The sequence below is a fragment of the Benincasa hispida genome, chromosome 8, assembly GCF_027475165.1.
Source record: "Benincasa hispida cultivar pf3 chromosome 8, pf3_genome.v1.1, whole genome shotgun sequence".
Taxonomy (NCBI): domain Eukaryota; kingdom Viridiplantae; phylum Streptophyta; class Magnoliopsida; order Cucurbitales; family Cucurbitaceae; genus Benincasa; species Benincasa hispida.
Window position 1 is genome coordinate 8,213,676 of NC_143485.1, and position 60,427 is coordinate 8,274,102.

At 30.2% G+C, this 60,427-nt stretch overlaps 3 protein-coding genes, 4 long non-coding RNA genes and 1 pseudogene across 11 annotated transcripts; 4 read left to right on the forward strand and 4 right to left on the reverse strand.

The window, feature by feature from the left end:
• The first annotated feature begins 5,895 nt into the window (after positions 1-5,895).
• LOC150034331 (alpha carbonic anhydrase 7-like) lies at positions 5,896-9,213 on the forward strand. Its single transcript, XM_090316159.1, has 6 exons — positions 5,896-6,068; positions 7,590-7,807; positions 8,260-8,469; positions 8,562-8,726; positions 8,843-8,896; positions 8,994-9,213. The coding sequence occupies exons 1-6, from the start codon at positions 5,981-5,983 to the stop codon at positions 9,075-9,077; spliced, it is 819 nt and encodes a 272-aa protein (XP_090172285.1). The 5' UTR covers positions 5,896-5,980; the 3' UTR covers positions 9,078-9,213.
• A 2,673-nt stretch (positions 9,214-11,886) lies between these two features.
• On the reverse strand, positions 11,887-14,036 carry LOC150034332 (uncharacterized). 2 transcript variants are annotated; one of them, XR_016531441.1, is made up of 2 exons: positions 13,799-14,036; positions 11,887-13,669 (listed from the first exon to the last, which is right to left on the reverse strand). It is a non-coding gene; the product is annotated as an uncharacterized LOC150034332 (long non-coding RNA). The 2 variants fall into 2 exon arrangements; XR_016531440.1 differs by having other exon boundaries at positions 13,767-14,036.
• Positions 14,037-17,990: 3,954 nt separating this feature from the next.
• LOC120082761 (alpha carbonic anhydrase 7-like) lies at positions 17,991-21,756 on the forward strand (annotated as a pseudogene). The gene is made up of 7 exons (XR_016531528.1): positions 17,991-18,170; positions 19,691-19,908; positions 20,361-20,570; positions 20,663-20,828; positions 20,948-21,003; positions 21,102-21,249; positions 21,698-21,756. The product of XR_016531528.1 is annotated as an alpha carbonic anhydrase 7-like (transcript).
• Positions 21,757-24,054: 2,298 nt separating this feature from the next.
• Positions 24,055-26,197, reverse strand: LOC150034333 (uncharacterized). Of its 2 annotated transcripts, none has more exons than XR_016531443.1 (2): positions 25,967-26,197; positions 24,055-25,837 (listed from the first exon to the last, which is right to left on the reverse strand). It is a non-coding gene; the product is annotated as an uncharacterized LOC150034333 (long non-coding RNA). The 2 variants fall into 2 exon arrangements; XR_016531442.1 differs by having other exon boundaries at positions 25,935-26,197.
• A 4,013-nt stretch (positions 26,198-30,210) lies between these two features.
• LOC150034334 (alpha carbonic anhydrase 7-like) lies at positions 30,211-33,536 on the forward strand. The gene is made up of 6 exons (XM_090316192.1): positions 30,211-30,385; positions 31,913-32,130; positions 32,583-32,792; positions 32,885-33,049; positions 33,166-33,219; positions 33,317-33,536. The coding sequence occupies exons 1-6, from the start codon at positions 30,292-30,294 to the stop codon at positions 33,398-33,400; spliced, it is 825 nt and encodes a 274-aa protein (XP_090172318.1). The 5' UTR covers positions 30,211-30,291; the 3' UTR covers positions 33,401-33,536.
• Positions 33,537-36,209: 2,673 nt separating this feature from the next.
• Positions 36,210-38,358, reverse strand: LOC150034335 (uncharacterized). 2 transcript variants are annotated; one of them, XR_016531439.1, is made up of 2 exons: positions 38,121-38,358; positions 36,210-37,991 (listed from the first exon to the last, which is right to left on the reverse strand). It is a non-coding gene; the product is annotated as an uncharacterized LOC150034335 (long non-coding RNA). The 2 variants fall into 2 exon arrangements; XR_016531438.1 differs by having other exon boundaries at positions 38,089-38,358.
• Positions 38,359-42,324: 3,966 nt separating this feature from the next.
• On the forward strand, positions 42,325-45,932 carry LOC120083508 (alpha carbonic anhydrase 7-like). The gene is made up of 6 exons (XM_039039284.2): positions 42,325-42,500; positions 44,029-44,246; positions 44,699-44,908; positions 45,001-45,165; positions 45,285-45,338; positions 45,709-45,932. Exons 1-6 carry the CDS (start codon positions 42,407-42,409, stop codon positions 45,799-45,801), a joined length of 834 nt encoding a protein of 277 aa, XP_038895212.2. The 5' UTR covers positions 42,325-42,406; the 3' UTR covers positions 45,802-45,932.
• Positions 45,933-53,294: 7,362 nt separating this feature from the next.
• LOC150034336 (uncharacterized) lies at positions 53,295-54,560 on the reverse strand. The gene is made up of 2 exons (XR_016531590.1): positions 54,354-54,560; positions 53,295-53,797 (listed from the first exon to the last, which is right to left on the reverse strand). It is a non-coding gene; the product is annotated as an uncharacterized LOC150034336 (long non-coding RNA).
• Positions 54,561-60,427: the final 5,867 nt, after the last annotated feature.

The following is a 60,427-nucleotide window of genomic DNA, read 5'->3' on the forward strand; positions in this document are numbered from 1 at the left end:
ATTATTAAACAAGTTTATTTCTTAAAAAACTGTAAATCAATAACAGAGAAAATTGAAAACTATAATATTATCAAACAACACCCTAGATTCTATGTTTGTTGAATAAGAACATAGCTAATTAGGGTCTTCAGATATCTTGGACTTTTTAGAATTCAAGTGTCATGATCTCGAATCATGGATTTCCACGTTTAGAGGACATTTCTTGCCCTTTTATGTTTTAATTAAAGTTTTTCTTGAAAAACAAATTAATTTATGTATCATAAATTTTGAAGTCATATTAATTTAAACCATAAACTTCTATAAATCAACATAAGTTCCTCCATTAGTTTGTAATTATTTTTTTTTCATTTTAAAATAAATTCAAATTCGCTCCAATTATTCTTCTCCTTCCAAAATTCATCTACAATAGGTAAAATAAATCATCATATGAATAAATTTAGGAAAAAAAAAGAGAATGTTGAGTAAATGAAAAATCAATAATGTTAATGAAAATCTCGTACCATCCATTTTAGTTTGGCATATATTTTTTTTATATTAGGTTTAATCCTTGCATATTTTAAAGAAATATTATGCATGGTTCCAAAATAATACTAATTTTAAAAGAAAATTTTGGATATGAATTTAGACCCTATTTGATAACTATTTGGTTTTTGTTTTTGAAAATTAAGTTAGACACTACTTCCATCTCCAAATTTCTTCTTTTGTTATCTACTTTTTACCAATGATTTAGAAAATCAAGCTAAAATTTGAAAATTAAAAAAATAACTTTTAAAAACTTGTTTTTGTTTTTAGAGTTTGGCTAAGAATTTGACCATTGTACTTAAAAAAGATGCAAATTATTATAAGAAATTGAGAGGAAATAGGTTTAATTTTTAAAATCCAAAAACAAAAAACCAAATGGTTATCAAAAAGAGATATAGTTTTTTAATTTTTATCTTTTTGAGTACAATAGCTATGAGGTGGGAGAATAAATCTCCAACTTCAAAGATGGAGGTCATGCTAATACTACTGAATTAAGTTCACACTTACAATTAATTGATATTGTTATTAGGTTGAGATTGGAAGTAGTATATATTGATTTTCAACCTTTTTGATGGGTTAATTGGAGTAATGATGATGTTTTAAAGAAGAACTGTTTTCAAATATAGAAACATAAATTAAAATATTTACAAAATATAGCAAAATTTTAGAACTATTATTCTATCAGTGTCTATCAGTGAAATTGATAGATACTGATAAAAGTCAATCAGTGTCTATCAACGTCTATCATTGATAGTTCTAAAATTTTGCTCCACCTTATAAATATTTTCAACAATTTTACCATTTGAAATAATTTTCCTTTAAAAAATAAATTTTCATTTTTTTTGTCATTTTCATTTTATATTTAAAATTACAACGTATTCATGACTCTCCTTGCCCTTTAATTTTATATCTTTACTCTCTAGTTTCTAATGATTTTCTCCTCTTCGATGACATTGTCTTAATGTCACCTGTGTAGGTCTTCTTACTTCTTTAATGACATTGTCCCGAAGCCAAGAACAACATTTCACCAATAACCACTCCAAGCATTGAAATGCTAAACTTGGATTTTCAACTTTATCTCCCAATCTTTTGGTCTTCAATTCCTCAAAAGTTCATTTTTGATACAATTTAATTACTTAGATTGCATGTTGTATGCTTTAAATACTATATTATATTCCAATTCAGTAGTATAAATTTTGGCTTTAATGTCATTCATTATTAACATTAAAACGATACCATGATAGATAAGTGATCCACATTGAAAAAGGTGTTATGGTAGGGGTTAATGTTGAGCACTTCCCGACATTATGTTAAAGGGCGACCACATTTTTAACATCGGCTATTTTTTATATTTGAACAAAAATATTTACAAATATAAAAAAAATTCCAATATCTATCTATGATAGACTGTGATAGACTAATATTCGTGTCTATCTGTGTCATGATAGGCACAGATAGTAGTCTATCATGGTTTATTGCAGTCTGTCGCAGATAGACGGTGACATTTTACTATTATTTGTAAATATTTTCAGTAGCTTTTTCATTTAAAATAATTTTCCTTTTTAACAAACAATGTTGGTTTACCTTTGTTGTCAGTCAATAACCAAAATTGGAGTGCATCCGACATTAAATGTCTTTTTTTTGTGAAAGACAATGTCCGTCATCATTCTTTATTGTAAAAACAAACGTGAAAAACCAACAACATTTCTCTTTCATCTGTATATGCACAATATAAAATGTCATTGGCTTTTGTATACACAACTCAACTTTGAATAAACAAAAAAATTAACTAATTCACTACATTAATTCACAATAAAGAAAGTGATCAATTGTTTAAACAGTATCCTATCATAAAGGTATATTGATCAATATATACATTGGGTTAGAACTCTAAAGATTGAATAATTGATTGTCTACTTGGACGATCATATAGCACTACATGAAAGAAGACCTATGAAGCTTCACATAGCAGTTTTTGCAAAGTTGTGAAAACCCACACTATTAAAAGTATGAGGCTTTTGATAGCGTTTTTAAAATAATATAAAAAGTCTATCTTTTTATTTATAACATTTAGTAACACATCATAAAATACTTAACTTTGTATAGCATTTTGCAAACCACATTTAATCTTTGTAACATGTAAGATTGCATTTAAAAAAGCTATAAAAATGATTTTATAGCCAAAATTTGAGGTTATTGTTCATCTATTTATAGCATTTATTTGAAGCTATAACTATCTCTTTAATGAAAGCTATATAATAATAAACCTTCAAATGTTCAAATTTTTTTTTCTATAGCTTTTATCAGTTTTTTATAGCTTTTTAAAGAACTTTTTATAGTTTCTTGAATCACATTCATGTTGTTATTATTGTGTTTTATGCCTTGCTACACATTAAAAGTGAAAAAAAATATATTTATAATTCACATAATCAAAATGTGTATATCTAAATAAGCATTCATACAAGATTCATATTGTAAAAAAAAAAAAAAAAGAAATGTTCATATAAAAAATCAAATTAACAGAAACTTTATAAACTATAAAATGTTGATATAAAAAATCCAACTAACTCCAATTGTGTTTGTTGTCTAGGAATTACATTCATTGGTAGTTCTTCAACAACTACAAAAAGTCATTTAAATAATAAACAATTAGGTAAAATTATTGAAATCAAGAGCAAAAATGATAAATAGATATATATACAAATTAAGACGTTGAACATCCAATAAATGACTAACAAAATCACTCAAACAATGCCTAAATGACACTATGTCATTTGTAAAACTTTCAAAATAGCACCTAAGTGTAATTTTGACAATCAGAATGACAAAATAAGTTCCTAAAAAGTGTCAAGTCACAATTTTACTCTCAAAACAATCTGAAAAGTATCTAACCACCTAAAAAGTGCCTAGATATCACTCTAAATGACTCAAATGGTATATAATTCTAGAATATCATAACAAGAAATAATGAAGATAACATACTATTTGTACAGATTTCAAAATCCATTTTTCCTATCAGCATCCAAAAAGTTTCCTGCACATCCCAAAATAAATGGTAATAAGTAGATGTTATGTGTTTTTAAAATGCACAACAACAGTACTAAACAAGTCTTGTAGAAGCTGAAAACAAAAGAATGTATTAGCAACACACTGATAAAAGAGAACATCCTTTTAATATCTAAAATTAGTTTTCAAGACCAAATGTCTAATGCTAAAGGTATCAACTTTTCTTTAGGTATTGATCTATGTTTTCAAGAATACATCTTTAAAGTAAGTGTTTGCTTCAATCTTCTTGTTTATGTCAAATAACTATGTAAAACCTTAATATTATAGGTTTCTTGAATCAAAGGTAAAGATTGTGATTTCTCTATTTTTGAACTTTGGTATATTGTCACATTTGATGAATGAATTTTGAGTTTCATAGTAAATATATGTTCTTTTTGCAGCAAGCAGGGATAAGAGACTTCTCAGATTTTTTTATATAAATACTAATGGATGCATCATTTTAAAAAGGTGGAGACTAAAGGATACTTATGTGTCTAAAAAGATGAGTTTGCATTGTTTTTTTCTTTATCTTATGTAATTTGCACAGCATATCGACCCCACAAAAAATATTTTATGAAATGTTGTATTGATTGAAGCATTCCATTAGGAACGATATTTATACTATTGAATTTTTTTTTTATGTAAATGTACTTGCGTATAAAGATTTATATGACTGCAGTTGATTTTATAACTTCATTTGTAATAAATTTGTTATTGGTATAAAGTGCTCTGCAAACTATATACAATTTGATCAAAATCGACTATGAAGCCGAGATTCAAAATGCAATATGGTTTTTATAGCAATTTTCTTATGATTGGAAAAACTGCGATCAAAAGTCAATTGTAGCATTTTTAATGCAATGAAAACTTTCCAGAACATTAAAATTATGTAATAGAAAATAAATATTTTAAAGCTTTTTTTATAACATTGAAAAAACGCTATGAAAAATCGGGGACTTTCAATAATATCGGCTACAATAACATGCCTAAAATGCTATAAAAAGTCTTTTATAACGTTCTTTTACCGCTATAAAAATGCTATAAAAGACCTTTTATAACGTTTTTTGACACCGCTATGAAAAGTTTTTTTCTTTTTAGAATAGATGATATTATTATATAACAACAAGGGGGATCCCACAGCTCGAGATCAAAGCATCAAAACAACAAAGCACAAGCAAAGAAAGTACAACAAAACCAAAATAAAGCCAATAAGATAAGACCAGAACAAAAGTAACACATAAACGCATACTTGCAAACCACCAGAGAGAAAGCCAAAGAAAAGAACCCAAGACCCCTCAAACTAGGGAAAACATTAAAACAAAGAACAATGTAAAGTTAAAAAAGAAAAAACATCCGTAAACACACTAGATAAGACTAAGAAGATCAACCCGCCAGGAAGTAGCACGAACACGAACTGTAGAGACCATAAGGTGAACCAGAATAGACATCGACCTCAGTCGATCTCTATGCAACCGCTGATTACACTCCTGCCAGATGTAGTATATGAAAACCCACTAGAAAACATGGAACAACTTACTACGCATCCCCTTACTCGACCCCACTCGACACAACCAACTCAACTCCACATCCCAACCCGCCACCTGATGCGATGAACCCAACTAACGCAACATACAAGACCAAACCTCTCTCCCAATCCTACACTAAAAAACTAAATGATCCCCCGACTCCACACCTCCCCCACACAGAAGACACCCCCCTCTGACAACACACCCCAATACACCCCTCTGAAAAGTTTCATAATATTAAATATGTGCTATCAAAAGTTGATGTTTTATAGCATTTTTTATAGTGTTAAAAAAAACTATGAAAAATCGGAGACTTTCAATAACATGGGTTATGACAACATTTTGAAAATGCTATAAAAAGTCTACTATTGCGTTTGTTTAAAGCTATTGAATGTGATATTTATTGTAGTGTATCTACGTGCATTTTTCTTTTTATCGAATTGAAGGTCTAATTTCGTAGTGCTTAATTAAAAAGATTACGTGCATTAAAATAGCCAATAAATCATTGGGACTAACAATAAATAAATCCTATTAAAATACCTCACAAATGTGCTAGCTATCCCCTATTAGACACAAAAACCTATTAGACACAAAAACCTCAAGGACCACCCTATTTGGTAGCGTTTTGTTTCAACTTTTCATCAATTATTTATATATGTGATGTAGTTGCCAAGAATTCATTTCCTTTCTCATTTTTTTCAAACTTAGTTGAAATTGACGATAGAAGAAACTCAGAAGCTTCAGATTTCTATGGATTCACACTTCAAATTTTGGCATTATAAATAGGCAAGTTTTTGGTTCTCAAACATCCACAAGTGGAAACAAGCTTGATTTTCTTGGTTATACAGAGAAGAATTTGAAGAAGAAATCAAAGCTTTTATTTGAAGATGGAGAAGCTCAGCTTTCATGTGTTGTTTTGCTCATTTTTCTGTGCCGTTCTTTTGGTTTCATGGCCTGCAATGTCTCAAGAAGTTGGTAGGATTCATACCTCTCTTATTATATGATTAGTTTTCTTTCCTTTTTTCTTTTTTTTTTTTAAATTTTTATTTGTTTCTTTTTTGACAAATTATATTAAAAGGTCGTTGAGGTTTGTATTTGGTGCCTATTTGTCCTCAAAATTTTAAAATGAACATTTTTAAACGGTGACGTTGAAAAATTGTCTATTGGAGATTATGAATATTCATTTGCAAATTTCATGAAGATCATATATAGACACGAAATCCAAATTTCATGTATAAAAAATGTGGTTTATCTTTCTTTTTGTCATTTTCTATTTATCTAATTTCCCTTCCGATAACATTTTTTTTCTTAAATTTTGACTTAAATATTGATGTTGTGTGCACAAGTATTATATTGATTATCATGTGAGTGTTAGATAACTTGTAACTCTGAAATACTTTTTCGAGATGTTTAGAGTATTAAATTACACGATTAAAACGTGTTTTTATAAATTATAAAAACATTAAAAAGAATACAAGTGATTTTAGAATAAGTCCAAAAATGTTGATCGAAAACATAATTTTCTATTTAAAAAAGCATATGCATAAAAAAGATAGTTTGTTTCCAATGGTTGAAATCAAATGGATAATACCAACAATAATAGTAATAACAACAACAGCAACAATAATTATTATATATAGTTTTTTTTTTTTTTTTTCTTTTACATTTCCATCTTACTCTGTTTTTCTCTATTTATTTAAGCAAATTTTCGTGACGATTTTGTTGGGAATGCAATCAAAGTCCCACATTGGTTAGATTAGAGGAGGATCATGGATATATAAGTGAGAATGACTATCTCTATTGGTATGGGGTGAAACTGGTTTGCAAAGCCATGAGGGTTTATGTCCAAAGTGGATAACATTATACCATGCAGAGATAGTTTGATTGGATACGAATAAGGTTCAAATTAACATAATTATTAGTTTATTTTTTTTTATTGACAGACCTCCATGTTCGATTATAAATTGATTTTTTTGTTTTTTAAATGAAATTCTTATCTAGGGAGAAACAAAAATAAAAATTTTGTAGAATAATTATTGGCAGATTTTCAAAAATGGAAGGAAAGGAAACTATTTACACACAATAGCAAAATTTTAATCTTATTTTATAGAGGTTGACAGAGGCTCGTAGAAGGCTATTAGTGTCTATGAATAATAAAAACTAATAGAAATATATCATTGATATTCTATTAACATTTATCAATATTTTATTTTATTTGTGTAAATAGTTCACATTTTTTTTTTTTATCTGTGATTATTTTCCATAATTTAATTATTAAACGAAGAATTAATGATTAGGAGTGGAAGTCAACTGTAAAAGCCAAACAAATTGATGGGATGATTTCATTTGATTTCCAAAATGTCATTTTCCTCGTAATATTTCGATTTTCTTTCAAATAAAAAAATGGTTAATTTGACTTCAATATCTGTGGAAAAAAATCAAAGTCAAATGGACTTTACTTACCATTCCATTTGATTCTCTTTCGTATGCATGCAGAAAATCAGAAAGAGTTTGATTATAATAACAAGGGGAAGAAAGGACCTGCACATTGGGGAGATCTTAAACGAGAATGGCATAACTGCAAGACTGGACGCATGCAATCTCCTATTGATCTGTTGAATAGAAGAGTCCGTATTATATCTCATTTTACGGACCTCAAAATCGACTATAAACCTTCTAATGCAACTCTTAAGAACAGAGGACATGATATAATGGTAACGAAAATAGCATTAGTTAGCGTTTTTGTGTTACTTATCTATTTTAAAAGAGACATTTATCTTTTTTGAGTTAAATCATATTTGATTCAACTTCGAATCTCCATCTTTTAAAATATACAAATCATCGGGGATTTCAAAAATAGAAAAATAAGGAAAACTATTTACACGAAATAGCAAAATTTTAATTTTCTTTGATAGAGGCTAATAGAGGCTGATAGAAGTCTATCCATGTCTATCAGTGGTAGACGCTGATAGAAATTTATCAGTGTCTATCAATATATTTTTTACTATTTCTGTAAATAGTTTGACATTTTCTCTAACGATAAAAATTTTCCTAATATTATTATGCATGGAATAAAAATATGATTTTTAGTCATTGCTACAAATTCTCTTAAGTTTTAGTAATTTAGTCCAATCTAAATTTTATATGTATATTGTGATGAGTGCAGTTGAAATGGGGTGGTAAGGCTGGACATATGGAAGTAAATGGAACTCGATATTTTCTAAGACAAATTCATTGGCACTCACCCTCTGAGCACACTATCAATGGAAGAAGGTTTGCTTTAGAAGCTCACTTAGTGCACCAAAGCCAAACCGGAAAGGTTGCTGTCATTGGAATTCTCTATAATATTGGACGACGTGACTACTTCTTGTCCAGGGTAAAGTTTCATAATCTAAGCTACCATTTAAAGATTAGGTTTAATCTAATTAACAAAGCTTTCAATTTGGTATTGGTTGCTTCCCTTTTCAGATGAAACAACATTTGGAAGAAATATCACATACAAAGAAACATAAAGTATTGAATGTGGTCAATCCATCGTTGCTAAAGATGCGAAGCAGTTTATATTATAGATATATTGGCTCTTTAACGGTTCCTCCTTGTTCTCAGAATGTGCTTTGGACATTGGTCAGAAAGGTATTTTCCAATAAAACCTCTTCTTCTCTAATATTCTTTTATATATATAAGCTATTCCACTATTCCCTAATGTATCTTCTCTTTGTGTCTCAATTATATTCTTATGTATTTTTCAGATCAGGACTGTTGCACCCGAACAAGTAAAGTTGCTTCGTGTGGCCGTTCATGACGTAAGTGACATAACTTTTAAAAAGTTACATTTGATAACACTTTAGGTTCCATTCGATAACTATTTTCTTTTTTGTTTAAATTGGTTTGTATGTGCAGGACTCGGACACTAATGCAAGGCCTTTGCAACCTCTCAATAATCGAAATATTCAACTTCGAATAAAATCAAACATAGATGGATGAGAAGAATGATTCATAAACGCATACATACAACTTCATCTTTCTTCATCTTTCTTTCTAAAATACTACGTTTTTTTTTAAGATATGATAAAATCATTGTTTGAATTTATTATTGAATATGAATCAATTTATTTGATTATGATGTGCATTGTTACGTGACGTCCTCAAATTTCAGCATAAATAAAGGAACATTATTAAACTTTTCTTACAGAATCAATATAAAGGGGCCCATGCATAAAACAACAAGGTTATTAATCAGTTATATAATACCCCAAATTTCAGCCTATATCTTGGAATGCAATTAACCCACAAGAAGAAAAATGAATTTCCATGCCTTTCAATTTTATATCTTTACTCATAGTGTAAAAATGAATTTCCTGTTAATGGAATGCAAAATTCACAGGACTCTCCTTGCCCTTTAATTTTATATCTTTACTCTCTAATTTCTAATGGTTTTCTCCTCTTCAATGACATTCTCTTAATGTCACCTGCGTAGGTCTTCTTGCTTCTTTATTGACATTGTCCCGAAGCCAGGAACAACATTTCACCAATAACCATTCCAAGCATTGAAATGCTAAACTTGGCTTTTCAACTTTATCTCCCAATGTTTTGGTCTTCGATTGCTCAAAAGTTCATTTTTGATACAATTTAATTACTTAGATTGCATGTTGTATGCTTTAAATACTATATTATATTCCAATTCAGTAGTATAAAATCTGGCTTTAATGTCATTCAATATTAACGTTAAAACGATATAATGATAGATAGGTGATCCACATTGAAAAAAGTGTTTTTGTAGGGGTTAATGTTGAGCACTGGCCAACATTATATTAAAGGGCGAACACATTTTTAACATGGGTTATTTTTAAATATAGGAAAATGAACCAAAATATTTATAAATATAATGAAATTCCAATATCTATCTATGATAGACCGTGATAGACTAATATCCGTGTCTATCTGTGTCATGATAGACACAGATAGTAGTCTATCATGGTTTATCGCAGTCTGTCGCAGATAGACGGTGACATTTTACTATTATTTGTAAATATTTTCAGCAGTTTTTTCATTTAAAATAATTTTCCTTTTTAACAAACAATGTTGGTTTGCCTTTATTGTTAGTCAATAACCAACATTTGAGTGCATCCGACATTAAATGTCTTTTTTTGTGAAAGACAATATCCGTCACCATTCTTTATTGTAAAAACAAACATAACAAACCAACAGTATTTTTCTTTCATTTGTATATGTACAATATAAAAAGTCATTTGTTTTTGTATACACAACTCAACTTTGAATAAACAAAAAAAATCAACTAATTCACTATATCAATTCACAATAAAGAAAGTGATCAATTGTTTAGACAGTAACCTATCATAAAGGTATATTGATCAATATATACATAGGGTTAGAACTCTAAAGATTGAATAACTGATTGTCTACTTGGAGGATCATATAGCTCTACATGAAAGAAGACCTACGAAGCTTTAAAAAAAAAACGCTATAGTAAATCTTTTATAGCATTTTTTGCAATGTCGTGACGACTCATGTTATTAAAAGTATGAGGCTTTTGATAGCAATTTTAAAATGCTAAAAAGTCCAACCTTTTATTTATAACATTTAGTAATACACCATAAAATACTTGACTTTGTATAGCATTCTGCAAACCACACTTAATCTTTGGAACATGTAAGATTGCATTCAAAAAAGCAATAAAAATGATTTTATAGCCAAAATTTGAGGTTATTGTTAATCTATTTATAACATTTATTTAAAGCTATAACTATCTGTTTAATGGAAGCTATAATATAAACCTTCAAATGTTCAAAAAAAAAAATTTCTTTCTATAGCTTTTATCAAATTTTTTTATAGCTTTTTGAAGAACTTTTTATAGTTTCTTGAATCACATTCATGTTATTATTATTGTGTTTTATACCTTGCTACACATTAAAAGTGAAAAAAGTATTTATAATTCACATAATCAATTAACTCCAAATGAACAAAACATAAACTTTATAAACTATAAAATGTTGATATAAAAAATCCAATTAACTCCAAATGTGTTTGTTGTCTAGGCCTTGCATTCATTGATAGATATATATACAAATTAAGACTTTAAACACCCAACAAATGACTAACAAAATCACCCAAATAATGTCTAAATGACACTACGTCATTTGTAAAACTTTCTGAATAGCACCGAAGTGTAATTTTGACAATCAGAATGACAAAATAAGTTCCTAAAAAGTGACAAGTCACAATTTTACTCTCAAAACAATCTGAAATGTATCTAACCACCTAAAAAGTGCCTAGATATCACTCTAAATGACTCAAATGGTATATAATTCTAGAATATCATAACAAGAACTAATGAAGATAACATACTATTTGTATAGATTTCAAAATCCATTTTTCCTATCAGTATCCAAAAAGTTTCCTGCACATCCCAAATAGATGGTAATAAGTAGATGTTATGTGTTTTTAAGATGCACAACAGCAGTACTAAACAAGTGTTGTAGAAGCTGAAAACAAAAGAATGTATTAGCAACACACTGATAAAAGAGAACATCCTTTTAATATCTGAAATTAGTTTTCCAAACTACTAATTTTCATTCGTATCATCCAACAACACAGAGCTAGCAAAAACAATAGCACAATATGCTCATTCTGTTTAAATCTAAATCAATTCACTAATTGATATGTTAAAAAAAAAAAGTAAAAAGAAATCCCCCAACTTTTGCTCCCTCCACCTTGTAAGTTATAAGAAACATAGTGCTAAATAAAAAAACTCAAGTTAAGAAGAAAAACACAATGAACAAAACCCAAAGTTTCTTAAATGAGGCAAATAGAAACAAGAATATAAAAACTGAGAGGTGAAGTGGTACACAAAATTGAAACTAAATGAATGCCTACGCAATACTCTTTTTACAAGTTTTCAAGATCTCAAACTCAAGATTAAAACAATCCCACAATCAAAAGTAGTGAAACATAACATTAACACTTATAAACATAAGAACCAAATTAAGAAAACTTATCAAACTTAATCAACCAAAACTTAACTAATGAACTTAATCATCTCTTTACCCACCCCTACACTAACCTCAAATTCAATGTGAAACTAATGAACATAACATCAACATTAATCTCAAATGAACTCTCAAGTTCATTAAACAAACCTTAATAATTTAGTATTCCAATAAAACTTAAAATTACTTATATTTCCTACTACTCTGGGATCCAAATCTAAACTAACTCTGAAAGTGTCATCAAAACTAGCTAGAGAAATTTAGAATAACGATAAAGTTGCAACGAAAATTATTCAAGTGGATTCCAAGAAATGAGTTCAAATCACAACAAAAATGATAACCATTTATGAATAACCCTTTTTTTTTTTTTTTTTTGCGCAACACTACACATACCTTGTTGTGAAAGTTGGTGGTGGAATATGAACCATAATTGTGTGTTGTGATGTTGGAGGCAATTACTTGAGCTTGAAAGAAACCAATCCTTTCCAATAATAAAATCTTGATGAATAAAGCATCCAGGGGAAAACTTATTTCAACCTTAAGGGGTCCGTTTATTCAACTAAGGTATTAACACTATACGAAGGCTTGAATAATTGAGTCATTCGGTAATTTATGACAGGAAATTTACCATGTAGTGGTACCTTTTAAAATCGAATCAAGAATGAGTCTAAATTCACAAGTTTGCATTTCAATTTTTTATTTTGAATTTTTTATTTAATGAAAACCAACTCTTCTTAGAGATATAAAAGAATTTTAAATTTCAAAAAATATTATTAGTCTTCTTTACTACCCGAAAATGTCTCAAGGAAAAGAAAAAGGAAACGTAATTTAGAAACTATAGTAGTCAGGCATTTTAAGGAAGATACAAACCGTCCCACTAGCTCAAGCATTGCTTGAAACATAAGCTTTTGATGATTCACCATTTACAAAATTCTTCACTGATCCGTATTGGTAGTACAACATTCCGAAGCCATATTTGTGATCCAGTTATGACACAGTAAAACCTTATAGAAGAAACAGATGTTATCACCAGGCATCAAATTATATGGACGAGAAAAAATGTGCAACAAATTCCTATATGCAAAAAATAAATACGAGAGGTTGTTTGGCAAGCTGACAAGCAATTTATCTTCAATAAGAGAAAGAAGAAGTTTCAAAGCAAGAAACAAAGAAACAATGAATCTGAAGGAACAATACACCCATCTTCCTAATGCTAAAGAAAAGCGAAATAAACGCAAGATGAAAATCCTAAATTAAGATTGACTAAATGGTAAGTGAAAAAGATGATCCAACAGAATGAAGTCATCATGGCAATTGAAACAAAAATTTCACCTTAGGAGAACACAAATAGCTAAAGATGCTGAAAATCGAAGTAGATCGAAGATTAAATTCATAGATTAACAGAATCTGGTAAGATCTAAAAAACTAAAAAATCCACTAACATCTACCACCACGAAGAACGAAAAAACCCACCCAAGAAGGCTTGACAGACGATGGAGAACAACCGATGGCGAAGAAAACATCCACGATTGACGGCTAAGAGGCCCACAAAAACGAAAATTGAAACATCTACAAACAACGATGAAGGGTATATCATGTTAACATTTTGAGAACGAAAACTAAAAACTCACTCTGTATCTAAAAGACAAAATTGATTTTCCCTTACCTCTGAAAATCAGAACCAATGCCACAACCTACCTTTGAAAATTGAAGTCACAATCCTCCTATGAAAATTGGAACCAACGCCTAGCAGTTCTCTGGAAATGGAAGTTGCAACCTTCGTCCTCTGAAAGTCGAAGGCAACCCCACGACTTTCCTCCTAAAACAATTGATGCCAGCACCACGATATTGCTCTCAAGAAAATCGTAGCCAACACCGCCTCCTTCCTCCTTTGAAACCCACGATGCTGCAACCCCCTGAAATCCAAAATGAAACCCTTTTCCTAAGCTAAATAAATCGGAGAAGCTGGGGAGACAAAAAGAGGAAAGAAGAGAAGATCAGGGAAGTGGTCAGGCCGAAAGAGGAAAGAAGAGAAGATTAGGAGGGAAGTCGATGATACCTATTTTTGTTTCCATAAAATTTGAGCGCACGCGTAGATTTTTTCCAAAAACTAACTTCCGCATTTTTCCCACTTTACTATAACCTATTTCATGAAAGACTATATTAAAAAGCTATAAATAATTATATTTGTTGCAATGGAGTTATTGTCCCAAAAAAGTTAGAAAGAAGGTATCTTTGCTTAAATATAAAATACAGAATTTTAAAAGAAATGAATCATATCTATAAAGAGAAATTGCACAAAGTATAAAGCTTATATTTACACAAACAACCAAGACATGGTGCAACCTGTTTTCTTGAACAACATTAAACAGTCCGAAAAACTCGCTGAAAGTATTCGAAAGAGTCTAAAACTATATATAAAGGTTTTCAAGTGTTGCGGACAGTCCTAAATTACATTAATCGTATCCACAAAAGACTTAAAGTAATGTTGAAACTCGTGGATTTCGTGTGGGTGTAGGTCAGGTTGTGGGGATGATATGCACCATGCAGAGGGTAGGTCGTGGGTGGTGTGGATATTCAGTAGAGCTATATGATCTTGCCAAAGGACTGGAGTGTGCGAAAGGGACTTTGCGTGAAAAAGAGTTGGAGGAGAAGAGGGCTTCGCATGGCGAGACTTTTGCTAGGGTTTAATTTGATTTTTTTTTTCTTTTCTTTAATTTGAAAATAAACTAACGAAGTAGAGGTGTTCACTACGAGGCACAGATGAGATATTTCAATCTCTATCCTAGAGAAATTCTCCATTTATTTTTTTGGAGATCAGGTTCTCCACCAGAAAAAAAAGCTTATCCCCTATTAGAAAAAAAAGTCTATATAACAAACATTTAACATCAGTTATCAATTGATATTGCAGCGGTGGTAACAATATTGGTCATAAAAAATGTCATTGTATCACTACAACATATACCACCTTTAATAACATTTAATTATAGCTTTTTATTAAAACAACTATTGATAAATGGGGAAAAAAAATCGAGGAACAAAATATTTTGACCCGCCCAAAATTTCCTCTCATACGCACTAATTTCTCCCTCTCTTGGTAAAGGATAGAATGAACATTAGTGTGTTTCTTTACTTAGTCAAACTAGCGTATTCTAGGTGTAGTTTTTATTCTTCTTAGTTAGCTTAGCTATGTCTTAAGCATGGTGTTCTTCTGTTGTTAAAGGAAAGAATGAGAAGCTAATTCGTCAAGTGTTTTTGTTCTAATTTTTTGTTTTCCTTGAATGGGGTAAATCTATCCTACTGCTATATGGTGTTCTATGAACAGATTTGGAAGATGTGGGGTTTTACTAAGATCAGATGGGTATTTGGTTTATGCTTGTAAGCCGTTTGATCAAACATCTCTAAAATCCTAAACTAATTTTTAAGGTATTTTTGTTCTTCCGTTTTCATGTAAAATCACTAAGAAGTTAAGCTCATGTACGATAAGATCATAATAATTTTTTCTCTCAATGGAATTGATTACGTATTTTTGTTGGCCATTTAACTCAATGGTGAATAGTTTCACTGTTTTAGCTAGGGGATTTGTTGTTCTTTCCTACGGGTGTGAAGTTTCAATGATGTTGAAAAGCTTTGGAGTTTTAGGATCGTAAATAGATATTATTGGCCACTTGAATTTGTAGGTAAATTCTAGAAACAAGCACTTATTCTTAAAACTACTTTTGGTTTCCATTTTTTTTTTTTTTTTTTTGGATTTTGAAAACATTTGTAAAGATTAAAGTAGAGAAGAGAACAAAGATCCATAGATAGGAGTTAAGTTTTTCAACTACGTTTGATATGTCACATTTTCAAGAATTTATTTTGTTTTTTGAGGTATTCTTTTTCTTTTCTTTTGGAAAAACCATAGAAGGTTAATTGGGTCAAGTTGGATGGTAGGTGTAATAGTTTATTGGGTCAAGTTGTGGCTTGAGATGAAGATTGCAATTTCTGGTTCGAATAGGTCAGTCAATAACCACTTGTATAGGCTAATTAGCCTTTTTATGCACTTTAATTTTGTATTTTTAGTCCATATACTGTATTTTATGTGCTTTTGATGTGGCCCTAAAATTGCAATTTTTGTTTCATATATATTTTTTTCATGGATATTTTGTTGCGTTTGTGCATTAGTTGGTTATGGGACACATGAAAATAACAAAGGGTGAACATTGTAGATCATTGTTCTTATATGAGTTTGTTATTTCATTGTTCTTACTATGTTGTAATATGGAGCCTTTGAATTTGTTGTTTTCTTATCTATAGTGTAAGTTTAATTTTATATTCGTTTTCATTCTTAATGTTGGAAATTCTTTACTTTGCATTTAGATTTGTAAATTGTTGGCTTGACCAAATGTCTAGTGCTAAAGGTATTGACTTTTCTTTAGGTATTGATCTATGTTTTCAAGAATACATCTTTAAAGTTAGTGTTTGCTTCAATCTTCTTGTTAATGTCAAATAACTATGTAAACCCTTGATATTATAGGTTTCTTGAATCAAAAGATAAAGACTGTGATTTCTCTATTTTTGAACTTGGGTATATTGTCACATTTGATGAATGAATTTTGAGTTTGATGGTAAATATATGTTCTTTTTATAGCAAGCAGGGATAAGAGACTTCTTAGATTTTTTGATATAAATACTAATGGATGCATCACTTTAAAAAGGTGGAGACTAAAGGATACTGATGTGTCTAAAAAGATGAGGTTGCATTATTATTATTATTTTTTATCTTAATGTAATTTGCACAACATGTAGATTCCACAAAAATATTTTATGGAATGTTGTTGATTGAAGCATCCCATTACGAGCGATATTTATACTATTAAAAATTTATTTTGATATAAAAGTATTTTCGTATAATGTTAAAGATTTATATGATTACAGATGATTTTATAACTTTATTTGTAATAAATTTGTTACTGGTATAAAATGTTCTACAAACTATATACAATTTGATCAAAATCGACTAATAAGGCGAGATTCAAAATGCAATATTGTTTTTATAGCAATTTTCTTATGATTGTAAAAACTGGAATCGAAAGTCAATTATAGCATTTCTAATGCTATGAAAACTTTTCAAAACATCAAAATTATGTAGTAAAAAATAAATATTTTATAGCTTTTTTTTATAACATTGAAAAAACCCTACGGAAAGTCGGGACTTTCAATAACATCGGCTACAATAGCATGCCTAAAATGCTATAAAAAGTCTTTTATAACTTTTTTTTACCACTATAAAAAATGCTATAAAAGACATTTTATAGTGTTTTTTGACAGCGCTATGAAAAGTTTTTATAATATTAAGTATGTGCTATCAAAAGTTGATTTTTATAGCATTTTTATAGCGTTAAAAAAAACGTTATGGAAAGTCGGGTACTTTCAATAACATGGGTTATGACAATATTTTGAAAATGTTATGAAAAGTCTACGATAGCGTTTATTTAAAGCTATCGAATGTGATATTTGTTGTAGTATATCTATGCGCATTGTCCTTTTGTTGATATTGAAGGTCTAATTTCTTGTTGTCCTTAATTAAAAAGATTACGTGCATTAAAATAGCCAATAAATCATTGGGACTAACCATAAATAAATCCTATACAAATACCTCACAAATGTGCTAGCTATCCCCTATTAGACACAAAAAGCTTAAGGACCACCCTATTTAGTTGTAAAAGAACCCGTACGGCAGCGTTTTGTTTCAAATGTTCATTAATTATTTATATATGTGATGTAGTTGCCAAGAATTCATTTCCTTTCTCATTTTTTTCAAACTTAGTTGAAATTGACGATAGAAGAAACTCAGAAGCTTCAGATGGATTCACACTTCAAATTTTGGCATTATAAATAGGCAAGTTTTTGGTTCTCAAACATCCACAAGTGGAAACAAGCTTGATTTTCTTGGTTATACAGAGAAGAATTTGAAGAAGAAATCAAAGTTTTTATATGAAGATGGAGAAGCTCAGCTTTCATGTGTTGTTTTGCTCATTTTTCTGTGCCGTTCTTTTGGTTTCATGGCCTGCAATGTCTCAAGAAGTTGGTAGGATTCATACCTCTCTTATTATATGATTAGTTTTCTTTCCTTTTTTCTTTTTTTTTTTTTAAATTTTTATTTGTTTCTTTTTTGACAAATTATATTAAAAGGTCGTTGAGGTTTGTATTTGGTGCCTATTTGTCCTCAAAATTTTAAAATGAACATTTTTAAATGGTGACGTTGAAAAATTGTCTATTGGAGATTATGAATATTCATTTGCAAATTTCATGAAGATCATACATAGACACGAAATCTAAATTTCATGTATAAAAAATGTGGTTTATCTTTCTTTTTGTCATTTTCTATTTATCTAAGTTCCCTTCCGATAACATTTTTTTTTCTTAAATTTTGACTTAAATATTGATGTTGTGTGCACAAGTATTATATTGATTTTCATGTGAGTGTTAGATAACTTCTAGCTTTGAAATACTTTTTCGAGATGTTTAGAGTATTAAATTACACGATTAAAACGTGTTTTTGTAAATTATAAAAACATTAAAAAGAATACAAGTGATTTTAGAATAAGTCCAAAAATGTTGATCGAAAACATAATTTTGTATTTAAAAAAGCATATGCATAAAATAGATAGTTTGTTTCCAATGGTTGAAATCAAATGGATAATACCAACAATAATAGTAATAACAACAACATCAACAATAATTATTATATATAGTTTTTTTTTTTTTTTTTTTACATTTCCATCTTACTCTGTTTTTCTCTATTTATTTAAGCAAATTTTCGTGACGATTTTGTTGGGAATGCAACCAAAGTCCCACATTGGTTAGATTAGAGGAGGATCATGGATATATAAGTGAGAATGACTATCTCTATTGGTATGGGGTGAAACTGGTTTGCAAAGCCATGAGGGTTTATGTCCAAAGTGGATAACATTATACCATGCAGAGATAGTTTGATTGGATACGAATAAGGTTCAAATTAACATAATTATTAGTTTATTTTTTTTTATTGACAGACCTCCATGTTCGATTATAAATTGATTTTTTTGTTTTTTAAATGAAATTCTTATCTAGGGAGAAACAAAAATAAAAATTTTGTAGAATAATTATTGGCAGATTTTCAAAAATGGAAGGAAAGGAAACTATTTACACACAATAGCAAAATTTTAATCTTATTTTATAGAGGTTGACAGAGGCTCGTAGAAGGCTATTAGTGTCTATGAATAATAAAAACTAATAGAAATATATCATTGATATTCTATTAACATTTATCAATATTTTATTTTATTTGTGTAAATAGTTCACATTTTTTTTTTTTATCTGTGATTATTTTCCATAATTTAATTATTAAACGAAGAATTAATGATTAGGAGTGGAAGTCAACTGTAAAAGCCAAACAAATTGATGGGATGATTTCATTTGATTTCCAAAATGTCATTTTCCTCGTAATATTTCGATTTTCTTTCAAATAAAAAAATGGTTAATTTGACTTCAATATCTGTGGAAAAAAATCAAAGTCAAATGGACTTTACTTACCATTCCATTTGATTCTCTTTCGTATGCATGCAGAAAATCAGAAAGAGTTTGATTATAATAACAAGGGGAAGAAAGGACCTGCACATTGGGGAGATCTTAAACGAGAATGGCATAACTGCAAGACTGGACGCATGCAATCTCCTATTGATCTGTTGAATAGAAGAGTCCGTATTATATCTCATTTTACGGACCTCAAAATCGACTATAAACCTTCTAATGCAACTCTTAAGAACAGAGGACATGATATAATGGTAACGAAAATAGCATTAGTTAGCGTTTTTGTGTTACTTATCTATTTTAAAAGAGACATTTATCTTTTTTGAGTTAAATCATATTTGATTCAACTTCGAATCTCCATCTTTTAAAATATACAAATCATCGGGGATTTCAAAAATAGAAAAATAAGGAAAACTATTTACACGAAATAGCAAAATTTTAATTTTCTTTGATAGAGGCTAATAGAGGCTGATAGAAGTCTATCCATGTCTATCAGTGGTAGACGCTGATAGAAATTTATCAGTGTCTATCAATATATTTTTTACTATTTCTGTAAATAGTTTGACATTTTCTCTAACGATAAAAATTTTCCTAATATTATTATGCATGGAATAAAAATATGATTTTTAGTCATTGCTACAAATTCTCTTAAGTTTTAGTAATTTAGTCCAATCTAAATTTTATATGTATATTGTGATGAGTGCAGTTGAAATGGGGTGGTAAGGCTGGACATATGGAAGTAAATGGAACTCGATATTTTCTAAGACAAATTCATTGGCACTCACCCTCTGAGCACACTATCAATGGAAGAAGGTTTGCTTTAGAAGCTCACTTAGTGCACCAAAGCCAAACCGGAAAGGTTGCTGTCATTGGAATTCTCTATAATATTGGACGACGTGACTACTTCTTGTCCAGGGTAAAGTTTCATAATCTAAGCTACCATTTAAAGATTAGGTTTAATCTAATTAACAAAGCTTTCAATTTGGTATTGGTTGCTTCCCTTTTCAGATGAAACAACATTTGGAAGAAATATCACATACAAAGAAACATAAAGTATTGAATGTGGTCAATCCATCGTTGCTAAAGATGCGAAGCAGTTTATATTATAGATATATTGGCTCTTTAACGGTTCCTCCTTGTTCTCCAGAATGTGCTTTGGACATTGGTCAGAAAGGTATTTTCCAATTAAAAAACCTTCTCTTCTCTATTATTCTTTTATATATATAAGCTATTCCACAATTCCCTATGTATACTTCTCTTTGTGTCTCAATTATATTCTTATGTATTTTTCAGATCAGGACTGTTGCACCCGAAAACAAGTAAAGTTGCTTCGTGTGGCCGTTCATGACGTAAGTGACATAACTTTTAAAAAGTTACATTTGATAACACTTTAGGTACCTTTCGATAACTATTTTCTTATTTGTTAAAATTGGTTTGTAATGTGCAGGACTCGGACACTAATGCAAGGCCTTTGCAAACTCTCAATAATCGAAATATTCAACTTCGAATAAAAATCAAACATAGATGGATGAGAAGAATGATTCATAAGCTTACATACAAACTTCATCTTTCTTATCTTTCTTTTAAAATACTACGTTTTTTTTTAGATATGATAAAAATCCATTTTTTTTTGGTTTTTGGAAAATTTTTTTTATTATTGAATATGAATCAATTTATTTGATTATTATGATGTGCATTGTTACGTGACGTCCTCAAATTTCCGCATAAATCAAAGGAACATTATTTATACTTTTTACAGATCATATAAAGGGCATTGCATAAACAACAAGGTTATTAATCAGTTATATAATACCCCAAATTTTCTGCCTAGTATCTTGGTATGCACTTAACCCACAAGAAGAAAATGAAATTTCCATGGCCTTTCAAATTTTATATCTTTACTCATAGTGTAAAAATGAATTTCCTGTTAATGGAATGCAAAAACAGGACTCTCTTGCCCTTTAAATTTTATATGATTACTCTCTTAATTTCTAACATGTTTTCTCCTCTTCTCATGACATTCTCTTAATGTCACCTGCGTAGGTCTTCTTGCTTCTTTATTGACATTGTCCCGAAGCCAGGAACAACATTTTCACCAATAACCCAATTCCAAAGCATGAAAATGCTAATTTGGCTTTGCAACTTATATCTCCCAATGTTTTGGTCTTCGATTGCTCAAAAGTTCATTTTTGATACAATTTAATTACTTAGATTGCATGTTGTATGCTTTAAATACTATAATCTAACTTTTTTTACTGAGTAGTATAAAATTGGCTTTCAGTCATTCATTATTAACGGTTTTTTAAATCGATTATATGATAGAATAGGGTGATCCACATTGAAAAAGGTGTTAGTGGAGCGGCGTTAATTGTTGTGCCATTCCCAACATATATATTAAAAGGATAGAACACATTTTTAAACAATGGGTTATTTTTAAATATAGGAAAACATTGAACCAAAAGTATTTTTAATTAAAAAATATATTAATGAAATATCCAATATCTATCTATGATAGGACCGTGATAGTACTTAATATCCGTGTCTATCTGTGTAATGATAGACACAGATAGTTAGTCTATCATGGTTTATCGCAGGTCTGTCGAGATAGTCGGTGACATTTTCTATTATTTGTAAATATTTTCAGCAGTTTTTCATTTAAAATAATTTTCTTATTCACAAAACAATGTTGGTTTGCCCTTTATGGTTAGTCAATAACCAACATTTGAGTGCATCCGACATTAAATGTCTTTTTTTGTGAAAGACAATATCCGTCACCATTCTTTATTGTAAAAACAAACATAACAAACCAACAGTATTTTTCTTTCATTTGTATATGTACAATATAAAAAAGCCATTTTGTTTTTTGTATACCACACTCAACTTTGAAAAACAAAAAAAATCAACTAATTCAATATATCAATTCACAATAAAGAAAGTGATCAATTGTTTAGACAGTAACCTATCATAAAGGTATATTGATCAATATATACATAGGGTTAGAACTCTAAAGATTGAATAACTGATTGTCTACTTGGAGGATCATATAGCTCTACATGAAAGAAGACCTACGAAGCTTTAAAAAAAAAACGCTATAGTAAATCTTTTATAGCATTTTTTGCAATGTCGTGACGACTCATGTTATTAAAAGTATGAGGCTTTTGATAGCAATTTTAAAATGCTAAAAAGTCCAACCTTTTATTTATAACATTTAGTAATACACCATAAAATACTTGACTTTGTATAGCATTCTGCAAACCACACTTAATCTTTGGAACATGTAAGATTGCATTCAAAAAAGCAATAAAAATGATTTTATAGCCAAAATTTGAGGTTATTGTTAATCTATTTATAACATTTATTTAAAGCTATAACTATCTGTTTAATGGAAGCTATAATATAAACCTTCAAATGTTCAAAAAAAAAAATTTCTTTCTATAGCTTTTATCAAATTTTTTTATAGCTTTTTGAAGAACTTTTTATAGTTTCTTGAATCACATTCATGTTATTATTATTGTGTTTTATACCTTGCTACACATTAAAAGTGAAAAAAGTATTTATAATTCACATAATCAATTAACTCCAAATGAACAAAACATAAACTTTATAAACTATAAAATGTTGATATAAAAAATCCAATTAACTCCAAATGTGTTTGTTGTCTAGGCCTTGCATTCATTGATAGATATATATACAAATTAAGACTTTAAACACCCAACAAATGACTAACAAAATCACCCAAATAATGTCTAAATGACACTACGTCATTTGTAAAACTTTCTGAATAGCACCGAAGTGTAATTTTGACAATCAGAATGACAAAATAAGTTCCTAAAAAGTGACAAGTCACAATTTTACTCTCAAAACAATCTGAAATGTATCTAACCACCTAAAAAGTGCCTAGATATCACTCTAAATGACTCAAATGGTATATAATTCTAGAATATCATAACAAGAACTAATGAAGATAACATACTATTTGTATAGATTTCAAAATCCATTTTTCCTATCAGTATCCAAAAAGTTTCCTGCACATCCCAAATAGATGGTAATAAGTAGATGTTATGTGTTTTTAAGATGCACAACAGCAGTACTAAACAAGTGTTGTAGAAGCTGAAAACAAAAGAATGTATTAGCAACACACTGATAAAAGAGAACATCCTTTTAATATCTGAAATTAGTTTTCCAAACTACTAATTTTCATTCGTATCATCCAACAACACAGAGCTAGCAAAAACAATAGCACAATATGCTCATTCTGTTTAAATCTAAATCAATTCACTAATTGATATGTTAAAAAAAAAAAGTAAAAAGAAATCCCCCAACTTTTGCTCCCTCCACCTTGTAAGTTATAAGAAACATAGTGCTAAATAAAAAAACTCAAGTTAAGAAGAAAAACACAATGAACAAAACCCAAAGTTTCTTAAATGAGGCAAATAGAAACAAGAATATAAAAACTGAGAGGTGAAGTGGTACACAAAATTGAAACTAAATGAATGCCTACGCAATACTCTTTTTACAAGTTTTCAAGATCTCAAACTCAAGATTAAAACAATCCCACAATCAAAAGTAGTGAAACATAACATTAACACTTATAAACATAAGAACCAAATTAAGAAAACTTATCAAACTTAATCAACCAAAACTTAACTAATGAACTTAATCATCTCTTTACCCACCCCTACACTAACCTCAAATTCAATGTGAAACTAATGAACATAACATCAACATTAATCTCAAATGAACTCTCAAGTTCATTAAACAAACCTTAATAATTTAGTATTCCAATAAAACTTAAAATTACTTATATTTCCTACTACTCTGGGATCCAAATCTAAACTAACTCTGAAAGTGTCATCAAAACTAGCTAGAGAAATTTAGAATAACGATAAAGTTGCAACGAAAATTATTCAAGTGGATTCCAAGAAATGAGTTCAAATCACAACAAAAATGATAACCATTTATGAATAACCCTTTTTTTTTTTTTTTTTTGCGCAACACTACACATACCTTGTTGTGAAAGTTGGTGGTGGAATATGAACCATAATTGTGTGTTGTGATGTTGGAGGCAATTACTTGAGCTTGAAAGAAACCAATCCTTTCCAATAATAAAATCTTGATGAATAAAGCATCCAGGGGAAAACTTATTTCAACCTTAAGGGGTCCGTTTATTCAACTAAGGTATTAACACTATACGAAGGCTTGAATAATTGAGTCATTCGGTAATTTATGACAGGAAATTTACCATGTAGTGGTACCTTTTAAAATCGAATCAAGAATGAGTCTAAATTCACAAGTTTGCATTTCAATTTTTTATTTTGAATTTTTTATTTAATGAAAACCAACTCTTCTTAGAGATATAAAAGAATTTTAAATTTCAAAAAATATTATTAGTCTTCTTTACTACCCGAAAATGTCTCAAGGAAAAGAAAAAGGAAACGTAATTTAGAAACTATAGTAGTCAGGCATTTTAAGGAAGATACAAACCGTCCCACTAGCTCAAGCATTGCTTGAAACATAAGCTTTTGATGATTCACCATTTACAAAATTCTTCACTGATCCGTATTGGTAGTACAACATTCCGAAGCCATATTTGTGATCCAGTTATGACACAGTAAAACCTTATAGAAGAAACAGATGTTATCACCAGGCATCAAATTATATGGACGAGAAAAAATGTGCAACAAATTCCTATATGCAAAAAATAAATACGAGAGGTTGTTTGGCAAGCTGACAAGCAATTTATCTTCAATAAGAGAAAGAAGAAGTTTCAAAGCAAGAAACAAAGAAACAATGAATCTGAAGGAACAATACACCCATCTTCCTAATGCTAAAGAAAAGCGAAATAAACGCAAGATGAAAATCCTAAATTAAGATTGACTAAATGGTAAGTGAAAAAGATGATCCAACAGAATGAAGTCATCATGGCAATTGAAACAAAAATTTCACCTTAGGAGAACACAAATAGCTAAAGATGCTGAAAATCGAAGTAGATCGAAGATTAAATTCATAGATTAACAGAATCTGGTAAGATCTAAAAAACTAAAAAATCCACTAACATCTACCACCACGAAGAACGAAAAAACCCACCCAAGAAGGCTTGACAGACGATGGAGAACAACCGATGGCGAAGAAAACATCCACGATTGACGGCTAAGAGGCCCACAAAAACGAAAATTGAAACATCTACAAACAACGATGAAGGGTATATCATGTTAACATTTTGAGAACGAAAACTAAAAACTCACTCTGTATCTAAAAGACAAAATTGATTTTCCCTTACCTCTGAAAATCAGAACCAATGCCACAACCTACCTTTGAAAATTGAAGTCACAATCCTCCTATGAAAATTGGAACCAACGCCTAGCAGTTCTCTGGAAATGGAAGTTGCAACCTTCGTCCTCTGAAAGTCGAAGGCAACCCCACGACTTTCCTCCTAAAACAATTGATGCCAGCACCACGATATTGCTCTCAAGAAAATCGTAGCCAACACCGCCTCCTTCCTCCTTTGAAACCCACGATGCTGCAACCCCCTGAAATCCAAAATGAAACCCTTTTCAGAGGAAAAGAACCCTTTTTCCATAAGGCTAATCTTTTCCTAAGCTAAATAAATCGGAGAAGCTGGGGAGACAAAAAGAGGAAAGAAGAGAAGATCAGGGAAGTGGTCAGGCCGAAAGAGGAAAGAAGAGAAGATTAGGAGGGAAGTCGATGATACCTATTTTTGTTTCCATAAAATTTGAGCGCACGCGTAGATTTTTTCCAAAAACTAACTTCCGCATTTTTCCCACTTTACTATAACCTATTTCATGAAAGACTATATTAAAAAGCTATAAATAATTATATTTGTTGCAATGGAGTTATTGTCCCAAAAAAGTTAGAAAGAAGGTATCTTTGCTTAAATATAAAATACAGAATTTTAAAAGAAATGAATCATATCTATAAAGAGAAATTGCACAAAGTATAAAGCTTATATTTACACAAACAACCAAGACATGGTGCAACCTGTTTTCTTGAACAACATTAAACAGTCCGAAAAACTCGCTGAAAGTATTCGAAAGAGTCTAAAACTATATATAAAGGTTTTCAAGTGTTGCGGACAGTCCTAAATTACATTAATCGTATCCACAAAAGACTTAAAGTAATGTTGAAACTCGTGGATTTCGTGTGGGTGTAGGTCAGGTTGTGGGGATGATATGCACCATGCAGAGGGTAGGTCGTGGGTGGTGTGGATATTCAGTAGAGCTATATGATCTTGCCAAAGGACTGGAGTGTGCGAAAGGGACTTTGCGTGAAAAAGAGTTGGAGGAGAAGAGGGCTTCGCATGGCGAGACTTTTGCTAGGGTTTAATTTGATTTTTTTTTTCTTTTCTTTAATTTGAAAATAAACTAACGAAGTAGAGGTGTTCACTACGAGGCACAGATGAGATATTTCAATCTCTATCCTAGAGAAATTCTCCATTTATTTTTTTGGAGATCAGGTTCTCCACCAGAAAAAAAAGCTTATCCCCTATTAGAAAAAAAAGTCTATATAACAAACATTTAACATCAGTTATCAATTGATATTGCAGCGGTGGTAACAATATTGGTCATAAAAAATGTCATTGTATCACTACAACATATACCACCTTTAATAACATTTAATTATAGCTTTTTATTAAAACAACTATTGATAAATGGGGAAAAAAAATCGAGGAACAAAATATTTTGACCCGCCCAAAATTTCCTCTCATACGCACTAATTTCTCCCTCTCTTGGTAAAGGATAGAATGAACATTAGTGTGTTTCTTTACTTAGTCAAACTAGCGTATTCTAGGTGTAGTTTTTATTCTTCTTAGTTAGCTTAGCTATGTCTTAAGCATGGTGTTCTTCTGTTGTTAAAGGAAAGAATGAGAAGCTAATTCGTCAAGTGTTTTTGTTCTAATTTTTTGTTTTCCTTGAATGGGGTAAATCTATCCTACTGCTATATGGTGTTCTATGAACAGATTTGGAAGATGTGGGGTTTTACTAAGATCAGATGGGTATTTGGTTTATGCTTGTAAGCCGTTTGATCAAACATCTCTAAAATCCTAAACTAATTTTTAAGGTATTTTTGTTCTTCCATTTTCATGTAAAATCACTAAGAAGTTAAGCTCATGTACGATAAGATCATAATAATTTTTTCTCTCAATGGAATTGATTACGTATTTTTGTTGGCCATTTAACTCAATGGTGAATAGTTTCACTGTTTTAGCTAGGGGATTTGTTGTTCTTTCCTACGGGTGTGAAGTTTCAATGATGTTGAAAAGCTTTGGAGTTTTAGGATCGTAAATAGATATTATTGGCCACTTGAATTTGTAGGTAAATTCTAGAAACAAGCACTTATTCTTAAAACTACTTTTGGTTTCCATTTTTTTTTTTTTTTTTTGGATTTTGAAAACATTTGTAAAGATTAAAGTAGAGAAGAGAACAAAGATCCATAGATAGGAGTTAAGTTTTTCAACTACGTTTGATATGTCACATTTTCAAGAATTTATTTTGTTTTTTGAGGTATTCTTTTTCTTTTCTTTTGGAAAAACCATAGAAGGTTAATTGGGTCAAGTTGGATGGTAGGTGTAATAGTTTATTGGGTCAAGTTGTGGCTTGAGATGAAGATTGCAATTTCTGGTTCGAATAGGTCAGTCAATAACCACTTGTATAGGCTAATTAGCCTTTTTATGCACTTTAATTTTGTATTTTTAGTCCATATACTGTATTTTATGTGCTTTTGATGTGGCCCTAAAATTGCAATTTTTGTTTCATATATATTTTTTTCATGGATATTTTGTTGCGTTTGTGCATTAGTTGGTTATGGGACACATGAAAATAACAAAGGGTGAACATTGTAGATCATTGTTCTTATATGAGTTTGTTATTTCATTGTTCTTACTATGTTGTAATATGGAGCCTTTGAATTTGTTGTTTTCTTATCTATAGTGTAAGTTTAATTTTATATTCGTTTTCATTCTTAATGTTGGAAATTCTTTACTTTGCATTTAGATTTGTAAATTGTTGGCTTGACCAAATGTCTAGTGCTAAAGGTATTGACTTTTCTTTAGGTATTGATCTATGTTTTCAAGAATACATCTTTAAAGTTAGTGTTTGCTTCAATCTTCTTGTTAATGTCAAATAACTATGTAAACCCTTGATATTATAGGTTTCTTGAATCAAAAGATAAAGACTGTGATTTCTCTATTTTTGAACTTGGGTATATTGTCACATTTGATGAATGAATTTTGAGTTTGATGGTAAATATATGTTCTTTTTATAGCAAGCAGGGATAAGAGACTTCTTAGATTTTTTGATATAAATACTAATGGATGCATCACTTTAAAAAGGTGGAGACTAAAGGATACTGATGTGTCTAAAAAGATGAGGTTGCATTATTATTATTATTTTTTATCTTAATGTAATTTGCACAACATGTAGATTCCACAAAAATATTTTATGGAATGTTGTTGATTGAAGCATCCCATTACGAGCGATATTTATACTATTAAAAATTTATTTTGATATAAAAGTATTTTCGTATAATGTTAAAGATTTATATGATTACAGATGATTTTATAACTTTATTTGTAATAAATTTGTTACTGGTATAAAATGTTCTACAAACTATATACAATTTGATCAAAATCGACTAATAAGGCGAGATTCAAAATGCAATATTGTTTTTATAGCAATTTTCTTATGATTGTAAAAACTGGAATCGAAAGTCAATTATAGCATTTCTAATGCTATGAAAACTTTTCAAAACATCAAAATTATGTAGTAAAAAATAAATATTTTATAGCTTTTTTTTATAACATTGAAAAAACCCTACGGAAAGTCGGGACTTTCAATAACATCGGCTACAATAGCATGCCTAAAATGCTATAAAAAGTCTTTTATAACTTTTTTTTACCACTATAAAAAATGCTATAAAAGACATTTTATAGTGTTTTTTGACAGCGCTATGAAAAGTTTTTATAATATTAAGTATGTGCTATCAAAAGTTGATTTTTATAGCATTTTTATAGCGTTAAAAAAAACGTTATGGAAAGTCGGGTACTTTCAATAACATGGGTTATGACAATATTTTGAAAATGTTATGAAAAGTCTACGATAGCGTTTATTTAAAGCTATCGAATGTGATATTTGTTGTAGTATATCTATGCGCATTGTCCTTTTGTTGATATTGAAGGTCTAATTTCTTGTTGTCCTTAATTAAAAAGATTACGTGCATTAAAATAGCCAATAAATCATTGGGACTAACCATAAATAAATCCTATACAAATACCTCACAAATGTGCTAGCTATCCCCTATTAGACACAAAAAGCTTAAGGACCACCCTATTTAGTTGTAAAAGAACCCGTACGGCAGCGTTTTGTTTCAAATGTTCATTAATTATTTATATATGTGATGTAGTTGCCAAGAATTCATTTCCTTCCTCATTTTCATTTTCAAACTTAGTTGAAATTGACGATAGAAGAAACTCAGAAGCTTCAGATGTCTATGGATTCACACTTCAAATTTTGGCATTATAAATAGGCAAGTTTTTGGTTCTCAAACATCCACAAGTGGAAACAAGCTTGATTTTCTTGGTTATACAGAGAAGAATTTGAAGAAGAAATCAAAGTTTTTATATGAAGATGGAGAAGCTCAGCTTTCATGTGTTGTTTTGCTCATTTTTCTGTGCCGTTCTTTTGGTTTCATGGCCTGCAATGTCTCAAGAAGTTGGTAGGATTCATACCTCTCTTATTATATGATTAGTTTTCTTTCCTTTTTTCTTTTTTTTTTTTAAATTTTTATTTGTTTCTTTTTTGACAAATTATATTAAAAGGTCGTTGAGGTTTGTATTTGGTGCCTATTTGTCCTCAAAATTTTAAAATGAACATTTTTAAATGGTGACGTTGAAAAATTGTCTATTGGAGATTATGAATATTCATTTGCAAATTTCATGAAGATCATACATAGACACGAAATCTAAATTTCATGTATAAAAAATGTGGTTTATCTTTCTTTTTGTCATTTTCTATTTATCTAAGTTCCCTTCCGATAACATTTTTTTTTCTTAAATTTTGACTTAAATATTGATGTTGTGTGCACAAGTATTATATTGATTTTCATGTGAGTGTTAGATAACTTCTAGCTTTGAAATACTTTTTCGAGATGTTTAGAGTATTAAATTACACGATTAAAACGTGTTTTTGTAAATTATAAAAACATTAAAAAGAATACAAGTGATTTTAGAATAAGTCCAAAAATGTTGATCGAAAACATAATTTTGTATTTAAAAAAGCATATGCATAAAATAGATAGTTTGTTTCCAATGGTTGAAATCAAATGGATAATACCAACAATAATAGTAATAACAACAACATCAACAATAATTATTATATATAGTTTTTTTTTTTTTTTTTTTACATTTCCATCTTACTCTGTTTTTCTCTATTTATTTAAGCAAATTTTCGTGACGATTTTGTTGGGAATGCAACCAAAGTCCCACATTGGTTAGATTAGAGGAGGATCATGGATATATAAGTGAGAATGAGTATCTCCATTGGTATGAGGTCTTTTGGGGTGAAACTGGTTTGCAAAGTCATGAGGGTTTACGTCCAAAGTGGATAACATTATACCATGCAGAGATAGTTTGATTGGATACGAATAAGGTTCAAATTAACATAATTATTAGTTTATTTTTTTTTATTGACAGACCTCCATGTTCGATTATAAATTGATTTTTTTGTTTTTTAAATGAAATTCTTATCTAGGGAGAAACAAAAATAAAAATTTTGTAGAATAATTATTGGCAGATTTTCAAAAATGGAAGGAAAGGAAACTATTTACACACAATAGCAAAATTTTAATCTTATTTTATAGAGGTTGACAGAGGCTCGTAGAAGGCTATTAGTGTCTATGAATAATAAAAACTAATAGAAATATATCATTGATATTCTATTAACATTTATCAATATTTTATTTTATTTGTGTAAATAGTTCACATTTTTTTTTTATCTGTGATTATTTTCCATAATTTAATTATTAAACGAAGAATTAATGATTAGGAGTGGAAGTCAACTGTAAAAGCCAAACAAATTGATGGGATGATTTCATTTGATTTCCAAAATGTCATTTTCCTCGTAATATTTCGATTTTCTTTCAAATAAAAAAATGGTTAATTTGACTTCAATATCTGTGGAAAAAAATCAAAGTCAAATGGACTTTACTTACCATTCCATTTGATTCTCTTTCGTATGCATGCAGAAAATCAGAAAGAGTTTGATTATAATAACAAGGGGAAGAAAGGACCTGCACATTGGGGAGATCTTAAACGAGAATGGCATAACTGCAAGACTGGACGCATGCAATCTCCTATTGATCTGTTGAATAGAAGAGTCCGTATTATATCTCATTTTACGGACCTCAAAATCGACTATAAACCTTCTAATGCAACTCTTAAGAACAGAGGACATGATATAATGGTAACGAAAATAGCATTAGTTAGCGTTTTTGTGTTACTTATCTATTTTAAAAGAGACATTTATCTTTTTTGAGTTAAATCATATTTGATTCAACTTCGAATCTCCATCTTTTAAAATATACAAATCATCGGGGATTTCAAAAATAGAAAAATAAGGAAAACTATTTACACGAAATAGCAAAATTTTAATTTCTTTGATAGAGGCTAATAGAGGCTGATAGAAGTCTATCCATGTCTATCAGTGGTAGACGCTGATAGAAATTTATCAGTGTCTATCAATATATTTTTTACTATTTCTGTAAATAGTTTGACATTTTCTCTAACGATAAAAATTTTCCTAAATATTATTATGCATGGAATAAAAATATGATTTTTAGTCATTGCTACAAATTCTCTTAAGTTTTAGTAATTTAGTCCAATCTAAATTTTATATGTATATTGTGATGAGTGCAGTTGAAATGGGGTGGTAAGGCTGGACATATGGAAGTAAATGGAACTCGATATTTTCTAAGACAAATTCATTGGCACTCACCCTCTGAGCACACTATCAATGGAAGAAGGTTTGCTTTAGAAGCTCACTTAGTGCACCAAAGCCAAACCGGAAAGGTTGCTGTCATTGGAATTCTCTATAATATTGGACGACGTGACTACTTCTTGTCCAGGGTAAAGTTTCATAATCTAAGCTACCATTTAAAGATTAGGTTTAATCTAATTAACAAAGCTTTCAATTTGGTATTGGTTGCTTCCCTTTTCAGATGAAACAACATTTGGAAGAAATATCACATACAAAGAAACATAAAGTATTGAATGTGGTCAATCCATCGTTGCTAAAGATGCGAAGCAGTTTATATTATAGATATATTGGCTCTTTAACGGTTCCTCCTTGTTCTCAGAATGTGCTTTGGACATTGGTCAGAAAGGTATTTTCCAATAAAACCTCTTCTTCTCTAATATTCTTTTATATATATAAGCTATTCCACTATTCCCTAATGTATCTTCTCTTTGTGTCTCAATTATATTCTTATGTATTTTTCAGATCAGGACTGTTGCACCCGAACAAGTAAAGTTGCTTCGTGTGGCCGTTCATGACGTAAGTGACATAACTTTTAAAAAGTTACATTTGATAACACTTTAGGTTCCATTCGATAACTATTTTCTTTTTTGTTTAAATTGGTTTGTATGTGCAGGACTCGGACACTAATGCAAGGCCTTTGCAACCTCTCAATAATCGAAATATTCAACTTCGAATAAAATCAAACATAGATGGATGAGAAGAATGATTCATAAACGCATACATACAACTTCATCTTTCTTCATCTTTCTTTCTAAAATACTACGTTTTTTTTTAAGATATGATAAAATCATTGTTTGAATTTATTATTGAATATGAATCAATTTATTTGATTATGATGTGCATTGTTACGTGACGTCCTCAAATTTCAGCATAAATAAAGGAACATTATTAAACTTTTCTTACAGAATCAATATAAAGGGGCCCATGCATAAAACAACAAGGTTATTAATCAGTTATATAATACCCCAAATTTCAGCCTATATCTTGGAATGCAATTAACCCACAAGAAGAAAAATGAATTTCCATGCCTTTCAATTTTATATCTTTACTCATAGTGTAAAAATGAATTTCCTGTTAATGGAATGCAAAATTCACAGGACTCTCCTTGCCCTTTAATTTTATATCTTTACTCTCTAATTTCTAATGGTTTTCTCCTCTTCAATGACATTCTCTTAATGTCACCTGCGTAGGTCTTCTTGCTTCTTTATTGACATTGTCCCGAAGCCAGGAACAACATTTCACCAATAACCATTCCAAGCATTGAAATGCTAAACTTGGCTTTTCAACTTTATCTCCCAATGTTTTGGTCTTCGATTGCTCAAAAGTTCATTTTTGATACAATTTAATTACTTAGATTGCATGTTGTATGCTTTAAATACTATATTATATTCCAATTCAGTAGTATAAAATCTGGCTTTAATGTCATTCAATATTAACGTTAAAACGATATAATGATAGATAGGTGATCCACATTGAAAAAAGTGTTTTTGTAGGGGTTAATGTTGAGCACTGGCCAACATTATATTAAAGGGCGAACACATTTTTAACATGGGTTATTTTTAAATATAGGAAAATGAACCAAAATATTTATAAATATAATGAAATTCCAATATCTATCTATGATAGACCGTGATAGACTAATATCCGTGTCTATCTGTGTCATGATAGACACAGATAGTAGTCTATCATGGTTTATCGCAGTCTGTCGCAGATAGACGGTGACATTTTACTATTATTTGTAAATATTTTCAGCAGTTTTTTCATTTAAAATAATTTTCCTTTTTAACAAACAATGTTGGTTTGCCTTTATTGTTAGTCAATAACCAACATTTGAGTGCATCCGACATTAAATGTCTTTTTTTGTGAAAGACAATATCCGTCACCATTCTTTATTGTAAAAACAAACATAACAAACCAACAGTATTTTTCTTTCATTTGTATATGTACAATATAAAAAGTCATTTGTTTTTGTATACACAACTCAACTTTGAATAAACAAAAAAAATCAACTAATTCACTATATCAATTCACAATAAAGAAAGTGATCAATTGTTTAGACAGTAACCTATCATAAAGGTATATTGATCAATATATACATAGGGTTAGAACTCTAAAGATTGAATAACTGATTGTCTACTTGGAGGATCATATAGCTCTACATGAAAGAAGACCTACGAAGCTTTAAAAAAAAAACGCTATAGTAAATCTTTTATAGCATTTTTTGCAATGTCGTGACGACTCATGTTATTAAAAGTATGAGGCTTTTGATAGCAATTTTAAAATGCTAAAAAGTCCAACCTTTTATTTATAACATTTAGTAATACACCATAAAATACTTGACTTTGTATAGCATTCTGCAAACCACACTTAATCTTTGGAACATGTAAGATTGCATTCAAAAAAGCAATAAAAATGATTTTATAGCCAAAATTTGAGGTTATTGTTAATCTATTTATAACATTTATTTAAAGCTATAACTATCTGTTTAATGGAAGCTATAATATAAACCTTCAAATGTTCAAAAAAAAAAATTTCTTTCTATAGCTTTTATCAAATTTTTTTATAGCTTTTTGAAGAACTTTTTATAGTTTCTTGAATCACATTCATGTTATTATTATTGTGTTTTATACCTTGCTACACATTAAAAGTGAAAAAAGTATTTATAATTCACATAATCAATTAACTCCAAATGAACAAAACATAAACTTTATAAACTATAAAATGTTGATATAAAAAATCCAATTAACTCCAAATGTGTTTGTTGTCTAGGCCTTGCATTCATTGATAGATATATATACAAATTAAGACTTTAAACACCCAACAAATGACTAACAAAATCACCCAAATAATGTCTAAATGACACTACGTCATTTGTAAAACTTTCTGAATAGCACCGAAGTGTAATTTTGACAATCAGAATGACAAAATAAGTTCCTAAAAAGTGACAAGTCACAATTTTACTCTCAAAACAATCTGAAATGTATCTAACCACCTAAAAAGTGCCTAGATATCACTCTAAATGACTCAAATGGTATATAATTCTAGAATATCATAACAAGAACTAATGAAGATAACATACTATTTGTATAGATTTCAAAATCCATTTTTCCTATCAGTATCCAAAAAGTTTCCTGCACATCCCAAATAGATGGTAATAAGTAGATGTTATGTGTTTTTAAGATGCACAACAGCAGTACTAAACAAGTGTTGTAGAAGCTGAAAACAAAAGAATGTATTAGCAACACACTGATAAAAGAGAACATCCTTTTAATATCTGAAATTAGTTTTCCAAACTACTAATTTTCATTCGTATCATCCAACAACACAGAGCTAGCAAAAACAATAGCACAATATGCTCATTCTGTTTAAATCTAAATCAATTCACTAATTGATATGTTAAAAAAAAAAAGTAAAAAGAAATCCCCCAACTTTTGCTCCCTCCACCTTGTAAGTTATAAGAAACATAGTGCTAAATAAAAAAACTCAAGTTAAGAAGAAAAACACAATGAACAAAACCCAAAGTTTCTTAAATGAGGCAAATAGAAACAAGAATATAAAAACTGAGAGGTGAAGTGGTACACAAAATTGAAACTAAATGAATGCCTACGCAATACTCTTTTTACAAGTTTTCAAGATCTCAAACTCAAGATTAAAACAATCCCACAATCAAAAGTAGTGAAACATAACATTAACACTTATAAACATAAGAACCAAATTAAGAAAACTTATCAAACTTAATCAACCAAAACTTAACTAATGAACTTAATCATCTCTTTACCCACCCCTACACTAACCTCAAATTCAATGTGAAACTAATGAACATAACATCAACATTAATCTCAAATGAACTCTCAAGTTCATTAAACAAACCTTAATAATTTAGTATTCCAATAAAACTTAAAATTACTTATATTTCCTACTACTCTGGGATCCAAATCTAAACTAACTCTGAAAGTGTCATCAAAACTAGCTAGAGAAATTTAGAATAACGATAAAGTTGCAACGAAAATTATTCAAGTGGATTCCAAGAAATGAGTTCAAATCACAACAAAAATGATAACCATTTATGAATAACCCTTTTTTTTTTTTTTTTTGCGCAACACTACACATACCTTGTTGTGAAAGTTGGTGGTGGAATATGAACCATAATTGTGTGTTGTGATGTTGGAGGCAATTACTTGAGCTTGAAAGAAACCAATCCTTTCCAATAATAAAATCTTGATGAATAAAGCATCCAGGGGAAAACTTATTTCAACCTTAAGGGGTCCGTTTATTCAACTAAGGTATTAACACTATACGAAGGCTTGAATAATTGAGTCATTCGGTAATTTATGACAGGAAATTTACCATGTAGTGGTACCTTTTAAAATCGAATCAAGAATGAGTCTAAATTCACAAGTTTGCATTTCAATTTTTTATTTTGAATTTTTTATTTAATGAAAACCAACTCTTCTTAGAGATATAAAAGAATTTTAAATTTCAAAAAATATTATTAGTCTTCTTTACTACCCGAAAATGTCTCAAGGAAAAGAAAAAGGAAACGTAATTTAGAAACTATAGTAGTCAGGCATTTTAAGGAAGATACAAACCGTCCCACTAGCTCAAGCATTGCTTGAAACATAAGCTTTTGATGATTCACCATTTACAAAATTCTTCACTGATCCGTATTGGTAGTACAACATTCCGAAGCCATATTTGTGATCCAGTTATGACACAGTAAAACCTTATAGAAGAAACAGATGTTATCACCAGGCATCAAATTATATGGACGAGAAAAAATGTGCAACAAATTCCTATATGCAAAAAATAAATACGAGAGGTTGTTTGGCAAGCTGACAAGCAATTTATCTTCAATAAGAGAAAGAAGAAGTTTCAAAGCAAGAAACAAAGAAACAATGAATCTGAAGGAACAATACACCCATCTTCCTAATGCTAAAGAAAAGCGAAATAAACGCAAGATGAAAATCCTAAATTAAGATTGACTAAATGGTAAGTGAAAAAGATGATCCAACAGAATGAAGTCATCATGGCAATTGAAACAAAAATTTCACCTTAGGAGAACACAAATAGCTAAAGATGCTGAAAATCGAAGTAGATCGAAGATTAAATTCATAGATTAACAGAATCTGGTAAGATCTAAAAAACTAAAAAATCCACTAACATCTACCACCACGAAGAACGAAAAAACCCACCCAAGAAGGCTTGACAGACGATGGAGAACAACCGATGGCGAAGAAAACATCCACGATTGACGGCTAAGAGGCCCACAAAAACGAAAATTGAAACATCTACAAACAACGATGAAGGGTATATCATGTTAACATTTTGAGAACGAAAACTAAAAACTCACTCTGTATCTAAAAGACAAAATTGATTTTCCCTTACCTCTGAAAATCAGAACCAATGCCACAACCTACCTTTGAAAATTGAAGTCACAATCCTCCTATGAAAATTGGAACCAACGCCTAGCAGTTCTCTGGAAATGGAAGTTGCAACCTTCGTCCTCTGAAAGTCGAAGGCAACCCCACGACTTTCCTCCTAAAACAATTGATGCCAGCACCACGATATTGCTCTCAAGAAAATCGTAGCCAACACCGCCTCCTTCCTCCTTTGAAACCCACGATGCTGCAACCCCCTGAAATCCAAAATGAAACCCTTTTCCTAAGCTAAATAAATCGGAGAAGCTGGGGAGACAAAAAGAGGAAAGAAGAGAAGATCAGGGAAGTGGTCAGGCCGAAAGAGGAAAGAAGAGAAGATTAGGAGGGAAGTCGATGATACCTATTTTTGTTTCCATAAAATTTGAGCGCACGCGTAGATTTTTTCCAAAAACTAACTTCCGCATTTTTCCCACTTTACTATAACCTATTTCATGAAAGACTATATTAAAAAGCTATAAATAATTATATTTGTTGCAATGGAGTTATTGTCCCAAAAAAGTTAGAAAGAAGGTATCTTTGCTTAAATATAAAATACAGAATTTTAAAAGAAATGAATCATATCTATAAAGAGAAATTGCACAAAGTATAAAGCTTATATTTACACAAACAACCAAGACATGGTGCAACCTGTTTTCTTGAACAACATTAAACAGTCCGAAAAACTCGCTGAAAGTATTCGAAAGAGTCTAAAACTATATATAAAGGTTTTCAAGTGTTGCGGACAGTCCTAAATTACATTAATCGTATCCACAAAAGACTTAAAGTAATGTTGAAACTCGTGGATTTCGTGTGGGTGTAGGTCAGGTTGTGGGGATGATATGCACCATGCAGAGGGTAGGTCGTGGGTGGTGTGGATATTCAGTAGAGCTATATGATCTTGCCAAAGGACTGGAGTGTGCGAAAGGGACTTTGCGTGAAAAAGAGTTGGAGGAGAAGAGGGCTTCGCATGGCGAGACTTTTGCTAGGGTTTAATTTGATTTTTTTTTTCTTTTCTTTAATTTGAAAATAAACTAACGAAGTAGAGGTGTTCACTACGAGGCACAGATGAGATATTTCAATCTCTATCCTAGAGAAATTCTCCATTTATTTTTTTGGAGATCAGGTTCTCCACCAGAAAAAAAAGCTTATCCCCTATTAGAAAAAAAAGTCTATATAACAAACATTTAACATCAGTTATCAATTGATATTGCAGCGGTGGTAACAATATTGGTCATAAAAAATGTCATTGTATCACTACAACATATACCACCTTTAATAACATTTAATTATAGCTTTTTATTAAAACAACTATTGATAAATGGGGAAAAAAAATCGAGGAACAAAATATTTTGACCCGCCCAAAATTTCCTCTCATACGCACTAATTTCTCCCTCTCTTGGTAAAGGATAGAATGAACATTAGTGTGTTTCTTTACTTAGTCAAACTAGCGTATTCTAGGTGTAGTTTTTATTCTTCTTAGTTAGCTTAGCTATGTCTTAAGCATGGTGTTCTTCTGTTGTTAAAGGAAAGAATGAGAAGCTAATTCGTCAAGTGTTTTTGTTCTAATTTTTTGTTTTCCTTGAATGGGGTAAATCTATCCTACTGCTATATGGTGTTCTATGAACAGATTTGGAAGATGTGGGGTTTTACTAAGATCAGATGGGTATTTGGTTTATGCTTGTAAGCCGTTTGATCAAACATCTCTAAAATCCTAAACTAATTTTTAAGGTATTTTTGTTCTTCCATTTTCATGTAAAATCACTAAGAAGTTAAGCTCATGTACGATAAGATCATAATAATTTTTTCTCTCAATGGAATTGATTACGTATTTTTGTTGGCCATTTAACTCAATGGTGAATAGTTTCACTGTTTTAGCTAGGGGATTTGTTGTTCTTTCCTACGGGTGTGAAGTTTCAATGATGTTGAAAAGCTTTGGAGTTTTAGGATCGTAAATAGATATTATTGGCCACTTGAATTTGTAGGTAAATTCTAGAAACAAGCACTTATTCTTAAAACTACTTTTGGTTTCCATTTTTTTTTTTTTTTTTTGGATTTTGAAAACATTTGTAAAGATTAAAGTAGAGAAGAGAACAAAGATCCATAGATAGGAGTTAAGTTTTTCAACTACGTTTGATATGTCACATTTTCAAGAATTTATTTTGTTTTTTGAGGTATTCTTTTTCTTTTCTTTTGGAAAAACCATAGAAGGTTAATTGGGTCAAGTTGGATGGTAGGTGTAATAGTTTATTGGGTCAAGTTGTGGCTTGAGATGAAGATTGCAATTTCTGGTTCGAATAGGTCAGTCAATAACCACTTGTATAGGCTAATTAGCCTTTTTATGCACTTTAATTTTGTATTTTTAGTCCATATACTGTATTTTATGTGCTTTTGATGTGGCCCTAAAATTGCAATTTTTGTTTCATATATATTTTTTTCATGGATATTTTGTTGCGTTTGTGCATTAGTTGGTTATGGGACACATGAAAATAACAAAGGGTGAACATTGTAGATCATTGTTCTTATATGAGTTTGTTATTTCATTGTTCTTACTATGTTGTAATATGGAGCCTTTGAATTTGTTGTTTTCTTATCTATAGTGTAAGTTTAATTTTATATTCGTTTTCATTCTTAATGTTGGAAATTCTTTACTTTGCATTTAGATTTGTAAATTGTTGGCTTGACCAAATGTCTAGTGCTAAAGGTATTGACTTTTCTTTAGGTATTGATCTATGTTTTCAAGAATACATCTTTAAAGTTAGTGTTTGCTTCAATCTTCTTGTTAATGTCAAATAACTATGTAAACCCTTGATATTATAGGTTTCTTGAATCAAAAGATAAAGACTGTGATTTCTCTATTTTTGAACTTGGGTATATTGTCACATTTGATGAATGAATTTTGAGTTTGATGGTAAATATATGTTCTTTTTATAGCAAGCAGGGATAAGAGACTTCTTAGATTTTTTGATATAAATACTAATGGATGCATCACTTTAAAAAGGTGGAGACTAAAGGATACTGATGTGTCTAAAAAGATGAGGTTGCATTATTATTATTATTTTTTATCTTAATGTAATTTGCACAACATGTAGATTCCACAAAAATATTTTATGGAATGTTGTTGATTGAAGCATCCCATTACGAGCGATATTTATACTATTAAAAATTTATTTTGATATAAAAGTATTTTCGTATAATGTTAAAGATTTATATGATTACAGATGATTTTATAACTTTATTTGTAATAAATTTGTTACTGGTATAAAATGTTCTACAAACTATATACAATTTGATCAAAATCGACTAATAAGGCGAGATTCAAAATGCAATATTGTTTTTATAGCAATTTTCTTATGATTGTAAAAACTGGAATCGAAAGTCAATTATAGCATTTCTAATGCTATGAAAACTTTTCAAAACATCAAAATTATGTAGTAAAAAATAAATATTTTATAGCTTTTTTTTATAACATTGAAAAAACCCTACGGAAAGTCGGGACTTTCAATAACATCGGCTACAATAGCATGCCTAAAATGCTATAAAAAGTCTTTTATAACTTTTTTTTACCACTATAAAAAATGCTATAAAAGACATTTTATAGTGTTTTTTGACAGCGCTATGAAAAGTTTTTATAATATTAAGTATGTGCTATCAAAAGTTGATTTTTATAGCATTTTTATAGCGTTAAAAAAAACGTTATGGAAAGTCGGGTACTTTCAATAACATGGGTTATGACAATATTTTGAAAATGTTATGAAAAGTCTACGATAGCGTTTATTTAAAGCTATCGAATGTGATATTTGTTGTAGTATATCTATGCGCATTGTCCTTTTGTTGATATTGAAGGTCTAATTTCTTGTTGTCCTTAATTAAAAAGATTACGTGCATTAAAATAGCCAATAAATCATTGGGACTAACCATAAATAAATCCTATACAAATACCTCACAAATGTGCTAGCTATCCCCTATTAGACACAAAAAGCTTAAGGACCACCCTATTTAGTTGTAAAAGAACCCGTACGGCAGCGTTTTGTTTCAAATGTTCATTAATTATTTATATATGTGATGTAGTTGCCAAGAATTCATTTCCTTCCTCATTTTCATTTTCAAACTTAGTTGAAATTGACGATAGAAGAAACTCAGAAGCTTCAGATGTCTATGGATTCACACTTCAAATTTTGGCATTATAAATAGGCAAGTTTTTGGTTCTCAAACATCCACAAGTGGAAACAAGCTTGATTTTCTTGGTTATACAGAGAAGAATTTGAAGAAGAAATCAAAGTTTTTATATGAAGATGGAGAAGCTCAGCTTTCATGTGTTGTTTTGCTCATTTTTCTGTGCCGTTCTTTTGGTTTCATGGCCTGCAATGTCTCAAGAAGTTGGTAGGATTCATACCTCTCTTATTATATGATTAGTTTTCTTTCCTTTTTTCTTTTTTTTTTTTAAATTTTTATTTGTTTCTTTTTTGACAAATTATATTAAAAGGTCGTTGAGGTTTGTATTTGGTGCCTATTTGTCCTCAAAATTTTAAAATGAACATTTTTAAATGGTGACGTTGAAAAATTGTCTATTGGAGATTATGAATATTCATTTGCAAATTTCATGAAGATCATACATAGACACGAAATCTAAATTTCATGTATAAAAAATGTGGTTTATCTTTCTTTTTGTCATTTTCTATTTATCTAAGTTCCCTTCCGATAACATTTTTTTTTCTTAAATTTTGACTTAAATATTGATGTTGTGTGCACAAGTATTATATTGATTTTCATGTGAGTGTTAGATAACTTCTAGCTTTGAAATACTTTTTCGAGATGTTTAGAGTATTAAATTACACGATTAAAACGTGTTTTTGTAAATTATAAAAACATTAAAAAGAATACAAGTGATTTTAGAATAAGTCCAAAAATGTTGATCGAAAACATAATTTTGTATTTAAAAAAGCATATGCATAAAATAGATAGTTTGTTTCCAATGGTTGAAATCAAATGGATAATACCAACAATAATAGTAATAACAACAACATCAACAATAATTATTATATATAGTTTTTTTTTTTTTTTTTTTACATTTCCATCTTACTCTGTTTTTCTCTATTTATTTAAGCAAATTTTCGTGACGATTTTGTTGGGAATGCAACCAAAGTCCCACATTGGTTAGATTAGAGGAGGATCATGGATATATAAGTGAGAATGAGTATCTCCATTGGTATGAGGTCTTTTGGGGTGAAACTGGTTTGCAAAGTCATGAGGGTTTACGTCCAAAGTGGATAACATTATACCATGCAGAGATAGTTTGATTGGATACGAATAAGGTTCAAATTAACATAATTATTAGTTTATTTTTTTTTATTGACAGACCTCCATGTTCGATTATAAATTGATTTTTTTGTTTTTTAAATGAAATTCTTATCTAGGGAGAAACAAAAATAAAAATTTTGTAGAATAATTATTGGCAGATTTTCAAAAATGGAAGGAAAGGAAACTATTTACACACAATAGCAAAATTTTAATCTTATTTTATAGAGGTTGACAGAGGCTCGTAGAAGGCTATTAGTGTCTATGAATAATAAAAACTAATAGAAATATATCATTGATATTCTATTAACATTTATCAATATTTTATTTTATTTGTGTAAATAGTTCACATTTTTTTTTTTATCTGTGATTATTTTCCATAATTTAATTATTAAACGAAGAATTAATGATTAGGAGTGGAAGTCAACTGTAAAAGCCAAACAAATTGATGGGATGATTTCATTTGATTTCCAAAATGTCATTTTCCTCGTAATATTTCGATTTTCTTTCAAATAAAAAAATGGTTAATTTGACTTCAATATCTGTGGAAAAAAATCAAAGTCAAATGGACTTTACTTACCATTCCATTTGATTCTCTTTCGTATGCATGCAGAAAATCAGAAAGAGTTTGATTATAATAACAAGGGGAAGAAAGGACCTGCACATTGGGGAGATCTTAAACGAGAATGGCATAACTGCAAGACTGGACGCATGCAATCTCCTATTGATCTGTTGAATAGAAGAGTCCGTATTATATCTCATTTTACGGACCTCAAAATCGACTATAAACCTTCTAATGCAACTCTTAAGAACAGAGGACATGATATAATGGTAACGAAAATAGCATTAGTTAGCGTTTTTGTGTTACTTATCTATTTTAAAAGAGACATTTATCTTTTTTGAGTTAAATCATATTTGATTCAACTTCGAATCTCCATCTTTTAAAATATACAAATCATCGGGGATTTCAAAAATAGAAAAATAAGGAAAACTATTTACACGAAATAGCAAAATTTTAATTTTCTTTGATAGAGGCTAATAGAGGCTGATAGAAGTCTATCCATGTCTATCAGTGGTAGACGCTGATAGAAATTTATCAGTGTCTATCAATATATTTTTTACTATTTCTGTAAATAGTTTGACATTTTCTCTAACGATAAAAATTTTCCTAATATTATTATGCATGGAATAAAAATATGATTTTTAGTCATTGCTACAAATTCTCTTAAGTTTTAGTAATTTAGTCCAATCTAAATTTTATATGTATATTGTGATGAGTGCAGTTGAAATGGGGTGGTAAGGCTGGACATATGGAAGTAAATGGAACTCGATATTTTCTAAGACAAATTCATTGGCACTCACCCTCTGAGCACACTATCAATGGAAGAAGGTTTGCTTTAGAAGCTCACTTAGTGCACCAAAGCCAAACCGGAAAGGTTGCTGTCATTGGAATTCTCTATAATATTGGACGACGTGACTACTTCTTGTCCAGGGTAAAGTTTCATAATCTAAGCTACCATTTAAAGATTAGGTTTAATCTAATTAACAAAGCTTTCAATTTGGTATTGGTTGCTTCCCTTTTCAGATGAAACAACATTTGGAAGAAATATCACATACAAAGAAACATAAAGTATTGAATGTGGTCAATCCATCGTTGCTAAAGATGCGAAGCAGTTTATATTATAGATATATTGGCTCTTTAACGGTTCCTCCTTGTTCTCAGAATGTGCTTTGGACCTTGGTTAGAAAGGTATTTTCCAATAAAACCTCTCAATTTCTAATCTTATATATATATATATATAAGCTATTCTATTATTCCCTAATGTGTCTTGTCTTTGTGTCTCAATTATATTCTTATCTATTTTTTAGATTAGGACTGTTGCACCCGAACAAGTAAAGTTGCTTCGCGTGGCCGTTCATGATGTAAGTGACATAGCCATTTGATAACACTTTAGGCCCTGTTTGGTAACCATTTTGTTTTTTTACAGCATGTAAGAAAACGTGAGGATATAGGTAGGCTTAATTTTTCAAACCAAAAACAAAAAATGAAGTATCTATCTAACCGGGTCTAAGTTTTATAATTTGATTTTGTGAAAAGTATAATCATATTAGTCATATTTTAAGTTTTATAATCTTTTCATCTTGAACACTGTGAGTTTATTTATTTTAATTACAAGGCATTCAAACTTTTACTTCCTTGGTTTTGCCATAGAACTTTAATAAACTTTTTTTTTTAAAATTAATTTTGAGATATAAACATAATAATATGGTTTAAATTGGTTTGGATGTGCAGGACTCGGACACTAATGCAAGGCCTTTGCAACCTCTCAATAATCGGAATATTCAACTTCGAATTAAATCAAACATAGATGGAGGAGAAGAATGATTCATAAACACATACATACGACAAATATTTATTCGTCTTTCTTTCTCAATACCATGTTTTCATTTCAGATATGATAAACATGTTATGATTTTTATAATATACTCAACAATAAAATCATTTTTTTAATTTAATATTGAATATTAATTAATCTATTTGATAATGATGTGATGTGACAGTCCTCAAATTTCAGCATAAGTTAGGGAACATTATTAAACTTTGCGGAACCTGATACCATATTGTCTTTTGCTTTCAATATTGTCAATTTAAAAAGGTATGTTTTACTTGTAAGTATTGTGTGTAGTTGTATTATCTGCTAGACATAGATCTTCTTTGTTCATTTTTTAATCACATAACATATGAAAATGATCTATGTTTCTTCACTAAAAAAAAAATAATTACAATAAGAAAAAAACACTTGGAATAATCAAAGTTAACATTAACTAAGTAAAAAAAACCATGAAGAAACACTTGCTATGTCATTAGTAGTGCTAATTTTCTTAATAGGAGATTCCAGGAAGTCCGCTGCATCCAAATTTGTCATATGGGATGGGTCAAATATATCATTATCCTGGTATACAAAATTTGTTTCCACATTTTTTCTTTTTCCTTCAGAGAAGTTGATAAAGATCAACTAAATGTTTCGATGTTCAACATATATGTGCCCAATCATATGTGCCCAATCACCAATCATACCACATCGAAAGCATTTATGTTCAATCTTTCTTAAACTTTTATCTTGAGGAGATTTTTCTTTATGATCATCATCTTGTGTGGTTCTCTTAAAATTTGGATGATTATAACGTCCACCACGAAAAGAAAAATTATTTGTTCTTCTACAACGGTCATGATCTCGACCATGACCACAACCTCGACCACGATTACTATTAAAATTCGTAACATTTACTTCAGAGAATTGTATTGTTCTAGTTGGTCGATATTCATAATTTTTCATTGATAACTTATTATTTTTTTCAGTCAAGAGAAGACATCAAAATAATTTTTGAAACATTTCTCTCGATATTGCTACTGCAGGAGCATATTCGAACCATGAATTGTAGAACATATTTTCTCTAACATATCAACATCATAATATTCTCTCCGTATAACAAAAATTTTAAACGACTTACTGATGTTTCTCATTTAATCACTTACTAATTTAAAATCTTGTAGCCTTAAATGCATCCACTCATAACCAACTTTAGGAAGGATAGCTTTTTTATTTTTTATTTTTTATTTTTATTATTTTTATTTTTATGATCATACCCCTCTTTAAAATTTTTCCATAAGATATGAAGATCTTTGATTGTAAGATACGTTGTAGTTTTATGATCATACCTTTCCTTAAATTTTTTCCACAAGATGGGGGATCTTTGATTGTAAGATTCTCCTTAAACTCTTATCTTAAGGAGATCTTTCAATCCCTTGAGAAGATCACAACAAAGTAAAAACTATGATTTTCCTTCGTAGTTTTTGCTTTGTCCTGACTGGTTGTTGTATTTTCTTCTTTAATTATTTCTCCATGATTCATAACATCCAAGTGGATTTCGGTATCGAGCACCTATGACAAATAATTATTACCATTAATGTCAAGGGCTGCGATTTCTAATTTCGTAAGGTTTGTCATGGTAACACTAGCATAAAACATTGTATTTATATTAGAAATTTAATATATGAAAAATAACATTTAATTTATTAATTATGATAAAGATGAGAAAAAAGACCTACCTTCAGTAGGAAAAACGACAGAAGCTCGTGCTAGTAACATGTTGTAAAATTAAGTAGCAAAACAAAGTACAACGGGAACACGAATATCGAAAAAATATAATATAATATATAAAATAAATAACTAAAATTAGAAAATAAAAAATAGGAAATTAAAAGAAGAAATTGGCTCCAAATTATTAGGATCGTTTGCTAATATGCACCCTTATACAAAATCCACCAAATGCCAGTATTTATGGGCAATTTGGCAAGTAGGAATTGGATTACATGAACACTAAAATAGTGTGTAATCTTAAGACACATGAACAATACATGGCATAATTGATAAATGTTTGATCCTTTGACACTAAGAATGGGTATCTACTTTACACATATATCAAGATATTTATAATAGTTTCAATATATTTCTTTTACTTTTGAATCGAATTTCGCCGGCGAGATGAGTCTGGGGACCTTTAGGACTAGAAAAAAACTAAGTAGAATCTATATGGTGGGCTTTAGCACGGATTACTGGGACTTTGTTCTAATTATACTAAAATAGAAAGAAGTTGGTTTCAACCCTAGGCTTAGAGCTGACAGGCACATCTATTACCTTACAAAAATGATAGTCATCAAGAGTTTTAAGGCCTTTTATGACATCTTATGTCAAATTGTAGGTTAGAGTTTGTTATGTATGTGCATTGGTGTTGAGAATGTGATCAAAGTCTCACATTAACTAAGGTGATATGAAAACCCTAGCAATTTGAAAATTAAGAACCCTTTATTTATTCAAACCGTGAATAACAAATTCTAAAATCCCCAAATCAAGTAAGCATAACTTCAAGGAGCATTACAAAAAGGTTACCTTGTGATCGAAGACCATGACATAAGGAGATCTACTTTCCTATTTAAGGTTTGAACACTGCTCAAGCAAGTTGATCTATCTTACCTGAATGCTCAAGCAGGCAACCCTAAATAAAAAATTGCAAAAAAGATGAAAAAAATATCATTCCGAAATTCAAAATCCAAAGGCAATTGTATAAAACCTAATGGCCAGGCTTTATATAGCCTCCAAATACCCAAATATGTGCCACATCATAACACTTAATAACATTATTTAATATATTTTAGAAAGGATAAACTTGGAAAATAAGAAAATTACAACAAAGTTATTAAATAAAATATAATTAATAATTTGATGCCTGAACGACTCATATCAAAAGGGATGGTCATATCAATATAAGGGAGAACAAGCATCTCTAATCGTATGTGATCTTCTAGGTGAAATCAAAAGTAAAGTGATGGGGGTACATCGAAGCATGTCAATAGCTATGATTGTAGCATGCATCCAAAAACCCAAATGTGTGCCACATCGAAGCATCGAAGGTAGTCATCAGAGTTAACTGCCAGAGTTGGACACCAAAGGTGGTCATCGAATCATGTCACTAGCTATGATTGTTGCAGGAGTTAGACATCGGCTGTATGGCCAACAGGTGGTGTCATTAGAAACATTAGAAGGAGGGAGTGAAAGAAAGAGGAAAATATGGGGTTATTCGATTAATGTGCAAACTTAAGCCAACTTTTTCATTCTGATTCTTTCTATAGATATTCTTTCCTTAGTTGTTTTCTGTACATATTTTTCTTAAAATTTATGGACACGGTTGTACAATCTATAAAACAGATCTTGTTCAAATAAGTTTTTGTACAATTCCCCGTGGTACACACATAGAGTTAGAGAGGCAAAGTTAGTACCATTTGACCCTTAATAGAGCATACTTGAAGAAGAAATCAAAGGGTTCAAAGAACTAGACAAGATCAACAAAATGACTGGAAATCAAGTGAAAGAGTCGAAGGCAATGAGAGATTATTTCAAGTTTATGTTTCTTGGACTCGGATAATTTATGAGCTCATCTGTCTAAATAACTTTCAGCTGAAGATTGAATGGTTCAAGAAGGCAAACACGAATCAACAAGACGACTCAAAACACCATTTCTTTTTTAGATGTAGGACTTGAACAATTTTAAATTAGGCTAACTTACTAAATCTTAACTAAATGCGTAAAAGAATTTGTAGCAATGGCTCAAAATCATATTTTTATTCTATGCATAATAATGTTAAAAGCTTATTGAGTATGACTGCGAAATTGGGTGTAGATGAACAGTTTTCATCCGTATATATATATTAATAGTAAGGGTATTTTTGAACTTTTATTTTTAAATATTAAAGGTATTCATTCAAATTTTGATCTATCAAATCTAACTTTGAAAGCTCAATGGAATTTTTGAAATAAGGTGCTAACGGTTTCCATCATTATGTTATGATAAGGGTATTTGAACACTTTTTTTTTTTTAATCTTTAAAGATATTAATGAAACTTTCATTTGAAAATTTATGTGTATTTTTGAACAAACAAGCTAATAGTTTACGTTATAAACTCATGTGTTGTCTATGTGTTTCAAGATTATACACTACAATGTCCATGTAATCCATCTCCTACTCATCAAATTGCCTATAAATGGTGGCATTTGGTGGATTTTGTAAATGGATACATATTGGTAAGAAATCCAAATAATTTGGAGCCAATTTCTTTTTTTAATTTCCTATTTTTATTTTCTAATTTTAGTTATTTATTTTATTATTTAAATATTTATATTATGTTATATTTTTTCAATATTCGTGTTCCCTTTATGTCTCGTTTAGCTACTTAATTTTACAAAAGAGTAGAATAGCATTATAAAGTTCAAATTTTGGACTCTATATTTTTTGCTTCTGTTTATTTTGATCTCTATATGTTAAAATATTTATTTTGATCCTTGTACCTACAAGTTGCAACTTTGATTCATTTTTTTAACAAACAACATTAATTCAAGATATTCAATTTAGTTCACCACCATCACTGGTAACCACTGACGATCACCACCATTGTCACTGGCTACTTCTAGCTATCACTACTGCCGACCATCTTCGACAACTATCATCGGAACATCGCCGCCCATCTCTGGTGGCCAACTCCGGCCACCACCACTAGCAACCACTTTCAACCACCACCATCGTCGACCAGTAGCAACGACCACATTTACTCATTATCACCAGCCAACTTCAGTGGTCACCTATGGCGATTAACTTCGTCGACTATCACCAATGGCTTCTTTTGGCCACCACTGCTAGTAGTCAATCACACCTGACCACCTCTGGCTACCATTGACTTATGACCACCACAACGACAACCAACTCTGGCAAATACCTCTATAACTTTGACAACGACCAACTCTAGTCATCATTATTTTAAATTATTAGCTAATAATACTTTTTAGTTATCCTTTATAATAATAGGATATTAATAAAATTACTTTGAATATATAACCAGCCAAAAAAATTTATATATAAAAATACTTTTAACAAAGAGTTGGCCTGAATCCCTATCAGATTAAAAAAATATCCTTATTACTAGACACTAGCGTGTGGGATTTTAGTTTTCTTCTTCTTCTTTTACTTAAAAAAAATAAATAAACAAAAATGATAATCATGATCCACAAATTTCAAATGGCACACATTCGTCTAATTGGATGGGTCCATAGTCTATTTGGATTATCAATTATTTATCATTTATTTCAAATGGCATAAGGTTTCATGGAAATTACCTCTTAAATACAGAAGTTTCCATGAAATTCCCTCTGAATAGAAATTCCATAACAGTTCCCAAAAATTTGAAATACTAGAACGTTTGTTTTTTTGGCAGTCTAAGAATGTGTTTGGAATACATTTTCAAATATTTAATTGAAAAATAAATCATTTTTGAAAGAAATTAGAGTGTTTGGCAACCTCTCAAAATAGGTTTTCAAGTGTATTTTAATACCTTTTTATCAAAAGTTTTTAAACAAGAATGAGAATTTTTGAAAAACATTTTTTTTTCAAGTCAATTCAAACGGATCCTAAATTCTTACGAGATTGATATATCTAGGCCAATTTGAAAATATTTTCTAAATTTTAGAAATAAGAAATGGAATGAATTATCAAACAAGTTTATTTTTCAAAAAAATATAAAACAAGAACAGGAAATTGAAAACGATAATATTATCAAACAATGCCCTAGAGTTTGTTCCTGTGTTCTATCTTTCTTTAAAAACCAACAACTTCAGGTCTACATGCTTTGATTTCATATTACTTCTGTTGTTGTTGGAATAAATCATTGTCAACTTGTCACAAAATAACTTTCTATGCCAACCACTATCTATAGCGTAGTGACAAAATTTCGCAACCGTATTCCATGATTAGACCCCTCACAACATGCTATAAACTCCGTAACTATGGTAGAAGAAGCCATAAGTATTTTTTTAACACTTTATCAATATGCAACTCCTCCAACCAACATGAAGATATAGCTTGAAGTGGATGACAAAGTGTCTTGGCATCCAACATAATTGGAATTATAATACCCAATGATCTCAAGAACGTATGATCTCCGATAAGTGAGCATATAATCTTTTGTTCTTTGTAAATACCTCATAACTCGTTTGGTTGCTCTCCAATGATTCATCCCCAGGTTACTCAAATATCTGCCTAACACTAGAACTATGAACGCAATATTTGGATGTGTACATACTTGAGCGTATATTAGACTTCCAACAGCTGATGCATAGGAAATCTTCTACATTTCCTTAGTCTCAAGTATAATCTTGGGACATTTACATAAATGAAATTTATCACATTTAACAACCGAGGTATTTCCTGGTACACAATCTTTCATACCAGATCTTCTCAAAATCTTTTCAATGTAGTTCTTTTGTGATAATCTCAAAATACCTTGAGAACGAACTCACAATATTTTCTTAATACAAAAGAAGTATTACCAAGATCTTTCATCTTAAAATTCTTTTTGAGAAACCTCTTAGTATCATGTAATAAATCTACATCATTACTTGCTATGAGTATGTCATCGACATATATAACACTAGAAAGATAAATTTACTCCCACTGAACTTGTGATATACACAATCTTCCACTATATTCACTACAAAACAAAAGAAGGTAATTACTTCATGGAATTTGTGATACCATTGACGAGAGGCTTGCTTGAGACAATAGATGGATTTCTTCAATTTGCACACTATAGACTTTCAATTACTAGACACAAAGTTTTCTAGTTGCCCCGTATAAATCGTCTCATCAATGTCCCCATTGGTAAACACAATTTTTATATTCATTAGGAGTAACTCTAAATCAAAGTGAGCTACCAGTGCTATGATTACCCTAAAATAGTTTTTCGATGAAACCAGAGAGAAGGTTTCTTTGTAATCAATGCCTTCCTTTTGAGTAAAACGTTCTTAGAACAAGATGAGCCTTATATCTTTCGATATTGCCGTGTGATTCTTTTTTGGTTTTAAATATCTCTTATATCATTGAACTTATAACCTTTGTAAAACAATGAATTTATCAAAATCCTTTTTCGTTTACATTACAATAACTTTGATTAAATATAACGTTTATATTAATCTAAGTGATATCATGCTCTATACAAAGTTCATTTTTCATTTTAATCATAATGCTTATAATTATTATACATGAAAAATAAACATACATATTCATTTCTCTACATCATATATTATAACATTTATGATGTATGAATATGCTTACTCAAAACATGCATTCAAATAATATAAAAATTATATTATAATGCATGAGTATGCTTATATTAATCATGTAACCATATAACATTTATATGATGCATAGTCATGTTTATCTTAAGGCGGAATTTTAAAACTATATGGCATACATTATGCAACATATAAAACATATAGTTAAATAATACATCACATGGATATAAAACTATAAAAACCTATGATAGACAAAATATTGACACCCTACTTTTAACAAAATTAAAATAACAAAGGAAAGTTGTCATCCTTGCGTTGGAATAGACTCTTGTGATTAGCTACTTGCCAGGTACTTTCTATGATGCACAAACCAAGACGGACAGAGGTTTCCGCTGATCTCCACGTATGGCAGACGAAGTGCTCAATGCATGGTGCCTCGCTCGATGATTGGTTTTTGAGTACCGCATGTGTTGGACAATGAAGTTCAACACATGGGCATTTTCCCTCTACATGCAGCTACGAGAATTGTGTCCACTGTGCCTAAGTCCCTTCACCGTATTAGCATCGACTCGTCGCATGGGTATGCTACCTAACGCATGGGTTTGCGTTCAATCTTGTAAGTGTCAACACATGGTATGCGTTGACGGGCTTATCTTCAAGCTCATCTGCTTTGCAAGGCCATATCGTATGGAATGCGTCCCGCTGCAAGCCAATGCCATCTCGTCGTAAGCCATCATTGCATGCCATCTCACCATAAGCCATCATTGCATGCCAACATACCAGGTGCGAAGAGACAGAAGAAAATCCTCTGTTTCTCTTTGAAAATCGAGGCTCTGGATAATATTGTTTGTGACTCTAAACGACCCAAAAAATACAGACTCGATTGCCAAAATAAAATATTGAAACAATAGGCCCTTACATTGATCAAATCACATAAGATTTTATATTCTATGGTGCCAATAAATGAAGTTATCTATCCAAAAATATCTCATACATTTTAAACCAAAAATGCAGAAAAATAACCCACCTCATGGACTGATTTTTGTTTCAAAAAACAGAAAATCAAAATACAAGAAAACATTGTCTCTGATACCAATTGAAAATATCGAATTCCCACGGAAGTTGTGAATGCATTGGATTTAGACATTCATTTTTATGAAAAAAATAATAAAATAAAACATGCATCTATATGATAAACATTCAAACAAAACTATAAGTATGCTAGAAAAGAGGAAGATAAGAAGAAATCAAAACTCACCTTTGTTGATTCTTCAAACGTTCCTCTTCCACCCTTACCAACAATCTCGAACTTCTCCAATGAAGAAGAACACCACCAACAAATTTACCTTACTATTCTCTAGGATTCCAAAAAACTTGAAATGGAAGAGTGGTTTCTAAGAACTTTTGAGGAGGAAAAGAGTAGAAAATTTTTAGAGAGAAGTTAGAGAGAAGGTAGAGGGTTGGAGGCTAGGTTTTTGTGTAATAAAAATATCTTGACCTAAATGGGCTATAAAGATATATTTATATGGAGAAGAGTTAACCCCTTCTCCAAGAACTCTTCTCCAAGAATTTTCCTTTATACCCTAAGTGTTAATTAATTAAATAATCATTATTTAATTAATTGGCACATTAATTAAGTAACTATATATTAAATCCTATTTAATATACATTTAATTAATTATCATGAGTATCATATATTTATACTAATCTCCAATCTCCATTATTTCTTAATCAATTAATTAATTATTAATTAAGCAATTGGATGACTATATTAAATCATATTTAATATGGATTTAATTAACATATAAATATCACATATTTATATGTATACATCTCTTTATGAATCCAATTCATATCAATCTATTATTTGAATGTTATTCAAATATATCTCTCTTATATAATTTGGATTATAGATCATATCTATAATTAACCATTATATATTAATCTCATTAATATAAAATTTCCTCATGATTTGAATAATTTAAACCATTCCTCATTACTATTTTTTAGTGAACTAATAAGGGGGACTTTATGGACCTACAGATTAGAAGCTTCAATAATATGAGATTAATTGATTAAACTCCTTTAATCCAATTAATCAATATTCATTAACTATTGACCACTTCATTAAAGATCTATAGCTGCACTCTTCGCACTATAGATATATTTCAGTGTTGATTGATATAACCAATCAATAGAGCGATCATCCTTCACAAATGTTCAAATCTACAGTTTGGTCAAAATATCGTTTTACCCCTGCAGTTACATCTAACTCTTTAAGTACCATTGATTTCTCTAATGAACAAACAGTTTATAGTCCAATTATAAACTAACACCTCTCGGGCCAGTGAGAGGTAGACCTCATTGTTCAAGACCCGGAAAAAGCTATTAAGGGAGAGATTTACGTACTTTTCCAAGGAATGAGAATGAGTGAATTCCATCTTGTGTAGCTGTGTTCCCAGCTACCTAATCAGACAAATCGCAAAAATTGTAAGCTTATTGAGTTGGCTATCATGGCTACTCTCACCCATACAGATCAAAGGGTTACCGTTATAAAGAAGAGTTCACAACTCATTTAGGATTAAGGTCAAGTCTCCTGCGGTCATCATAGTGAAATATTAGTTTCTTCAAGTAACGATGTTATAAAGAAAAACTATTTATTTCGTGGTCTAGTCTATGTATAAACTCATTTATATAGGATACCCCTACTCACATGACTTACATGAATAATATGGTTCATATTGTTTGTAACACATACATCTCATGTAACAATTACAAAGTGGGTCGTATCTGCAGTGTTACCAGGATAAGGCACCCAATCTTCATCCATTTACTGCAGACCTTTTAAGTTATTACTTGAACATGAACAACTTGTATGTCAACCACATATTGTTCAAGTGACATCATATAACCTTGGATCTTAGTTTATTGGATTGAATTAATGCTGTCAAAATGTCAAATAAAATACATTTAATTGTATTACATAAATAATTTGTATTAACAAAACTACAAACCACGAGATACACTAGATTTAGGACATCAATCCCAATAGAAAATTTATTGGATCATCTTTCATTACGCCCACATCATCCTGATGTTTTAGAAGAAATACAATATAATCATCTGGAATTACACTTCTTCTTTTTCTAGTGGATCTCCTTAGTATCACGTCTTAAAGTTGTTGAGTTTAAACTTTAGGTTCAACAACGGGGACTTCAATGTTGTCATATTCTATAATTTGTTCAATAGTGAAGTGGGATCATAAAACTTGAAACACCAAACTCATCATTTATAACCACATTAGAAAAAGAAACTAATTCCTTTGAAAAGATAACTTTCCTTATGTTATGTTCTCCCACAAACTCAGCATCCTCAAGGAATCTAGCATTTCCATCTCAAACAATGATCTAGAAGTGGGATCATAAAACTTGAAACCCCGAGAGCACTCAAAATACCTAATAAAGTTGCAACTAATAGTTCTTACGCCCAACTTTCTTTCATTAGGCTTGTAAGGGCTAGCCTTATTTGGACAAACCCCAAATGTGAAGATGCCTAATACTAGGCTTCTTTCTTATCCACAACTCATAAGGGATTTTAACTACTATTTTATTGGGTACCCTATTAAGGTTATATATTGCAGTCTTTAGTGCCTCACCCACAAGGATTCTGATAGAGAAAAATGACTAATCATACTTCTTACCATATGTTTAAGTGTTGTATTTCACCTTTCTGCCACACCATTCATGCTGGGTTTGCTCAACATAGTGTATTGTCGGGCGATTCCACATTCCTCTAGGTATTTGGTAAAGGTTTGTGGATGTTGTTCACCTTATCCATCATATCTATTGTAGTATTCACCACCACGATTAGATTTGACAACCTTAATTTTCTTTCCATGTTGAAGTTCAACTTTAGCTTTGAAAGACTTCTGAGCATCTTTGGGCACCTAATTTTCTTATGTTTGTCTATTTTTCCTTAATACATTCTACACAAATGTCGAAGTTACTTAAATAAAAGGAATCAATAATTCTATCTGACACAAGTATCTGAATTATTTGTTTAGAGATGTGACCTAAACGCTTGTGCCATAATATAGCGGAATTCTCATTTAATTTATGCTTTGTACCACATGAATTAGATAACATTATCTTGTTAGATGAAACAAAAAAATAAAGCGTATATAGATTATCAATTAAAGAACCGGTTTCAATAAGCTTGGAATATTGAAAAAGACTAACTTTATTATTTCCGAAAGAACAAGAAAAACCAACATTGTCCAAACTGGAAATAGAAACTAAATTTTGTCTAAATGGCGATACGACGAAAGTCTGATTCAAATCCAAATAACAACCAGTTTTTAAACCTAATCTAAAATTCTCAGTAGCTTCAACTTGAATTGCTTTGTCATCGCCCACATAGATGAATCTTTTAGCATCACTTGGCGGTCAACTCCACGGGAAACCTTGCATTGATATACTTATGTGAGTAGTAGAACCATAATCTACCCACTAAGTATCTATAGGTACATAAGCTAAATTAACTTCAGAACAAACCAAAGTAAGAAGTTTACTCTTTCTCACACGCCACTTGGCATACTTGGGACAATTTTTCTTCAAGTGACTTCCCTTTTTGCAGAAAAAACAATTTTTCTTGAATTCCTTGCTCTTATTCGGTTGAGATGTCCCTTCTATAGCACCCATAGATTTTTCTTCAATCTATGGGTGAAGCTTTGATGGAAAACCAAAGTATTTTTCTTAAACCTCCTTCCCACATGCAAAAGCTTTGATGAAAAATACCATAAAATCATTAGAAAAAGAAAATGTAAGCAATTTTTCTTCAATCCCATGGAAGAATTTAAAACTTTCCCTCTATTTCTTCTACTCCAAATGGGATGTGTTATTCCACTATGATCTTCTCTCATCCACCCTTTTTTTTTTTTTTCCTTTTTTTCCTTTTTGGTGTAAATATGATGATATAAACAAAGGTTTATGAGACAGAGAGGGGAGTATTAGAATAAAAATAAAATTTTTATTTTTCCCAAAAAACGAACAAAAGGAAGTAAGTGGAGAAAGGAAGGAAAGAAGGATGGAGAAGAAGGGGATTGGAGAGCAGAGACTTTGTTGACAAGATATTGACCAATGGGGGGTTTTTATGAAGGAAAATGGAAAGTGAAAGACTCCAAAAACTTGATTTTTTTATTTTTTTTCATATAAATTAATTGGAGAGTGCTAAAGCAATGAAAAGTATTAATAATGTTAGGCTTTTGTACAGAGGTTGAACAGAAGAGACCAATCTGCCAAAGAAAGGGGTCAAAATTTGTGTCCTTTTGTCCATAACTGCAAGGAAAATTAAACCAATTGGTAAAAGAAAAATGAAAAAAATGAGTTGGTTCGACTAAAATTGAATTCCACGTGTCCCACTTTAACCTATGTACGAGTTTTTTTTCTTCAAAAATATTGTAATTAAAACGTGGGATGGGGGAATGCACTATACCAGTTGAGCTACGTTTATATTGGCAACATATTTATGAGTTTGACAAAAACATTAGAGATGACATTAATCAATTATCAGGATTGATGTTTTCTACACTCACTTTTCGTATTTATCCATTCAACATTAATATAGTATAGGAAGCCAGTGATGGACACTCACAAATAAGTAACTAACAAAGGAATATTTGAGAAAAAACAATTTTACTTTTATTTGAAAGACTCGTCAAATTTAGCTCTTTGTGTATTCTTTTATACACATTTGGATGTTCGACATATATGTGCCGAATAACAAATCACACCACATTGAAAGCATTTCTGTTCATTATTTCTAAACTCCTATCTTGAGGAGATTTTTCTTCATGATCATCATCATGTGTGGTTCTCTTGAAATTTGGATGATTATAACGTCTACCATGAAAAGAAAAATTACTTATTCTTCTACCACGGTCATGATCTCGACCATGATCTCAACCTCGGCCATGATTATTATTAAAATTCATAACATTTACTTCAGAGAATTGTTTGTTCTAGTTGGTCGATATTCATGATTTTTCATCAATAACTCATTAACTTTTTCGGTCAGGAGAAGACATCAAAATAGTTTTTGAAACCTTTCTCTCGATATTACTACTGCAGGAGCATATTCGAGACATGGATTGTAAAACATATTTTCTCTAACATACCAACATCATAATCTTCTCTCTGTATAACAAAAATTTTGAACTAACTTACTGATTTTCCTGATTTAATAACTTACTGATTTAAATCTTGTAGCCTTAAATGCATCCACTCATAATGAGCTTTAGGAAGAATATTTTTTTTACTATTATTTTTATGATCATACCCCTCTTTTAAATTTTTCTATAAGATACAAAGATCTTTGATTGTAATATACTTTGTAGTTTTATGATCATACCCCTCTTAAAAAAAATTTCACAACATACGGAGATCTTTGATTGTAAGATACTCCTTAAACTCTTATCTTAAGGAGATCTTTCAATCCTTTGTGGAGATCATGACAAAATAAAAGCTATGATTTTCCTTCGTAGTTTTTGCTTTGTCCTGATTGATTGTTGTATTTCCTTTTTAATTATTTCTCCAAGGTTCATAACATCCAAGTGGATTTCGGTATGGAGCACCCATGAAAAATAATTATTATCATTAATGTCAAGGGCTGCGATTTCTAATTTCGTAAAGTTTGTCATGGTAACGCTACCACAAACATTGCATTTATATTATAAATTTAATATATACAAAATAACATTTAATTTATTAATTATGATAAAGATGAGAAAAAAGACCTACCTTCAGCAGGGGAAACGACAGAAGCTCGTGCTTGTAACGTGTTGTAAAATTAAGTAACAAAACAAGGCACAATGGGAAGACAAATATTGAAAAAATATAATATAATATATAAAATAAATAACTAAAATTAGAAAATGAAAAATAGGAAATCAAAAGAAGAAATTGGCCTAAATTATTAGGATTGTTCGCCAATATGCACCTTTTTACAAAACCCACCAAATGCCACCATGTATAGGCAATTCTGCAAGTAGGAGGTGTATTACATAAACACTAAAATAGTGTGTAATCTTGAAACACATGGACAACACAGAATAATTGGCAAGTGTTTGATCCTTTGACACTAAGAATGAGTATTTACTTTACACATATATCATGATATTTATAATAGTTTCAACATATTTCTTTTACTTTTTTAGGCACATCAATTACCTTACAAAATAATAATCATCAAGAGTTTTAAGATTTTTTATGACATCTTATATCAAATTGTAGGTTAGAGTTTGTTATGTATGTATGTTGGTGTTGAGAATGCGAT

Coding starts and splice junctions, on each gene's coding strand:
- LOC150034334 (XM_090316192.1), top strand. CDS start 30,292: ATGAAGATGGAGAAGCTCAGCTTTCATGTGTTGTTTTGCTCATTTTTC. Junction 30,386..31,912: donor TGCAATGTCTCAAGAAGTTG/GTAGGATTCATA, acceptor GTATGCATGCAG/AAAATCAGAAAGAGTTTGAT. Junction 33,220..33,316: donor TTCGTGTGGCCGTTCATGAC/GTAAGTGACATA, acceptor TTGTATGTGCAG/GACTCGGACACTAATGCAAG.
- LOC150034331 (XM_090316159.1), top strand. CDS start 5,981: ATGGAGAAGCTCAGCTTTCATGTGTTGTTTTGCTCATTTTTCTGTGCC. Junction 7,808..8,259: donor ACAGAGGACATGATATAATG/GTAACGAAAATA, acceptor TGATGAGTGCAG/TTGAAATGGGGTGGTAAGGC. Junction 8,727..8,842: donor TTTGGACATTGGTCAGAAAG/GTATTTTCCAAT, acceptor TGTATTTTTCAG/ATCAGGACTGTTGCACCCGA.
- LOC120083508 (XM_039039284.2), top strand. CDS start 42,407: ATGAAGATGGAGAAGCTCAGCTTTCATGTGTTGTTTTGCTCATTTTTC. Junction 44,909..45,000: donor GTGACTACTTCTTGTCCAGG/GTAAAGTTTCAT, acceptor TTCCCTTTTCAG/ATGAAACAACATTTGGAAGA. Junction 45,339..45,708: donor TTCGCGTGGCCGTTCATGAT/GTAAGTGACATA, acceptor TTGGATGTGCAG/GACTCGGACACTAATGCAAG.